Source organism: Argopecten irradians, unplaced genomic scaffold (genome assembly GCF_041381155.1).
Source record: "Argopecten irradians isolate NY unplaced genomic scaffold, Ai_NY scaffold_0255, whole genome shotgun sequence".
Lineage (NCBI taxonomy): Eukaryota > Metazoa > Mollusca > Bivalvia > Pectinida > Pectinidae > Argopecten > Argopecten irradians.
In genome coordinates, this window is record NW_027187722.1 from 1 (window position 1) to 65,925 (window position 65,925).

The window sequence follows — 65,925 nt, forward strand, 5'->3', positions numbered from 1 at the left end:
GCAATGAAATTTAACGAGGTCATTTCTAGTGGCCTGCAGATGTGTCGACCAGTTTCATTTTTTTCGACCAGCATCCAAGATGGCTACCATAGCGTTTCATTGTTTAAAATTTAACTGCTTATAGATATTTATCTACTGGCCCAATTTGCCTGGAATCGGTTTTAATATGTAGTTTAAATCAGATTCTAAATTTTCAAAGTGGGGGGGGGGGGAATCTGACTTTCAAATTTTCTACCTTGTTCTTAAAGTTCAACTACCATTTTGATAATAAAAGACAAATTTTTGTCAACATGTACGTTGAATAATATTTTAAAGATACTCTACCGCCGACATCATTTGAACTATAATTGGTGTTTAATCATGTAAATATATGCCCAATTAACACAAAAAATAATATGAAATAATTTGTTTCGCCTTTGGTGCATGCACAATCAGTACTTCATTCCATATAGGATATAGTGCCACAGAATTTTTTCAGGATGCAATTAATTATTTTTCATATTTTTAAATTGAAGTAAAATGAGAAGCTCAAACTTTTCAATGGTTGTAATGGTGTAAAGTAAGTAACTTTTGTAACAGAAGAAAAGTACTTAATCGTCTGCTCCTGTTTTATTTTTGATAGTGAAAAAATACCATTTGTCAGCATCTTTAAATGTATAAAGTGAAAATACAATTATAGACATTGCTGTGCCTACTGCCTAACATATTAACTTTAAATGATGTGACTTTGAAAAAGCATTTATTTCTTGGAAATAAGATTTATTTACAAGGAAAATAATGTAAACAAAAAAAAGATCACCATTCAGGGGAGGTCACTCTTGTCAAATTAGGCTATGTGGAAATTGGGGGAACTTTATTGGACACACAGGGACCTGGCACGAAAATTTTTAACCAATAGTATACATATATATATTATAGTATCAAGGGTATGAACTCGGCGGTAGAGAAAAACGGACCTATTTTTTTAAAACCGTGATTATTTTAATAAATGGGTTCTATACAACATTGACGGATATCTTACCTTAAAGAGAAATAATTTATCTTTCGATTGAGTGCTTGATGAACAAAATTGGCCAAGTATTGACGATGTTATGGCTTGATGAATCTGGAAATTTACGAAAAATATGCTAGGTAGACATTTCCCTGTCCGGTCAAAATGTCGTCTCGGCTCTAATGGGTACCTCAAAAACCAAGCCAAAATCACAAAATCTACGCTTGTGGTGGTAAACAGTACCCATAACTGTGTTCATCCACAATCTCCTTTGGAGGTGTCATGACCCGTACTTTGTAGAAACTCCATTTAAACATCATGTAGCTCACTTACTTTGACTGTCACCGCCATGTTCATTTTTCTCTCGGAACGCTTCTCGACTTTACATATCGTGACTACATTATGCAAATCATGTTAGTTATGCTTGTGTGTAAACTCGAGAAGCGTTCCGAAGAACAAATGAACATGGCGGTGACGGTTAAAGTAAGTGAGCTACACGATGTTTAAATGGAGTTTCTACAAAGTACGGGTCATGACACCTCCAAAGGAGATTGTGGATGAACACAGTTATGGGTACTGTTTACCACCACAAGCGTAGATTTTGTGATTTTGGCTTGGTTTTTGAGGTGCCCATTAGAGCCGAGACGACATTTCGACCGGACAGGGAAATGTCTACCTAGCATATTTTTCGTAAATTTCCAGATTCATCAAGCCATAACATCGTCAATACTTGGCCAATTTTGTTCATCAAGCACTCAATCGAAAGATAAATTATTTCTCTTTAAGGTAAGATATCCGTCAATGTTGTATAGAACCCATTTATTAAAATAATCACGGTTTTAAAAAAATAGGTCCGTTTTTCTCTACTGCCGAGTTCATACCCTTGATACTATAATATATACATATGTATACTGTTAGTTTAAAAAGATCGTGCCAGGTCACTGTGATTGGACATCACCCGTCACAATTAGACTTGTTATAAATTATCTCCGTATTCTTTAAATAAGCAGCTTGATTTATACTTAAAATATATCCCTTAACAGTTTACCTGACGAACCAGAGAAGTCTGAAGTTTCCGAACCTCCTGCTAAGGTAAGTGTTTTAAGTTCTGTCTAATTTATAACTGATTAATGTGTGTTTCAAAGTTTCACCAGCAGTCAGCACATGGTATGTTTGTCTCTTTGTGATAGAGGTATTTCTGATCTAATTTGTAGTGCTGTCTCACTGAAGTATATTCCCAAAGACACCCGGCAGGATATCCTACTTGATCATAATTATTATACTGTTGGTGCATAGATTTTACATTACTAAAGTAAAAGCAACTTTCTTTTGCCGCTATTAAATTTTGCGATTTCCATTTCAAAACAAGTTCGCACAGATTTAAAAACTTGGCGTAGATAAATTTTCACCAGTTAACTTGGGTTGTGAAATTTGCGAAAGTAAATTGCATATGAAGGAAAGTTGGTTTACAGTATAACAGAATTTTACATTAAATATAACAGAAATTACTGAAATATTAAACAGTTTTACAAATTATAGTTATCTATTTCATACTGAAATAAGTAAAAACAAATGCTATGAAATATGTCTATACCCAATGGATGGGTGGCAGTATAAAAAATTCTTTCTATGATAACATTTCTATTGAATAATTATGTGATGTAATGGCCAAGCCATTCGTCTTTCACTAATAGCTGGCTGGGGTTTGATCTCTAGCACGGACATAAAAAGGTTTTGGCTCAGCTCACCTGTTCAAACAGATGGGTTTTCTCAAGGCATTCCGGTCTCCTCCAACAGTTTGTACGCCTCACATGCTCGATTCCATGTCATCGAAAGTGATTTGTATAATTTGTTAACACAATCATTGTAATATGAATCTACAATAATACCGTAGTTTTTGCATATAGATAACTCCCTTTTTTTGTCTTTGTAGCGAATGAAAACAGAAAATTCTGGTCCAACAGAGGATTACAGTCAAGGAAAGGCCAACGTCAAGGTCAAGGTGAAAATCAGTTTTGTTCAAGTTTTATCAGTCAAATTACTGTATTCAGTTGTTATTAAATCAGTGATGATACTGAAGATTGGAAAACTCTGGTAAAGTGAAACTGATGATCTACCAATAGTGTTCATTCCTTTATATTTTGTTATCAACGGTTTGACAGTGAACACATTTTAAAAACAATACAGTTACTAAAAAGCAAAAGATGCAATAATATAACACTAGTACTGTTTCATTACATTGATTTTAGAATCAAGCAACACTGTCCATATTCTCGATACTCCAGGGGTTACTATCATTGACATTTGATCCACCCCTGGACTATGTCATAGTAAGACTGAAAGCAGTTCACTGACCAATTACAGGCCTTCAGAGACTTCCCTTGAAGACTACAGAGAGTGACGCCCAACTTCAAAGCAACACAGTCAACCACGGTGTACTTAAACAACTTATTTGATGTACATCAAAGGACTTAATTACCTGTTCTGTTCTGTTGCCTCCAGTTGTACTAAGAGATAGTTTAGGGGTTGATATAATGTCAGTGATAGTAGTCCCTGGAGTATTGAGGATGCATTGTCCACAGTCTTTTGGTCTTGTGTCCCTCTCGCACTGAGACACTGTCTGACCAACTTATTTTAGTCACAAATTAATTTTGCGTTTCATTTCAAACAACTTTAATGACAATGCAAATTTTGCAATCGAGACTTGATTTTACTTTTAATACCTGGGTTTGAAATATTTTTGCAGCAATTTATATATTTGATAATTCATACTGCCTATGAAAAGTGCAAAATTCAGTTGCATGAAAATAAAGTTTGTCTACAGTGATAGGTAAAGAAATAAATAATTGTTTGAAGTAATCCTATCTTGTTTGTACTGTTTCAGCCTGTGAAGATGAACAAAGCACAGTCTTTACTCAGCAAAGTAGACAAATCCGGTATGAAGAGCATGGCTAGCTTCTTTTCACCAAAAGCCAAAACCTGAGGAATTGAAGACTGATTTCCTCGAAGTCTCAAACAACTACCACTCAAGATACTACAGCATATTCAGCAAGACAAATTCAAGTGTATAGTTGACCACTGCTAACACCATTGTTTTCATATATATCTAGTAATGCATTTGTTTTGAATGGTGCTTTCCTTTTCATTGTTAAATTTTTATACACCAATGCAAAGAGTAATTTAGATATTTAAAATATCGTACTGTATGTCTTTCCAATGATTTAATTTCATAATTAAATAAAAGACATCTTGCCAGTTTCATTTTACAGTTGAATTTGAAGTGCTAAAAATTATGTTGCTTGACATAATTTTTGAAATTTAATGCATGGACCGATTTTGATGATTTTCTTATTCAGAAAATGTGATTTTTTATGCAGGATTATATATTGTATTTGGTTATTTGATATATGCATTATACAATTACATAAATCCACTGAAAATTGTGTTCAGTTTAAGTTGAAGTAAGAGCAAGATGTTTCATTGTTGCATGCATATTTGATATAAACCTATAAGTACATGAAATGTACAGTTTTGTGTTCAAGTGCATGTTTTAAATTTTGTTTATCATACAAACAAAAATATTTTTGTAAATGAAGACACTTAATATCATATGGAACACATCCCTTGTTAGATGAAATTTAAGCTCTTTAAATGTTTATTTTCTAAACTTTTTTGATGTTGATTGTAATTTCATTGCATGGGAATTGTATAACCTAACATTCCTTCATCTGACTTTTATCATAATATAAAATTCTGACGAAAGATCAGCAGTAAACTGGATTTTTAACTTGGAAAAACAGTATTGTGTTCATAAACCATTCATTTTGTTTTTTCATCTTTAGATATGCAGTATGAAAAATTGAAAATTATCTCCCTTGGACTGATCTCTGTGCTGAATTATTTCCACCAGTGCTTACAAAATATGAAATTATCCCCTCTTTGACTGTACAGACCTCTCTTTGACAGTCAACATTTACACTTAAAGAATATGCAGGTTTGAAATTGTCTCCCTTTTATTGCAGATTATCAAAAATTGTTCAGTTTACTGATGTAAAATTGTATAGTGATTCCAAATTTCTCATTTTTAGTGGCAATGTTAATTACAAAAATGTTACGTGAATTTTTGATAGTTTTTGGAGTACATTCTATTCAGAGATGATGAATTTGACTATAGTTTTATATCTAGATAAGAAATATTGAACTATGGATGCAATTAAGATCCATGTGAGTTGTCATCCAGGCTGTCAAAGAAATAAAACATACGATTGAAATCTACTGATTGTGTTTGTAAATGTTTTAATACTTTCTGGGTTTGGCTTTTGTTTGCTTGTCCAGGGGATGTATTATAAGACTCTTTCATATGTACATATGAAGTATAAGGATATTTTACCTGATGGTCACAAAATATAGTGAAACCCAAAATTTGCCGAATTTTCTTATCTTGAGGGTAGAATATCTGTAGCTTTCATATCCACATATAAAAGAGTATTTTTAGGTCATCTGAACCGTGCGCCGTGCGTTAACTTTTCACATTTTGAACTTCTTCTCAAGTTCTACCAGTGCGATTTGGCTGAAACTTGCATGAAATGATCCTGACAGGGTCCCGACAAAGTGTTGTTATTTTTCGGGTCGATCCGAAATCCAAGATGGCCGCCAAAGCCGCCATCTTGAAAACACATTTTGAACTTCTTCTCTAGTTCTACCGGTTGGATTTGGCTGAAACTTGCATGAAATGATCCTGACATAGTCCCGACAAAGTGTTGTTATTTTTCGGGTCGATCCGAAATCCAAGATGGCCACCAAAGCCGCCATCTTGAAAACACATTTTGAACTTCTTCTCAAGTTCTACCGGTGCGATTTGGCTGATACTTGCATGAAATGATCCTGACATGGTCCCGACAAAGTGTTGTTATTTTTCGGGTCGATCCGAAAACCAAGATGGCCGCCACAGCCGCCATCTTTAAAACACATTTTGAACTTCTTCTCAAGTTCTACCGGTGCAATTTGGCTGAAACTTGTATGAAATGATCCTGACATGGTCCCGACAAAGTGTTGTTATTTTTCGGGTCGATCCGAAATCCAAGATGGCCGGCAAAGCCGCCATCTTGAAAACACATTTTGAACTTCTTCTCAAGTTCTACCGGTTCGATTTGGCTGAAACTTGCATGAAATGATCCTGACATGGTCCTGACAAAGTGTTGTTATTTTTCGGGTCGATCCGAAAACCAAGATAGCCGCCACAGCCGCCATCTTTAAAACACATTTTGAACTTCTTCTCAAGTTCTACCGGTTCGATTTGGCTGAAACTTTTATGAAATGATCTTGACATGGTCCCGACAAAGTGTTGTTATTTTTCGGGTCGATCGGAAATCCAAGATGGCTGCTACAGCCGCCATCTTTAAAACACATTTTGAACTTCTTCTCAAGTTCTACCGGTTGGATTTGGCTGAAACTTGTATGAAATGATCCTGACATGGTCCTGACAAAGTGTTGGTATTTTTCGGGTCGATCCGAAATCCAAGATGGCCGCCAAAGCCGCCATCTTGAAAACACATTTTGAACTTCTTCTCAAGTTCTACCGGTGCGATTTGGCTGAAACTTGCATGAAATGATCCTGACATGGTCCCGACAAAGTGTTGTTACATCTCTGGTTGATCCCAAATCGAAGATGGCTACCATGACACTATATCTAATTAATTTCCTACATGTTAAGGCCCTTTGGCCTCTTGTTTGAAATAAAATTTGTTGAAAGAAATTGAAAATGATCATGACATGGTCCTGACAAAGTGACACCATATGAAATTAATTTTACTATTGCCAAGGTAGTCAGATGACCGTTAAGGCCCTTTGGGCCTCTTGTTATCTCCTACCATCGTCACATGGAAGGCTTTTCTAAAACGCCTCTCGTCTGTGGTCTGTCATCCGTCTTTTTACCATTATTTCTTAGGTACAAAAGGAATCTTTTTTCAAATTTCATCTGAAGGTTTCCCTAGTACCTTTATTGTGTATACATCATTTTGGGACTGATCTGTCAAAAAGATGGCCATTTGGCAGCCATCTTGAATTTGATAGTTACACTATTTCTCAGAAAGGACAGAAGGAATCTGGTGCAAATTTTGTGTGTAGGCTCCTCATGGACCCTTATTTTGCATTTAAGGACCAATTGTTAACAAGATGGCTGACAAGCCGCTATCTTAGATTTTGGTAGTTGACGGTTGTTACTGAACCAGTATTTCTCAACAAACAAAAAAATACATATGTGATTTATTTCGAATTTCATACATTTTATGTATGCTCCCAATGTTATAGTTGAACATATTGCATTTTGGGTGCGATTTGTCATCATAATCGGATGGCTTACAAGAAAGTTTCTTGGAGTTAATAAGTTAGTTTGTGACCGCTATTTCTCAGAAAGGATGGGATGGAAAGAATTTGTGTAAAATCGGATATCTTGGTTTCCCATGGACCCTGTTGGTGCATATTGGAATTTTGCAATAAGATGACTGGAAAGTAGCAATGTTGGATTTTGATAACTGAAGTTTATTACTAAGTAACTCTCAGAAATTTATATGTAGATTTTTCTTTGTTCCTAAATATTGTCAATTGCATTTCGTTCATGAAAAGAAAACAACATGATTAATAAGTAACCATCTTGGATTTTTTTTCATTTTCGTAGAAAGTACTGAATATATCTACATGTAGCTCCCTGTTGGGTCTTTTTAGTCCTCAGTTCTGTATATCTAATTTGTAACAAATACAAACACTTCATGATGGACAATGACCATATTAAAATTTTACAATAGAAGTGACTATTTCTGCTAAGGAACTTATGTGAGCAAACTATGTGAACTTTTGCATTTAAATTTTGAAATGGGAGTGGGGAAAGAAAATGTCTACCTCTTCGACATGAAGAATCACTCGTTTGGTGCTAAGATACCTCTGGGATCCCCCTGTGGCAATGTCACAAAAAAATCTCGCAATTTTAAAACCTTCAGCACGTTTTATTTCGCTGTTAAAAACGCTGTGGCTGTATTTCAACCCTCCATACAGGATATTGCGTGATATTTTTCATTGCAAATCTGTGCGGTTTACCTTCTTAACAGTAAAAGCAAATTTATTTCTTAAAACACAGCTCAAATGTTACTGAGAAAACAGTAATCTATTTGACATGATTGTCACGATGTTGTATTGATTAGGTAGCAATGGAATACAACCCCAGGCGACACGAGTACATTGCATGAGATGAACCAGTACCACACCTGTAGGTATGAGAGAAAGCTAGGTATTGGATGAGGAACTTTGGATGTAAAATAATTTTCACAATCTTTTTTTGCATGGGATTAAATTTTGCATAATTTGTCGGAAATTCTTGGTTAGGCTTAAAAAAGGGTCTGTTTAGGGTTACATTGGCAAAATAAATAGGGTCGGTCGGTCAGGAGGATTTTTTTCTTTTTTTCTGTTCAGTGTCTTTCACTCTAAAATGATGGCGGGAACCGGAGTCTGTGATCGAAATCCCCTCTTTTTAATTTTTTTTTTTTCGTAGAAAAGTGGAAAAAAATAGGGTCGGGGGTAAAAAATATAGGGTTGGTCTGGTAACCACAAACAGACAATTTTTTTGGCCTTACTGTAAAACCGGTATAAATAGCCAAAATAAATCTCAGTGAAAGTCGTTAAGTACAAAAGCGCAAAAATGAAGTCCATGTGATAAAAGTTGGTGTGCAATAGTCTCCTTCTCAGCATCTCTCTGTATGTTGGCGATGTAGCCTTAAGGATTTTCAGAAAATATCGGCTTACAGGGTTCCAGGGATAGGAGAAACTTGATCCTTGTGCAGATTGATAGGTCTTAGTTGGTGCTTCATCATTTGTCCACAACTTTCAGCATCTCCTTCGGATACAGCGCAGCTAAAGGTTGAATCCCGAGACTGTCGTGACTAAGTGTTGGCTTAGATTCTAATACTCTCCAAACTCTAAGGTGAATAGCGACAATTGCATTTTTGCAGCTCAAATTGGGCATATTAAGGAATGGGAGAGGAGTTTGCATTGGTTTATATATTTTTTGCATGGAAGAAGATTCTGTCAAAGATTTCCTGTCTCTGATAGAGGATGATATATATAAGGACGTAAGATGGTCAAGACCTATAGCCAATAACATCTAGACGATAAAAGCGACTATCTGATCATGGTTGATGATGACAGAAAATACCGTACATGTGCAAATACAGAGCCGACATAGTGTAACATCATCTTCTATGTGTGCTCTGTTCAGGTTGGAAAAGTTGATTCTCCAAATGACATGCTGTTCTACACGGTGTTTTTGTCGTCCTCTATGCTGATCTTTCTACTTCCAGGATGTACATTCATTTTCTTCCAAACCATATGTCGTTTCTCATGAGTCATCATTTTCTCACTTTGATAAAAGTATGGAAATACCAATCTTCCTATTCCTAATGATACTCTCGTACATTTGTATATCTAGCATACTACCAGCTTCCTCTACGTATACAAATATATGAGGAGTTTTCTTCTGCCTAGATATCCAAGCCTCGTCTCAATACAGGTATCGGTAAGGTAGCGACATCACTAGCCTGCACTTTGACACCTCGGACTCTTAAACAGTTCCTGACAATGTCAGTTGTAGTTGTAAAGAGAGATCGTATATCCTTGTGTCTATCACGCTTGGCGGAACACGATATTTAACAGTCCCTTTACGGCTTATTTCCTCATTCTTATGAACCGTTATTCTCTATGTTCATTTACTCCGATGCGCGAAGTATATATTTGGTTTCCAACTGTGCTGGACGTGACTGTATCTTGTAATATAGTCCATGCACCCTCATCCTCGATACTCCAGGGGTTCCAATCACTTACGATCTCTACATCCCTGGACTATCTCATAGTGTAATTGAAGGCAGCTCAGCGGAAAACATTTGACCAATTACAGGCCAGCAAAGATTTCCTTTGAAGACTACGTACAGAGAGAGCGACGCCTAACATCAAAGCCACACATTCAACCACAGTGTACCGTTATACGGTTCTTTTGATGTACAACAAATGACTAAATTACCTGTTCTGTTCTGTTGCCTCCAGTTTTACTATGAGTTAGTCCAGGGGTGTAGAGATCGTAAGTGATCAGAACCACTGGAATATCGAGGATGATGCACCCTCTGTTAGCTAGTTGGCAGATACCAGACTCGGTCATCACGTTTCCTTTTCTACTGTTAGATTGATCGTCGTAATGAAGAGAAAGGGTCATATTGTGCATACCTTATATCTTCTCATGTTATAGTGCTCTGGTCTGTATCCTTCCGATGCATTTCATGTGAAACATGTACGATGTGAGACAGATCCATATTCGTTGGTAAAACTACACTGCAGTCAGGTTGACTTTTGGGCTTCCACCTCGAGGTCACAACAGTCACTGGTTAGTTTGCTCTCTCTTTTCTTGGGTTTTTTCCAACTACGAATTCTTCAGACGAAGTCTTTCTTAAGTCACTCCTAGCAAGAAGTAGCAAAAGCGTCTTCAAGTAATTGATTTTTTAACCTCCTCACGCATCGCAGCTCCAGTAGTATTTGTTATTGCCGCGATGTCCTCTGTTGGTTTGTATGACACAGTTTTCGTCTGCTGTTAAATCCCTTCCCTTCTTGTTAATGTTTTAGATAACGGATATTAAACCTTTCAATATTTGTTTTTGTGTCCTCGCCTTGAGTATAAGCTCCATGTCATGGCTAGTATCAATCTGTGTTGACTCTTAATTGCAACTTCTCAGTTTGGACAGAGCTACCTGCTCCGGAAGCGATCGATATCCTTTGACTACCTGGTCGAGCAGTTGAACAGTATTTTACAACTGGATACAAGTATGTACACAGGCCTGGATAGTATCTCTATCTTTATTGCCTACCTAGCCACCCGTCGTACCTACGACCAACGCGTCCTGAAGTATCCGACACTGCCTCAGTGTGGTGTTCTCTAATCCTGGCTTCACAACCAGCCAGTGACTTTACTCTGCCAAGTCTGGACATATACCATACACGACTCTTGTGACTCCGGTGACTAACCCTTGGCACGACTGTCAGCACGAGCTTGGCGAACAGTATCCTGCTCAGAGTAAGAGTGCCTTAGAGAATGGAAGTTCTTCCGAATACAATACAAGTACCAAAAATAGGTTAGGTGTATCAGTGTGGCCTTTTCAGGCGACCGCTTGTGCAGGATCTTCTGGTGTTCTCAGGGCCGTTCACACACCGGCAGTGACATCACTATATCGTATGCCTTTGCTTCGAGTGAAATACACAGCGTACCGATAAGCAGAGAAGCCTTTGCAGCAAACCCCTTATTCAGTGGCTTCTGGCTTTTATAACTTTGTAAAGTGATCGATCTCAATCTCAAAGCATGTAAGAGTTCGCCAACGTCTACTTGAGCAGATACATGTACCTACCCCACACATACCTGTGTGATATATAGTCGTGTTCCCTCATAGTGGTATAGTTCATCTCCATACAATACTTGGAGTTCTAATTAAAACACGTCCAACAGAAACTTGCCCGTCAATAAGAACCTTAACATAGATCCCTGGCTCCGCAGCCTGTCCATTTACCTGGTATTACACGTACCTGATGTTTAACTGGGGTTTCTTGAAGTTTCTTTTTCCTACCTCCAGACCAGCCATTACTCCTTTGTTTAGTGCATTTCTTATGATAATGCCCATATTCACCGCAGTTAAAGCGGACATCACTGCAACCGTTAGTATAATGACAGTCAGACTGTCGCCATTTATTCTGATGTGCCAACAAATCTATCCGGCTGTGTAAGCTTTCAGTGTCTTCTGTACATCTGGCAGGGCCGCTGTCAGCGCTCACATCGCTTTGTTAGTCAACAACCCCCGCCTGGATGACAAGCCACAGACATTCCAGTGATTCCTCGTGTTCAGTCATAAAAATGCTTCCAATTCAACCGAATGAAGAATTCCTTCTTTGTATTGGCTGGCCTTCATGTTGTAGTCCATCATCGCACCTTTCTATAGTATCATAGTATCAGATTGGTCAGTCGGGTACATATGGTTCTCCAGTCGTCTTATACTTTGACCACGACTCCGGAAAAGACTCCTTTTCAAGGTTTTATGTTTACTTTAAAGACACTCTGCAGGTACCTTGTAGGACTAGTACCTTGTAACTGACATGCTGAATGCTTGGATCAAGGGCTACCAAATCTTTAAAAAAAAATTTTTGTTATTCCAAAGTCACAAGGCTCGATTAGGCTGAACTATTTAACAATAATTGTAACTTTTAATAAGAGGCATATTGACCTTTAACTCCTGTAAACTATGGGTGTTACTTCCCGTTGGAGCCTAGTAGTTATGCATATTGAATTTTGGACCGGTCCGTTTATCGCAATTTTCAAAAAATACTGAAAGATCCGTCTCATACACTGTTTGTAGATTCCCCTTGAACTCTTTTTATGAATAGTATCTAATGGACCGGTCCATTAACAAGATGACCTACAGACACCAATCTTAAAGTTTGTTAATTACCGCTATATCTCAAAGGATTTCAAATTCTATAATAGACTCCACTTGGCCCTAGTTATGCATATTAGATTTTGGAATCATTTAGCGATGGTCTAAACAGGCCGCCATTTTGGATTTTGATGTTCAGAATAAATAGTACCATTTTGAAAGAGTTCTGTCTCAAATTTCATATGAAAGAACCCCTTGGGCTCTAGTAATACATAATACTTTTGACAAGATAGCCGACAGGCAGTCAGCCATCTTGGATTTGATATTTGAACTTCGTATCACTATTGCTCAGACAGTACGAAAGGGATCTTTTGAAAGGCAACTTAGGCCCTGGTTATGAATATTGGATTTTGGAACCTATCGGACAAGATGGTCGACAGGCCATTTGTAGACTTTATATTAATTTCCCTATGTGTACTCTTTATTGTCAAATGAGCCGTGTTCTCCCTTAAAGATTTTTTCCTGTTGGTCCTAAGGTCCAACTGACCTCGGGTCATTTTTCAACGTTTGAAAAATGACCCCGAAAACCGTTGAAAACTGAACTTCAAGCGCACTTTTTACACCGACCCGTTGAAAATTGACCCTGTTGAAAAGTGACCCCATAAGAACTCGTTTTTACACAACAACACAACACGAAACCAAAACACCACGAAACCACACAGCATGACACAGCACAGCAACACACCAACAAAACAACAGCACTACACAGCACAACAACACATCACACCACACAACAACACAACATCACACAAAATAACATCACGCAACACAACAACGCATCACACTAAACACAACATCACACAACCACACAACACGACACAACATCACAACAAAACATCACACAACACAACACAACCATGCAACAACAATACAACAGCATCCAACAACAACACAACAATCGCACAACATAACACAAATACACAACACACAAACACGCAACAACAACATAACAACACCCAACAACAACACAACAACACCACAACAACACCACAAAAACACAACACACCTTACAACACAAGATAACAACAAAACATCACACAACACAACCACAACACACAGCCACGCAACAACAATACAACACCACCCAAAAACAATAACACACAACACACGACAACATCACACAACATAACACATCACAAAATCACACAACAAAACATCACACCACAACACACAACAAAACCACAACACAACAATAATACAACACCACCTAAAAACACAACACCCGACATAACGCAACAACACATCACAAAAACATCACGTAACAACACATTACACAAACACGGAACAACAACACAACACACAACACAAAACACATCCACACAGCATACAACACACACACAACAACACACCAATGACACACAACACAATAACATGACACAACCACACATGAATACACAACACAACACACAACACAACACCACACAACAAAACAACACCACACAACAAACAACACACAACACAAAAACACACTATCACAAAACAACACAACAACACAACACAACCATACGCATAACACAACTGAACTGATACATACATGTACGCAGATATATGATACATGCAGTTTTGTATTGCAGGGAATAAATAAATATTAACAATTACTGAATATCTGACAAACGTTAAATCGTCGAAAATGTTATTATAAAAATCATTAAGAAACAAATTAATAATATCCATTAATTATAGTTTTGTAACACTATCCACTGGTACTCGGAAGTGAACACCACACAGTACAAACTTTGCATGCAGTTGATAACAACACTCCTTTCTATTTACTACGTTACCTCAGTGTTATATAGCAATTCCTCAGTTTGAGAACAATTAAATTAACATTATCTACACGTGCGAACAAAATGACTGTAGAAAAAATGAAAGTTTTGTAGTGCCGTATTCTCCATAATTAAACATACAAGCACCTAAAATATTTAAATGAGGTATTTGTTACGATGATAACGATACAAAATTTCAATTCAAATCGAGATTACTTAATTTTAATACAATGGCGATAACAGAATTCGAGAATTATGTTTGTGCAACAGTTATATATGTGAATGTACTAGGGTCATATTTCAACAGACCATCCGTTGATAGTTTGCCAAGGTCATTATGATTTTTCAACGGTCATTTTTCAACAGACCTGCCGTTGAGAATTGACCCTAAACACTGTCAATTTTCAACGGCATGTTCAATTTTCAACGTTGAAAACTGACCCGAGGTCAACTTTCAACGGAGGTCCATTTTCAACGTTACACCGGCTACCCTAAACGTTATATATCAATTACCGGTCCTGACTGAAAGTTAAAGGTCCTTACGAAGTTAAAATTCATTCTTTAGTCTATATAATTACTAGCAAAGTGATATATCTGCATATCCGGTTAGTATCGTAGGCCTGAGCAAAGTTGACTGAAAACCAGAATACTAGGAAAATTGGTTTTGTACAGTTTGATCTTCGACCTTTCCACAAATCTACTGCCATTTTTGTTATGTACTTGCATGTATATCCTCTATCTGGGCTGAAAGTTACCCGTCAAAGGACCAGCTACATGGTAAACATTATCCGACTATAAAGTTGCCGGTCACGTGCAGACGGACAGGCGTTAATTTCAAAAGCTGCAAAAGAGGAGGGAAAACACAGAGAGAGAAAAACTATTTCCATAGACTGATATAGATCGCTTTTTAGACTCCTGTGACCTTTAACGAAGGTCAAGGTTATTAATTCTAACACAAATTGTAGCCCTTCATCTCAACATGGTACTGACCTGATATCAGGTTTCTATGCCTCTTGGTTAATATTATAACAAAGTTATTTAAATATTTTAGCTTATTTGACTCTTGACCTTGAATGAAGGTCAATGTCATTCATTTGAACAAACTTGGTAGCCCTTCATCTCAGCATTCGGGCAGGTGAGCTAAAAACAAGAGGTCCATGGGCCTTAACGGTCATCTGACTATTAGCACAACACATTGAACACAATGTAGTCGTTTAAAGATTTTAGCATATTTAACCTCTGTGTCCTTGAATGAAGATCAAGGTCATTCATTTGAACAAATTTTGTAGCCCTTCATCCCAGCATGTCACAGGCCCAATATCAGGTCTCTAGGCCTCCTGATTATTCTCAAGAAGTCGTTTAAAGGATTTTTAGCCTATTTGACCCTGTGACCTTGAATGAAGATCAAGGTCATTCATTTGAACACACTTGATAGCCCTTCATCCCAGCATACTACATGCCCAATATCAGGTCTCTAGACCTCTTAGTTATTCAGAAGAAGTTGTTTAAAGGATTTTTAGCCTATTTGACCCCTGTGACCTTTAATGAAGGTCCTTGTAATTTATTTGAACAAACTTGGTAGCACTATCAGTACCCTGGGCCTACTAATTCTTGAGAAGAAGTTGTTTAAAGATATTAGCCTTTTTGACCTCTGTGACCTTGAATGAAGAAAAGGTCATTCATTTTAACAAACTTGATAGCTCTTCATCCAAGCATGTTATGGGCCCAATATCAGGTCTCTAGGCCTCTTAGTTATTCACAAGAAATTGTTTAAAGGATTTTTAGCCTATTTGACCCCTGTGACCTTGAATGACGGTCAAGGTCATTTATTTGAACAAACTTGATAGCCCTTCATCCCAGCATGCTACAGGCCAAATATCAGTACCCTGGGCTTTCTGGGTCTTGAGAAGAAGTTGTTTAAAAGATTTTAGCGTTTTTGACCCCTGTGACCTTGAAAGAAGGTCAAGGTCATTCATTTGAACAAACTTGGTAGCCCTTTGTCTCAGCATGCTGCAGGCCAAATATCAGTACCCTGGGCCTTTCGGTTATTGAGAAGAAGTCGTTTGAATGAAAAATTTACGCACAGCGCACGACGACGGACGGTGCATGACAATAGGTCATCCTGACGTTTCGGTTCAGATGACCTAATAAATTGAGCCCAAATAAATGGGAGATCATCTTTAAATACTTAACCTCTTCATTAAATCCAGAAACATCAAATTGGTAGTTGAGCAGGTATTCCACCACTTAAAGTCTTCAATATGTAATGTTTTTATATGACTAGGAAGAAGTAAGTCTTCAATATGGTTTGATCAAATCCAAGGGCTCAGATGAAAATTCTTTCATTTACTTCTCTTTCTTCCTATTGAACTGTATCTTGATTTTCTGTATTTGGATATTACAGAACTGTATGCCCCTTATAGGTCATCCTCGATATTCCAGGTATTCTGATCGCTTAAAAATCTCTACACCCCTGGACTATCTCATAGTAAAACTGGAGGCAACAGAATCGAACAGGTAATTTAGTCATTTGATGTACATCAAAAGAGCCGTATAACGGTACACTGTGGTTGACTGTGTGGCTTTGATTTTAGGCGTCACTCTCTGTAGTCTTCAAAGGAAATCTTTGCTAGCCTGTGATTGGTCAAATGTTTTCCGCTGAGCTGCCTTCAATTTCACTACGAGATAGTCCAGGGGTGTAGAGATAGAAAGTGACCGGAACTCCAGGGATATCAAGGATGGTATATAGGTATAAAGATGTAATACTGACACATGTAGTTATAGTATTACATATCTATAGTGAAAATTTGTACAGAGGCCAAACACCTGTGTATGATTCAACATCATTTCATCAGTCCTGTTTTTGTATATACCCACAAATATTTTTGGCTTATAACACAACCTCTGAATTGTTAAGTGTTGTATCACTGTATACACATTTGTATTTTACCAGTAACTACATGGCCTGTGGGGAGTAGGACTCGTCCAAAATGGACCTTTTTCAATCATTTGTCCATATAAAATGGCGATCATTGAAGATGGATGTTCAGTCATTAATGAGAATTACATGATAGGAGAAAAATCTCTTGAGATATTCCTATATGGATCTATATTATAAGTATTAAACTGTTCTCAAATGGCAATTATGGGAGAATGAATGCCAACTAGACAACAGCACAACATGAAGCACTTGCAGGCTTCATTTTGTCATTGTCCATTTGGAATTCTTTCTCCTATAATTGCCAACTGATAACAGTTCATGACTGAAGTGTTGGGGAATCCAGTTCAAGATTTGGTATATGTCAGAAACCACTGACATAAGGGTCAACAGGAACTTCTTCTGGTGTCTAATATAATGTCTAACAAAGTCTAAAATGTTAAACTGTATGACCTTATTTTCTAAAGTGGGAAGTTCCTATGATGAAAAGTGATAAAGACAAAGCCCAAATACTGTAATTAAGATTTGTAGAGATATAAAGTAAAAAAAAAAGTATATATATATAGATCCCCCATTGGTACTATAAACAAGAGGCCCATGGGCTTTAACGTAAAGGTCACATGATATTTGATACAAATTAGTTATGTCATTCACTAGCTAACAGATGTCTTTTGTTTACGAATCAGGAACATAGATCTAATCGGTCTACATACAAAGTTTCATTAAGCATGGTTTATATTTACTTGAGTTATAGTGTTCACAAGGTCCAATAATAATTATGAGTGCAAAGGGCAATAACTCCATAAATTACTGTCGAATCAAGCTGATTTTCAAACTAGTCCAAGATCGATGTTAGTCTACATACAAAGTTTCATTAAGCTCAGTTAATATTTACTCCAGTTATCGCTTTCACAAGCCTAAGGTCCAATAATTACTGTTGAATCAAGCTGATTTTCAAATTGGTCTGAGATATTTAGAATGTTAGTCTACATACAAAGTTGCATTAAGCTTGGTTTATATTTACTCAAGTTATCACATCCACAAGGAAATGTTAACGCACAACGGACGATGACGGACAAAAGACTATTGCAATAGGTCACCATGACCTATGGTCAGGTGACCTAAAATGAATTCGAAGCACTGTATTCCATTATTTACTTTTATTATTTTAAATGACAAACATCTTAAATCTTAAAATTATTAATTAAACCTTTTAAATTGAACCCATTGTCAGCTTTTTGTCTTGTTGGACATATCATAGATTTTATTATTAGATACAGTTAATATATACGTGCTTGTGATCTATATTAACATGTTGAGATTTCTCTAGTCTAATGATAAGATATCATAATCTAAAATTTATCTAGCAAATCAAAATTTTGAAATGTGATTGTAACAGTGTATAGATAAATAAAGTCTATATAGGGAAACCCCAACCTTCAATCATTCAAAACATTCTCTGATTTAATGATATAGAAAAGAATATAATATCCATTGATATTTTTAGATCAAATAGCAAAAGAAACTACTGTGTGCAACATTAATTATAACAAGAGATCTCAGAAGGATCTTGCCACTCACCAAAGAAGAAACAATGTCTCACAATAGAAATTTCTCTACGTTTCAAACTTTAGATATCAAAATCTAAGATGGCTACAGCCTGTTGGCCATCTTGTTGACAGATCAATCCCTTTATGATTATGAAAAACCAATCTTATTAAAATACAGATCCCTATTATACACTGCATAGTACATATATATATGTGATGTAATAATAGTTTTATTACACACGTGTCTTACGACATTTATGACATGGCTGGACGGTCCAGTTATGAGATAAAATAGTGATCTGTACTTTAATCAGATTGATGAACAACTATAGCTAGCTATAGGGCCCTAGGGTACCTGGATATGAAATTTAAGACGGATCCCTTCAGTACTTTCAAACGAAGAAATAGTGGTAACAAACTTCAACTATCAAAATCCATGATGGCTGCCTCATGGCCATCTTGTTGACCAATGCACTCTAGATCTGAAATAGAACAAGAGGCCCAAGGGCCTTAACTCTTTACCACTCGAACATTGTTGCAACAATGTATCTCTTTTACTTGGGTCAGCTGCAGAGTTGGCACTGTACCAAACTTTACAACACTGTATATTTGGTGCACCCATTTCCTCAGGCACTTTTACATTTTTTATTGAATTATGATATATGGTTTTTAAAACTAAATTTTATGACATTATTATTAAAAATATGATCGTATAAGTATATATTTTTAGTTTCTGTTGAACCTACCCTACATTTTGGTGTATGTTTCAACTAAAAACACTGAAGTGTAAGCTAGTTTCTATAGATTTAACACAAAAAAACAATCATTTTCAGAGGAAAAAATGCAAAAACTTCACAATATTTACTGTAATTTCATTAAAGTGTTCAGATAAATTTCATTGTTTGTTATCTTTTCAACACTATATGTACCTTCTCCTTATTTACTGTGTGTTATGGTATGCTAGATGACATCCGTCTTTACAGAGATGTACATTACAGACGCGACATCCAAATATGGTCTCCTTCCTCTGCTTTCGGGTTAAGTGAACACGACATCTCCTTCTGTTGGCCATACGAACATTTTCATGTCCAGCAAAGTTCTGATTGTCATTTACTTGTTGTAGGACTTCAGCAGCTTTTCTCTTTCTCCCACAGAAACCAGCAATAAACTCATGGGCAAGTTCGCACCTAAAGTCTAGATGTGTGTATCGTTTTTTTGAGTGATGTCTCTCAGTCACTGTGTTGTAGATGATGAATGCGTTTACGATTGCACAGTTGACAATGAAGTAAAATATATACTTCCAAGCTTTCTTGCTATCTCTCCCAAGGGGGTATGTAGTTCTAAGCTGGTCATGACGGTCTACACCATTCATCTTTTGGTTATAGATGAATCCAGCATGTGGTTGTGTTAAGCGCAGCTGTTTCGAGACCCTGTTCGTCTCATCATAGGTACTTCTTCGTGGGGTCACTTAACGTGCTCAAAAATGCAGACAGGTTTTTTATCCTGCCACACAGCAGCTGTCAGATTGCCTTGCTGGCGTATCTTTGATTCACCTCTATTCATTTTAAGTCGTTTTAAGTCGTCAGGAAATCCACGTCTGTTCATTCGAACAGTTCCACATGAGTAGATGTTTTTGGCTAAGAGGTCAACACATAGCTGAACACTTGTAAAGTAGTTGTCAAAGAAAACCCAATGGTTTTTGTCTACAAGAGTATTGGTTAGATTAACTACAACATCGTAGCCCAATCCATACATGGAATTTTCCGTTGCGCGCCCTAAGTAGACTTCAAAGTCATTCAGGTAGGCTGTATTTGCGTCGCATCTCATCCAGACTTTTATACCCCTCTTTATAGGTTTGGCAGGTAAGTACTGTTTATATGAAAGCCTTCCTGTCCATTTTATCATAGCCTCGTCGATTGACACATATTTGCTAGGCTTACATGCTGTTTTAAATTGTTCTTTAGCCATGTCTATGATTGGTCTAACTTTATAAAGTTTGTCTTGCCTGTTCTGATGTTCTTCCCCTCTCCTATCACTGACATGAAAATACTCTGTAATCTTCTCGTACCTCTTTACTGTCATGACCGACTTTATGCCTTCATTCCCTAGGAATGCATCTTTAGACCAGAAGTCTTTATATGAAGGTAACTGGTTAACACCCATGAAAATTAACATACCTAGGTACGCTGACAATTCGTTTTCCGTAACGTCATACCATACAGGATCAACACGGTTATTTTTCTCTGATTTCCACACAGCGTAATCGTTAGTGTTTCTGACCATGTCAGCGAGAATGTCTGGTTTAAAGACAAGGTGAAAATAATCTATGGGTGTAGCGGTAAGAGTGTCGAATCCATCTGGTATTATCGGGCCTGTTTGTTCTCGAAAAATATTCACAATAATATCGTTTCGAAAAATATTCACAATAATATCGTGCAGTTCGCCCGGTTGATCGCCGTACCAATGATTTGGGTCGAACACTTCCGGGTTCTCGTCGTCGCTACCTGGCTCACTGTCACTACTGTAAATAACATCACTTTCGATGTCAGAATCGCCCTGGTTTGAAAAACCATCAAATTCATCCGAATCCGATAGATCAGAATCAAAAATCGCTTGAATTTCTGCATCATCTATTCCCGGCCCGGCGGCCGCCATCATGTCACTAACCACGCTTTTCGGAATGTTTTGACACTTCGTTTCCTGACTGAATGACGTAGCAAGGTCAAGGTTATACACATGTAAAATATCTATTCTTGCGGACCAATCACAGAGCTCCATGTGGATATACGTCACTGACCGAATTAACTTGCAGTGATCGAGAAACACCGTCTATAAATAACATACGTCTAGACACGCTTGTGAGGAAATCATGGCGACACGCTCTCGGTCGCTTATGAGTAAATATGATGGCTGCGTCAGAACACGCTTATGAGGAAATTACGGTGATGCGTCTCCACACACGCTTATGTAACACGTGTCACTACACCTTTATGAGTTGTGCTATAATACCTGTCACTACATCTGTAAGAGTTGTGCTATAACACCTGTCACTACATCTGTATGAGTTGTGCTATAACACCTGTCACTACAGATCTGTATGAGAGTGGTAAAGAGTTACATCTGTATGAGTTGTCTGTAACACCTTTCACTACCAACTGAATGAGTTGTGCTATAACACCTGTCACTACATCTGTATGAGTTGTGCTACATCTGTATGAGTTGTGCTATAACAAACCTGTCACTACATCTGTATGAGTTGTGCTATAACATCTGTCACTACATCTGTATGAGTTGTGCTGTAACACATGTCACTACATCTGTATGCATTGTGCTGTAACACCTGTATGAGATTTCCTGTAACACCTGTAACTACATCTGTATGAGATGTGCTGTAATCACACCTGTATGAGATTTGCTGTAACTCCTGTAACTACACCTGTATGAGATGTGTTGTATTTACACATGTATGAGATGTGCTGTATTTACACCTGTATGAGATGTGTTGTATTTACACATGTATGAGATGTGCTGTATTTACACCTGTATGAGATGTGTTGTATTTACACCTGTATGAGATGTGCTGTAATTACACCTGTATGAGATTTGCTGTATTATGTGAGTCTCACCTGTAACTACACCTGTATGAGATGTCCCAAGAGCTACCTCTTTCACTGCTAAATCATTCATGGGATGGGAAGTAATGTTCATGAAGTTGTATACATCCTCTACCACTTTGGTACAGGTACCATCTGGTCCAATCTCATCAAGGCCTAGCTTGTTGTATCTATAATACAATACATACACCAAAATTGTAGCAAATCCCTTTGACCACAGTATTTTGTTTTGAAAGACTATAAACAATCTAATTACTTTGCCAATAACTTTTGAAGACAAACAGTATAAATAACTGTAACATTAAAAGTTAATTTAGAAATCAACTCTTACTAATATATACAGATTTCTGATTTTCAAAGCTGTAAGTCTGCTTTTCTGGAAGTTATACAAATAATAGTTTTAGATAATAATAGTTTAACTTACTTTATCAAACATAAGATTTTTACCTGTTACTCCCAGAACATAGAAGTTTGTTGTCAAGTGTAAGAATCATAGAGCAGTCCATACCACAGTGAACTGAGGACGGGTGGTGAGGTGGAGGGACCTGGACCATTTGGGGCGTGGAGAACGAGTCTTGGCTACCAAGGCCGAGACGTCCTGTGGGAATCAAGGTCATTAGAGGGGTCAAGGTCATTTTACATCATCAGTTAAATGTATCACTTTTATATCGTTCTATCAGTAACTGACTAGCATGTGCTAGGTGTCAGAGGAAATCTTTATATAAGCCTGAACTATGATGATTAGTTACAAATACATGTATTATGTTATCAGTTAATTGACATTCTGATTGCTATTCCGTATTTGCATATAACAGAGTTATCTGCCCTTGCGGGTAGGTACATGTATTAATTGTGATGTCATGTGTTTGCGATTGTAACGTCAAACCTTTCGGAGAAAACAACTTGAATTGTGCTCACAAAATAATGACGTAACAATCAATACCTACTTGCAAGGGAAACAACTCTGTAATATTCAAAGACGAAATTAGATTTCAAGAGAAAATTATTGAAATGGAAGTAATATTTGGGGCCATCAATCTAACGAATCTAATCTAAAGAATTTGCAGTACTTCCTATGATAATCTGATGGCAATTGATAAATCACTCACTGTGAAAATTAAATTTAAAGTATCAGAAGAGTTATAAAAGGAAGAAATAAAATAATTCAAAGTAACATCTCATTTATACTTTATCTATACAAACCATTATCTCCCCTGCCCCACGCAAACACTTCATGTTCATTGGTCACTGCCAATACATGGGTAGCACCACACGAAACCTGCACCACCTCGTAGCCTAGCAACGACTCCACAATCTTTGCCTGGTTTAACAAAGGTGGAATTTAATCAGCAGATACACTTTAAAATGTTAAATAAAAGATTCATTTTCAAACAAATCAACTGGACAGATAAATACTCTACAATGGATGGTGGGGGGTTCATATCTTAGGAATATTTCTAGTTTTCAAGCAATATTTTGTGCATTTTCTGTCAGAATATGACTTTATTTATGAAAATTCATGTGTAACCATACAATACAAATAGGATGGTGAGAATTGATACTTCACAAGAACTAGTCGTCTGTCAGTGTCCTCACCAAGATTTTTACAAAGCACCAATATTTCTCTAAATCATATTTTATTTTAAACATCAATTTGATCCCGGACTCCAAAATCACTTCTATTCATACTCACCGGATTTTTACAATGTAATGCATTAGATAGTTTGTAAGGTTTGTACCTCTAACAAAGAGAGTCTTGAGGTCAGGTAAACGTTTTACTGGAATCAAAAAAAACTTTACATTGGGAAACATTTCGAGGATTATGCTTTTGCACTAGCTTCTGGATACTTGGTGATTGGAGTCTAACAAATACAGTGTTTTCATACAATTTCTAAAACTTAAATCTCTCTTTGAAACAAAAGTTTTCCCTCTCACCTGTACTACGTCGTTGTAGTTTCCGTGACCCAGACACCCGTTGGCACCACTTCCGAACGTCATCAAGATACCACGATCTTACAAACACAAAAGTAATCAGAGAACTTCATCTTAATGAGGTTAGCAGTACATCTGGTATTTCTAAATGTAAGTACAATTACCCAGGTATCTTGTTTGTAATTAGATATTATCTAACATTTGTTACCTGTGTGATATTCATTGTGAGATATTTGATGATGAGATATACAGGTTATTTGTGAGAAATGTTAAGTAAAACCTGTGAGATATCAATTACCTGTGAGACAAGCTGTAAATAGGTCCCCACACGACACGTGCTGTAGGTTGACCGCTGACTGACCCTCTAGATACCTGGGGATGAACCCGAGAGACTGGCCTTCTGCTGCTCCTGGCATCAAATTATCTGTTCCTACGGAGGCCTGGTAAAGCAGAGATCATTTCATAATTGAAAGTTGTATATCACACAATATCAATAATTATTACATGGACACGTACATATGCATCTCTTCCCTAGAGATTGTCTAACAAGCATGCAGGAGTTTGGATTTCTCCCATACTTCACACGGATATCCCGCGGTTGCTAGGATAAAGATATTTCTATCTTACACAGGGGGGTGTAAGACAGCTCACACGCGCTAGACAATAACGTGACGTCATCAATACATGTTGCGTAAATGCGGCGAGCATTGTAGATGACGTCATCAATTTTGCCGCATAACGACGTTCCTGCGATAATGGCGCGATGAAAAAGCTTGAAACCAAGTGGAATTTCGTCATTTTACTACTAAGTATGGGAGAAAAAGAATCAAATATGGGTCTGTGAAGTGGACAGGGATATCTCAACCCTTGTGAAAGATTTTGGCAGTCAACCCTCGGCAAGCCTCGGGTTGACCGGCCAAAATCTTTCACTCGGGTTGAGATATCCCAGTCCACTTCACAGACCCATGTAAGATTCTATTAATCTTTGTCAACATAACAAACCCTGACTTGATGATTTTCCATCAATTCTTTTTTGTGAAAAGTCTGGATCAGCAATGATTACACAATTATAAAGCTGAACTAATATTGTGAGCAGCATCACATCTTGAAAATTTTGTCTTTCTTTGATTTTATATGACTAGACATAGATTTATCTTTACTCTAGAAATCACAAAACTTTGATATATTGAATCAATGAGTAAGTGATAAAAAGTGACCTTCAGAAAAAACTGTTAATCAATAGCTGTGATATTCTTTTTTTATTTCTATTACTTCTCATCTGTATGTTACACTTCCTTACTAATTTGATACACATATACCTACACATATACTTACACATATACATACACATATACATACACATATGCATTGCAATTTCCTTTAATATATTATACACGGAGTATTGTACAAAATAGCAATTTTCACAAATTCACTGTCTGTGATACTTATTTACTGATATCTATAGACATTAGAACTTATTTCAATTTTATAGCCATCCTACCTCCCACACAAACAGTCGTCCATTCTTGGTGACAGCGGCGCGCTGTGATCGACCAGTAGAAACTTGTGTAACTTGGGTATCACTGGTCGGGAGTGGAAGTTTCAGTGGGGACATCATACCATTACCCCAACAGAACACGGAACTCATGGCTGGTGGTTTGGACGACAGCGTGTCTGCAATTACGTAAACATATCATGATATAATACAAGAGAAAGTAGTATCTTAAAGTAAATTAAAACAAAATAATTTCTTTTGAATACAAGAATCTGCATCATATGAAGCACAATAGACAATGAATTAAGTATTTCATAATGAATCAAAATACAGAAATTAAGTTATCAAAGTTAATAAAATCCTTGTATTTATGTGATAAATGAGAATTTTGATCTTGCTATACCTCTGGAGCTTTTGTTTCCTCGGTGAGGACGATTGATAGCTGGAGTTGGCAATGGCCTGTGGACTCTACAAATAAACAACAAAATGAAGTTCATTAATTCTCATAACTTACAGATTTAAAATGCTTCTGTCTGGTTCTCTTTTTCTAAAGATAAAAGTTTATTTTGAGAATTGATATTTAGAATAAACTCAATTCTCCAAAGATTACGATATACTTTGTCAAAACCAACTCTTATCTAATCCAGACCCTGTGTATTCCAATGTGATTGTATGGCTATTTCCTCCTTGATTTAGAGTTATCCGGTAACCTGGCTATACCGACCAAATGTACTTGTCCAAGTGACATTTGAGTTAGACAAGTTGCACTGTATGTAGATAATTAATTTCTTTGGACAAGAAGCTTGCCCAGGTTTGACTGTAACTGCTATGTACATACATCCTGATAGATGTATACTTACCGTGTACAGGGAAGCTTGCCCATCTCTGTGTGAAGGTTCAGTAAAGCATTAGATACAATCGGTTGGGCCATAATCTGATTGATGTGTGGTCGTTTGTTAGGGTCCAGATGAAGCATGCTTAGGATCAAGGATCGTAACTCTTCACTATAAGTCTCCGATATCGGGGCAAATGTGCCACGCATAATCTTCAGGATCAGGGCTGGTAGGTTCTAGATTAAAAAGAAAAAAAAACTAATAGGTAATTCTGTATAAACCAGATATAAATATGTAAAGTAAATCCTCTTTTATAACTTGAATTGAAGGAAACCCGGTTTATAGTTCCAACTAATAGCTGTTCAAATTATCCAGGTTTTGTTACATGACATGTGCAGAGGCACCGGGGAACCATGTGATCAGTTCGCCGAATGGGCAGTATTCAAGGAATGTGAGGTCAAGTTAGAGGGATTATACTGTAATTTATTAAAAGACATTAAATTTTCCTTAAATTGACAGATTTATGAAGTAGGTGTTTGGTGTCTACAGAGATATGTTTAAGATATGTTTATCAAATGCCTTACAGCAGCTTCAAAGGCCTTTTTAAGGCTGGCAAGTTCATATAGCACACATCCCAGGGCCCATATATCACTCTTCTGGTTGTAGCTGACAATACGTCAAGGTTTGATAGATCCTTAGTGAAACAAATATATTTGGTTAATGTACTTACCTTATAGAATTATACTTAATATCATGATGACAGACAGTAATTATCTTTCTTTAACTCTAATATTATATTGTATTTGATATCATTCTGGTAATACATAATAATACAATACTATAGAAATTGGAATTGTGGTATTTCTAAAATGAAAAGGATACGGTTTTCCTTCACACAACTCTGGGGATATGTAACATGGTGTCCCAACCACCTGGAAAAACAATAAATAAATTAGTCAGTATAATTGACATCTATGTCCAAAAAGAAAACAAAATCTAAGTACCAACTCTATACCATAGTTAAAGGCCCCAACACTTACTGTATATGCCCTACATGTGTGTCTAACTCTATAAATCGCTACACTTACCGTGTAAGCTTTGCTCTTACTGCTGAGCACTTTAGATATACCAAAGTCACCGATCTTGACCACCTCCTTTCTTCTGTCCAGCAGGATATTCTGGGTCTTTAGGTCCCGATGTAAGATCTGCTTAGAGTGTACATGTTGCAAGGATAGTAACATCTGGGCAAAATACTTCAATATGTCCTGTCAAATAAATGAATGTAGAAAAGTCATGCAAATATTCTCTATTTTGTTGGATATTAAGGAAGTACATTATATTAAACTAGTTAGCTCATTTCCTATACAACTATACAGTGAATAAAATATGTTGTCACTTGATTCCAAATTAGAATACAGATTAACTCATAATACTCATTAAACATATATGCACAGTCAAACACAGAATATGTAGTCTTCATAGTAATGTGGGCTTGATACAACACTTGCGCTGCATGGATCCTAATTATAATAAAATGTTCTTTACTGACACCTGGTTTTACTGTTTGTGATTTCTTAGACACTAAACTCTCGCTATTAAGGTATATATTAATTAATTGAATGTACATGTGTATACAATGTATATATATTGGTATTCAATCATGATCAAATTTATTGTGAGTACATTTACAGACCTCTTCTTCTAATAGATTGTTGTTCCTCTGTTGTAATACCTCACTTAGTGTTCCGCCTGCAAACAAACAATCCAAGTTCACAGAGTGTAATAGTGTCTATTGAGTAAATAAATAGAGGTTATAAAAGAAACGTTTTTACATTGTCTTGATCTTTTAAGCTCTGAAATTGAAAAACTTAATAATATTTGAAAATAATTAATTTTAATTAACAACTAAAATTTATCTTTTACAGTACTTTTCTTAATAATTATTTTTTTAAAGTTGGAACACCGAATGCAACTCATGATTGACTTTACATTCAAAATTGAAACCTCTCTACAAACAAACCTTGAGCATATTCCATGGCAATCATAAGCGCCTTATCCTCGAGGAAATTTTCAAAGTACTGTATGATGTTAGGGTGTGACAGCATGGAAAGCACTTTGACTTCATTAAGAGCAGCCTGTCGTTCCTCTTTAGTCATCTGTTCTACAGGAATCTGTTTGATGATCACCAGCTTCTTGTCCGCCAACCGTCGACAGAGGTGGACAATCCTGTTAAATAAATATGGTATATATCAATAATGCTTCTTTGTTTAACAAATCTTTTCTGTTGACTTACTGTAACGTGAAACCAATAGATAACTGAAGACAATAATTCTGAATCAAAAACCAATGCTTGATCAAGTCTCTTCAATTTCAAGCCTTATTAAAAAATGGTCATCAGACATATGTATATCTTATTCATATTATATGAAAATATTACAGCAGAAGATGCAAGCAATTATGAAGCAGTGCATTATTATGTGCATATATATATATATGCATAGAAATTGGAAACTCCTTTTTTGTCTTTGTTGACAGGCAGTGGGTCCTCCGGTTTATAGGTATTTTCCAATGGCTAACTTCTTTTAAACGTATTCTTTTAAACATGATATTTTTGCAAAGTTTAAACATTACATCATGGTTCGATATGGCCAGTTTTGATGATTAAAATGATTTAATATGATCTTTAAAAGCATGAAATTAAGCAATTTTACTTGGTATTTCAAAAATCAGACATTCAAAACCGGTAGTGCATTTTAATTTGTTTTATTGGTATTCAAGTTAAAATCATATATTTTCTTTCCAAAATCGTCCTCATACCATCTGAAAATCTAAAAACCTTAGACACATACAGGGGTACATTTGCCAATCGTAGAAAAGGCTTATCTCTATAATACATGTTTCTGCTGGAAACTTGGAAAGAAGGAAAATTAAACAATAAAACTTAGAGAGAAAAAAATACAAAAAATACTGTGACAGTTCATAAGTATTGTAAAATTGTGTATTTCTTTAGAAGAAAACTGTTAATAAAACAAATTCTGTCACTGACAGCACAGGGGTCGAACTTGCAGCCCTCTAATAAAGGTGTTCAATTATGATAGAGTTTTCAAGCACAGAGACTTGTTACTATATAATTTAATGAATATACATATATGTATGTAATAGCTGCTCTGTAGACACGGCCTAATAATTGGTAACGTGTCCCTGTGCCGCACAAATGTACTCTACCAACTCGTCCCATGCACATATGATAGGGTTATATCAATCGAATCGGTATAAAATGCGTGCTTGTTTCGAATCATAATTACCCATAAGCTCCTCTTCCCACCACACGGATCTTTTCGTATTTCTCCATGGTCCTTAGATAGTTTAACTGCGAAACGGCGACTTCAAAAGATCCGTCAACCCATAACTAGGTAAAAAGTTAGTTGTCAATATCGTTTTTATCGTTGAGGTATTAGTGTTGTGGTGCTTGTTGGTCAATAATGTCATGGTGCCTATAATATATCAGGTATTAGTGTTGTGGTGCTTGTTGGTCAATAATGTCATGGTGCTTATAATATACCTGAGGTATTAGTTATGTGGTGCTTGTTGGTCAGTAATGTCATGGTGCCTATAATATATCAGGTATTAGTGTTGTGGTGCTTGTTGGTCAATAATGTCATGGTGCCTATAATATATCAGGTATTAGTGTTGTGGTGCTTGTTGGTCAATAATGTCATGGTGCCTATAATATACCAGGTATTATTGTTGTGGTGCTTGTTGGTCAATAATGTCATGGTGCCTATAATATACCTGTATTAGTTATGTGGTGCTTGTTGGTCAATAATGTCATGGTGTTTATAATATACATGTATTAGTTATGTGGTGCTTGTTGGTCAATAATGTCATGGTGTTTATAATATACCTGGTATAAGTGTTGTGGTGCTTGTTGGTCAATAATGTCATGGTGCTTATAATATATACCAGGTATTAGTGTTGTGGTGCTTGTTGGTCAATAATGTCATGGTGCCTATAATATATCAGGTATTAGTGTTGTGGTGCTTGTTGGTCAATAATGTCATGGTGCCTATAATATACCTGAGGTATTAGTTATGTGGTGCTTGTTGGTCAGTAATGTCATGGTGCCTATAATATATCAGGTATTAGTGTTGTGGTGCTTGTTGGTCAACAATGTCATGGTGCCTATAATATACCAGGTATTATTGTTGTGGTGCTTGTTGGTCAATAATGTCATGGTGCCTATAATATACCTGTATTAGTTATGTGGTGCTTGTTGGTCAATAATGTCATGGTGTTTATAATATACCAGGTATAAATGTTGTGGTGCTTGTTGGTCAATAATGTCATGGTGCTTATAATGTATACCAGGTATTAGTGTTGTGGTGCTTGTTGGTCAATAATGTCATGGTGCCTATAATATATCAGATATTAGTGTTGTGGTGCTTGTTGGTCAATAATGTCATGGTGTTTATAATATACCTGGTATAAGTGTTGTGGTGCTTGTTGGTCAATAATGTCATGGTGCTTATAATATATACCAGGTATTAGTGTTGTGGTGCTTGTTGGTCAATAATGTCATGGTGTTTATAATATACCTGGTATAAGTGTTGTGGTGCTTGTTGGTCAATAATGTCATGGTGCTTATAATATATACCAGGTATTAGTGTTGTGGTGCTTGTTGGTCAATAATGTCATGGTGCTTATAATAGATATCAGGTATTAGTATTGTGGTACTTGTTATATATTGATATAAAATAACACGAAACTTTCAATGCTTCAGTTTTTATGAATTTAATTTAATGCTCTGCGTTTGTTGAATTAAAATAAACTTAACGCAAGCAATATTAGATATACGAAATGTTTCTGTAACCTTATTACCTTATTCAGTGTACTAGGCCTATTTCAATGTTGTGGTGCTTACTATGGTTCTTACTGGGAAAACGAGCCACAATTATAACTCTTTTGTTTCATGCAGTTGTTTCACGGTCCGGTCTCGCAAAACTCCTATCTTTGAGACGCTTGTAAATGTTTTGAACGTTCGATTCAAACGCTTTGCTAACCCTCAATTAACAACTCCACGGGCACCTTGCAGAACTACAAACAACTTTTCTTTAGCTGAAAGATGGCAAGTCTGCAGGCTGCCAGGCGCCTTTCAAAAAATCTAATATGCCGAACACGATTTCTTGTAAGTAGTTTCGTCAAATATGTGACTTGATATGGTATTTGGACAGTGGTTGGAGTTGGCACAACTTGAACATTTGGATATTCCAGCTTCATCACCTTTCTGCATAATGTTTCACAGTCACAATTTCTGTGTAGTTGATCGATCATAGTTTATTTCTCAGTAAGAAACTGTTGGTTACAGATAAAGACACACGTGGAAATAATAAAGATTTTAAAAATAATAGTGGAAATCACACTGTACGTTAGTAGTCAGTACATAGGAAAAGCATGAAGTCACAGGGACCTGAGAAATAATGCATACACGTACTGGTATAAAATCCTGCTGTCTGTAAATAATTTTCAGACTTTTAAAGGTCTTGATTAAAATTCAGTAATATCAGCTTCATGTTTCATATTTAAAGGAAAGAAATGTTGCATGCATTGTTGAGAAGGTTGACAATCAATAATTAATTTTTAAAAAAGGCAACACATGATCACAATCACATAAATAAGGATACACATATGTTCATTCTTTGATTTCAGAAATCAGCATCTGTTAGGGGAATACATTCCAAATGTCAACAAAACTCAAGAATAACACAGAAATGCCACCAAAGGATATGGAGGGACAGCCCTGTTTGCCAGCTCAGAAAATTTCAAACCAGCACAGGTAATGGTTTTTTTCGTTAAAGCCTTTTAAAACAAATTCAACCACAAAATTATCATCAATCTCCTGGAACCCTTCTGGAGAGCTCCACATGGGATGAAAAAAGAACACTACAATACATACAGTCACTGGTGGTGAAATTGTTACTATGTGCCCCAACATAATACCACTATATCCCACACTCGACAGTTAAGTGTATAAGCTAACCTTTACACCCAAGTGCACTAGGAGTGCACTACATTTAAACTAGTAGTGCACTACATTTAAACTACATGCAGACTAGTAGTGCACTACATCCTGTCAGGTGTGACCACTAAACCCCTAGATCATGGGAAGTGCCATTGGACACCTGTGTTAAATACGTGTACCTGTGATTTTTAGGTCATCTGACCCGAAGGGTCAGGATGACCTATAGTCGTCATGTTTCGTCCGTCGTCGTCCGCCGTCCGCCGTCCGCCGTCCGCCGTGCGCCGTGCGCCGTCCGCCGTGCGCCGTGCGCCGTCCGCCGTGCGTTAACATTTCACATTTTGAACTTCTTCTCAAGTTCTACCGGTGCGATTTAGCTGAAACTTGCATGAAATGATCGTGACATGGTCCCGACAAAGTGTTGTTATTTTTCGGGTCGATCTGAAATCCAAGATGGCCGCCACAGCCGCCATCTTGAAAACACATTTTGAACTTCTTCTCAAGTTCTACCGGTGCGATTTGGCTGAAACTTGCATGAAATGATCCTGACATGGTCCCGATAAAGTGTTGTTATTTTTCGGGTCGATCTGAAATCCAAGATGGCCGCCACAGCCGCCATCTTGAAAACACATTTTGAACTTCTTCTCAAGTTCTACCAGTGCAATTTGGCTGAAACTTGCATGAAATGATCCTGACATGGTCCCGACAAAGTGTTGTTATTTTTCGGGTCGATCTGAAATCCAAGATGGCCGCCACAGCCGCCATCTTGAAAACACATTTTGAACTTCTTCTCAAGTTCTACCGGTGCAATTTGGCTGAAACTTGCATGAAATGATCCTGACATGGTCCCGACAAAGTGTTGTTATTTTTCGGGTCGATCCAAAATCCAAGATGGCCGCCACAGCCGCCATCTTGAAAACACATTTTGAACTTCTTCTCAAGTTCTACCAGTGCGATTTGGCTGAAACTTGCATTAAATGATCCTGACATGGTCCCGACAAAGTGTTGTTATTTTTCGGGTCGATCTGAAATCCAAGATGGCCGCCACAGCCGCCATCTTGAAAACACATTTTGAACTTCTTCTCAAGTTCTACCAGTGCGATTTGGCTGAAACTTGCATGAAATGATCCTGACATGGTCCCGACAAAGTGTTGTTATTTTTCGGGTCGATCCAAAATCCAAGATGGCCGCCACAGCCGCCATCTTGAAAACACATTTTGAACTTCTTCTCAAGTTCTATTAGTGCGATTTGGCTGAAACTTGCATGAAATGATCCTGACATGGTCCCGACAAAGTGTTGTTATTTTTTCGGGTCGATCCAAAATCCAACATGGCCGCCACAGCCGCCATCTTGAAAACACATTTTGAACTTCTTCTCAAGTTCTACCTGTGCGATTTGGCTGAAACTTGCATGAAATGATCCTGACATGGTCCCGACAAAGTGTTGTTATTTTTTCGGGTCGATCTGAAATCCAAGATGGCCGCCACAGCCGCCATCTTGAAAACACATTTTGAACTTCTTCTCAAGTTCTACCAGTGCGATTTGGCTGAAACTTGCATGAAATGATCCTGACATGGTCCCGACAAAGTGTTGTTATTTTTCGGGTCGATCTGAAATCCAAGATGGCCACCACAGCTGCCATCTTGAAAACACATTTTGAACTTCTTCTCAAGTTCTATTAGAGCGATTTGGCTGAAACTTGCATGAAATGATCCTGACATGGTCCCGACAAAGTGTTGTTATTTTTCGGGTCTATCCAAAATCCAAGATGGCCGCCACAGCTTCCATCTTGAAAACACATTTTGAACTTCTTCTCAAGTTCTACCTGTGCGATTTGGCTGAAACTTGCATGAAATGATCCTGACATGGTCCTGACAAAGTGTTGTTTTTCGGGTTGATCTGAAATCCAAGATGGCCGCCAAAGCCGCCATCTTGAAAACACATTTTCAACTTCTTCTCAAGTTCTACCAGTGCGATTTGGCTGAAACTTGCATGAAATGATCCTGACATGGTCCTGACAAAGTGACCCCATATGTAATTAATTTTACTATTGCCAAGGTAGTCAGATGACCGTTAAGGCCCTTTGGGCCTCTTGTTACATACAGAAATAATGTATCAGCCTGTTATCATGGCCACCATGCCTAGGGCCTTTTTCTCTCTCTTTCCATAACCCGGCCACTACCTGAGATGATGGTCAGTCAGGCGTCACAGGTAATTCACTAAAGTACACTTGTATACATATTTTATTTAACCTGAGAGGGTCCATTACAGCATTCAATTCAATTGATAGTATGCTGTGACAGCTCAATTCAATTGATAGTATGCTGTGACAGCTCAATTCAATTGATAGTATGCTGTGACAGCCTTGTGGTACCTAAATAACCTAATAAGTACATGAATTTGGTCGGTAGTTTTCCTCCTGGAACTCCAACTCTCATTCACAATCTAAGCCTAACACCTCCTTATATACAATAAAACTTAGATACATCTTCAACAAAAATACTTTTAAGATACAGGATGTAGAACAAATCTGTCAAAATTACTTTCTTATTCCATGAAGATAGAAGCTGTTGGTTTGATAACTACTGTACATATGTAGTGAAGAAATGGAATAATTACATGTAACATATCAGTGACTGTTGTCATGTTAATTAGCTTTTCAATTCCTTCAAAGAGTCAGAAACAGATGAGGTGAACCAGTAGTTCAAATAATGAAGCGTTTGGAGGGAACATAGGTTTTTGATATGGTCATATTTATATCTTTTTTGGAAAACATTTCATGAATATTCCTATTCTCCCACATTTTATGCCATAATTTTCGGTGAAATGATTCTTTTTTTTTGCAGTTTGCCATGGGAAAACAGTTCCATTTAAACTGGCAGATATTGGAGAAGGCATCAAGGAAGTTAATGTCAAGGAATGGTGAGGATTTAATGCAACTGATCATGTATAAAATCCTTGACCAACTACAGTAATTTCTCGAATATAAATATTTACTACTAGTACATACCAGGTTGTATGCTGGGATTCTTACAGGAATGAAGAGACAAAAGAAAAGAAAAAATAAAGTGAGAGAGAGAAATTTAAAATTTCTTACCAAAAACCAATATCCGGGCACAGTTTTGAAAGCCTTTTAGACTTCACAATAATTAATTGGTACCAAAATATAAACAATAAATACATTCATACAATTAATCTGTTATTTGATCATACAATTAATCTGTTATTTGATCATACAATTAATCTGTTATTTGATCATACAATTAATCTGTTATTTGATCATACAATTAATCTGTTATTTGATCGTAAAATGATGTTTTGTTGATAGGTATGTGGAGGTAGGAGATCATGTGAAGCAGTTTGACAGTATCTGTCAGGTACAAAGTGACAAGGCGTCCGTGACAATTACCAGTCGTTATGATGGTGTCATCCGTAAACTCTACTATGAGCTGGACGACATCGCCCAGGTTGGAGATCCACTCGTAGACATAGAAACAGACAAGGACGCAGGTAATCAATGTAATATACAAAATTTTCAAAAATTTCTCAGAATTTTTTTAATTTCTACGATCTAAAATGTATGACAAATATTAGCATTAAAGTCATGCAACTTTTGAAAATGTTAATCAGATACAACTGGGAGGAATCATGGCCTAGTTATTCTTACCATCGGTCAGAACACATGGACACTGGTTTAAATAGCTTTGTCAAATAATCACCGTATTCATCCCAATAAGTGCCTATGACATTTAAAAAATTAAAAATATGAAAAGGTGCTTAATAAGACGAAGTTATTGCTAAGCAAAGTGCGAACCTATACAGTTTGATAGTTTTAGTCTTTTTAAATGCGGTGCAAAATACGGTATGTGTAATTGGTATATATAAAACTTGTAAATTCATATTAAAATACAAAATTGTAGAACATATTTAGTTCTGATACATTTCATATGTGTATAGAATTAGCTAGTTTATAGTTGGAATCTTACTGTTTTGTTGTGTGTACCAGCTCATGTAAAAGTATGGACTGGTTGGTTAAACCTTGAATTGTTTTTCTATAGACCAGGACGAATCTGAAGATTCTGGTTCCTCTCTACTCCTCATCGGAGGATGAACAAACCCAGCCTCAGGTTCACAAACAGAAAGTTTCTAGCCACCCCAGCTGTGAGGAAGATTGCCATGGAGAACTCAGTAAGTGTGATTGTGTGTGTAACAAAATTGACTTCATTAAGTGTGCAACTACATGTACATGTAAACATGTGTGTAGCAGTTTTGCACACATTTGGCCAGTTTACAGTGTTATGAATATCATAAGATACATGTAACATTGTTAGATGGTGATTTCAAGAAAGAAACATATATCTAAATGTATTTATAAGAATAAAAGTAAAGTTTTATCTATATTGTCAGCAATGTGAACATTTATTTAAACTTTATTAATAAATTTGACATCTGTGACAATAGCATAAAACAGTATTGAACATTTATACCACTTTGACATTTTCAGATCAAGCTATCCGATGTTGCGGGTACAGGCAAAGACGGCCGTGTGTTGAAAGAGGATATCATGAGGCATATACAAGGAGGAGCACCCCCTGTGGCTGTCTCTACCCCCACCCCTGTTGCTACCCCCACCCCTATTGCTGCCCCGGCCCTGCTGCTACTCCTGTCCCCAGACCAGCAGCCCCGCAGATCCCTGTGGTACCAGCAGTGACTATCCCTATCGGGAAGGATAAGACTGAACCTATAAAGGGGGTTAGAAAAGCCATGGTTAAGTCTATGACGGAGGCGAACAGCGTCCCATTGTTTGGGTATTGTGACGAGATTGATGTGACCAGTCTTGTAAGGTTAAGGGAAAGGGCAAAAGAAGTCACAGCAGAAACTGGAATGAAATTCTCATACATGCCGTTTATCATAAAGGTTCGTGTGTTTCATGGGTTTGGTTTGAAAAAATTTTAAGGGACAAAATTTAAATTTTAAGAATTTGTCTTAAGTTAAAAACAGTTGAATTAAATTAAAAGTGGAATATATTTATTATTTCATGCACAGATAATTGAAAATAAATTATTCTTTGTTTTCTTTTCAGGCAACCTCAATGGCATTACATCAATTTCCAATTTTGAATGCATCTGTAGACAGTGCATGTGAAAACATCACATATTTGGTATGTAATAGGAGCTAGACTAAAAACGATTAAAGTTTCACTCTAGAAAAAATAGAAAATTCCAAATTTTGAACTCTTTAAACATTGTTCATTCTGTAAAAATTCTGTTTAAAAATATGTGACAATTTTTGCAAAATATGAAAACCAGCAAGATACCTGTAATTTGCACAGTTCAGTGAAACAGTTAGTATGATAGCCTTAATGTTATCCTGTTCAAGCTTTTCTTCTTGTTTATAAAATCAAAAAGAATTATTTTGTTTATTCTCAGAAGTAAGTTGTCACTCATTTAATTGAATCATATACCAGTTTTAAGTCGTTCACCCCTGAAGACACATTTTGGTTCTTCTAAATCAAAGACCAGACCAGTCCATTGTGAAATTTTAGAGGTGAATGAGTTAAAAGGCATAATTCAATTGTATGATACATTTGTTATTATAGGCTTGTCATAACATCGGAATAGCTATGGATACTATCGAAGGACTGATTGTTCCTAATGTAAAGAATGTACAATCCCTGAGTGTATACGAGATTGCTGCTGAGCTCAATCGTCTACATGCCTTGGGACTTGAAGGGAAGCTGTCCACAGCTGATATGACAGGAGGCACATTTTCTCTGTCAAATATTGGGGCGGTAAGTTTAACATTTTATCGGTGATTTCTTTTAAAAATTGACAAATATCAGAGCAATCTTATAAATTGTCAAATATCGGAGCAATATTAAGATTTGAAGTATAACTTGTCAAAACCAGCCCTTGTCTTATCCCTGTGCATTCCAACATAATTGTATGACATTTTCCTTCCTTAACGAATCTAAACCTGTATAATCCGGAAACCTGGTTATACCAGCAAAATATGCTGGTCCCGATGATATCCTGTTAAGACAAGTTACACTGTAATATTTGTTCCAAGAAAGAGCTTGGTATATAGCCTGGTGCATGAGGAGGTAGCTTTACATCGTTTTAGATTGTAAAAACTTTAACTTTTGCTTTACAGATTGGCGGTACTTATGCCAAGCCAGTTGTACTACCGCCACAGGTTGCTATAGGAGCGCTTGGGAAATTCCAGGTGAGTATGTCACAAAATTGTCTGTGACAGATTTCTTTAGTCCTTCTTTGTTTTTTAATTCTTTGTTTAGTATGAATGCAGAGGGAGACTGTTGTAATTTCCATTTTAACATCTAACAGATTTATCTGCCCTTGTGGGTACAGGGTAGGTATTGAGTGTAACATCATCAATTTGTCAGCAAAAACTATTTCTCTTTATTAACATATCATAGAGTTATCTGCCCTTGTGTATAGCTACAGGTATAGCCTAATGTCAGATATTTCAGGGAAAACAATGTAATTTTTTTCCATGACGCCGAACTTGTGACATCACAATTGATATATACTTGCAAGGGCAAATAACTCTGTAAAACCTGTATTGAAAGACAGAATAGCATATGCAAAGGATGTGATTGCAATTAATTAGGGCCCCGCATCGAGATGCGGGTGCCCTATAGTAATCGGGTTGTCCGTCCGTCTGTCCGTCCGTCTGTCTGTCCGTCCGTCCGTCTGTCCGTTTTTTTTCTTTTGCACATTAATGATGGAAGGGAGTGGAGTATTTTCCCCATATTTTACATGATGATTCCCCATCCATCCTAGATCTGCTTGGTAATTTTTCAGGCTGAAATTAAATTAAAAAATCGGCCATCTTGGATTTTAACATTTAAAAAAATCACAATGTTGTTGCTCTTAACTGATAAACATTTTGTTATAACATTATGATGCAAAGTTGTTCAGAATTAAACAAGGAGTTGGACTGTCCAAAGGTAAGGTCATGGGCCAAGGTTACTAAGTCAAAGGTCAAGGTCAAATTTTAAAAAATTATTTTCTCATGAACATTTTGCTACAACATTTATAATGAAGCAGAGTTGTTCAGAATTAAACAAGAAGTCAACTCACCAAAGTTTTGACTGACCAAAGGGTAAGATCATGGGGTCACTGCATCAAAGGTTGTGGACACATTTTCCATTTTTGGACTTATTAACAATTTGTTATGACATAATAAATAAAATTATTCATTGCTTTAATATATTAATTAAAGTCAATATGATTTGAATCAAAATGGCTACATGATATGATTAGAATCAAAAAGGCTGCAAATCAGTCATCCCTTGGCACGTCAGACACATAGCGGGGCCCTTTCTGACGTGTCAGTGTTCTAGTTGTGTATTTAGAAAGAGGGATATAAACGATACGTCAAACTTTTACATTAATATCTCCAGATAATGTTATACCGAATCATTAAAATCTTACCAAACAAGTATACAATTTGTATGGGATGATTGCAGTCAGACTATAAGAAATGTCCCATTTTATTTGTGTGTCTAGGTATTACCTCGGTACGATGAGGAGGGTAATGTGAGGAAAACACACATCATGAACGTCAGCTGGTCAGCTGATCATCGTGTGATAGAGGGCGCTACGATGGCACGGTTTTCTAACGTGTGGAAGGCCTACCTAGAGAATCCTGCCACCATGACGATACATTTGAGATAAAGTGGACATTCTAGATAATTTATTTTAGGAAATTTGATCATTCCGTCATTTTAACAAAACCACATCAATCTTCTGTGAGTTTATTTGATGAAAGTGAATTGGGAAACCGAAACTGTTTGATCGTAAGCCAAAGTCTAATGATAAAACTCATATATATGCTTCTTTTTTTATCACCAACAAAAAACTGTCACTCTATCTCCTGCCCATCCAGGGTTTTCTTCGGGGAAAAAAGGTTTAATTGTTATGAAGAATGCTTTATTATGAGTACTATTTCCCTGGTGATGGATGGCAGATATAGGCCCTATGTACTTTGTATCTGTCTAATACCAATATGTTTTTTAGACAAATGTGGTGGTAATATCATAATTACTATTTAAGGGTTATAAATGTGTAATGAATTTTCAGTCTATGGTAACCACGTCTATGATATTCCAGGGGATGCTATCAATGTGATAGAAAATCTGAAGGTGGTTCAAGAGTAAAGAAATTACCATCATAGGCCTACAGGGACTTACTTTGAAGATTATAGAGAGCGAACCCCCCCCCCCATCCCCCCATCCCCCAATATATACATCATCTGTTGTCATACACAGAGCCATCTGTTTTGCTAAAACATAGTTCAGGGGTGGATGTAATGTCAGTGATAGTAAATCTCTGGAGTAGCGAGGATCGGGGCTACCCACAGATATTTTGAATCCTGATGGTAGTCCTCCCATAGGATCTCAGCTTATTACAAGATAGATGTATGTAGTCGCTGTACCTTTGTGGTCAGTGTAAGGGATTAATTACCAGTTAATTATGGATGGTTTGATTACTTACAGCATACATAATATAGTATGTTTCTTTAGTTTCGTTAAAAGTGCTGCTGTACATAAAGTTATGTAAATACTCTTTTTCTTTACTTGTTACAGAGTAAAGGTACCATAATGTGTTGTTTGCTGTGATGTTGCATACACCACATTGTTTTGGGATTTAAGTAATAATCGGATCATGTCTGTATGCATTTTGTAGTCTGATGAACAGAGAAACTGTCAGAAAATCCTATATATTTATAGATTAATACGGTTCTGTAATTGATACATAAGGGGAAATCCTTACAGTGAAAACAGCTGATTGATTTGTGAGGAGAGATAGTGTATAGATTTGTTAGAGAGTTTTAACTGTGTTTGTATCTGAGATACGTTTAGTACATATAATGTATTTAATTGTGTATGAATGCATACGTGTGTATTTAAGGTCATTGAAATTACAATTAAGCATTAGAATCTTTACTTTTATAATTATCTTTAAAGATGTTCCACTGCTGACAAACAATATTTTTACTCTATCAAAAATAGAGGCAGGCGAGTTAATATTTTTCTTCAGTTACTAAAGTTACTTACTGGTACTTTATACCAGTACACCATTGAAATGTTTGAGCTTCTAATTTTACTTGAAGATAAAAATATTGAAAATAATTTACTGCATCCCAAAACATTTCGTGGTACTATGTCTTACTTGGTATATGGAATGAAGATCTGATTGTGCATGCTCCAAAAGCAAATTCAATTATTTTATATTTATTTTTTTTGGTTTATTTATTAGACACACATATATATACACGATTAAACACTAATTTTTGTTCAAATGATGAGTATCATTTATGCTCTGTCAGCAGTGGTGCATCTTTGAAGTATATGGTGGTCAAAGATAAATATTAATTTGATTACTTATCCACCCCAGATTATCACTTCACTATCAGGTAACAGATACTTTGGTAATGTATTATAGTAATCAGACAAAGTAAGTGTGATGTGATAGTTGTATTGAATCTCTACTGTCTTCAGTGCCCTGTAAAAAATGCATTATGAAAATGTACATACAAAAAAAAATCATTAAAAATCTTAACAAAAAAGTTCAAAAAGAATTATGCACGAGTTTGTTTTTCTTTTCTTCAACATATTGTTGTTAAGTTGGTAAAAAATCTTACTCAGAAATTGAAAAAAGGTTTCCTTTATTAATTTTTCACTGGAAATTCATACTGTAAATCTTGATTCCTAAGCTGGCAAATCCTTACTGGATGAAAACAAAAATAAACATAATCACTGATTATCATTTCATCTATTATACATGTGATGTCAAATCTCAGTGCTAAGTCAAAGCTAGGAAATTCAATCATGGAATATTCTGAGTATTTTGAATGAATTTTCGGTACCTCCCCTAGTGTCACTCCAGTATGAGCGTGCTGTAATTAAATGGAAAGTACATGGAGGTAGTTTTTTTTTTAACTGAAGGTGTTAATTATTGGTATAACAATTTTTCAATTTATCAAAATTTGAAAATATTTTTCAATTCTGCGAAAAATCTTCATATATTAGTTACTGTATATGTATTCATTCATTTATTCGTTCATTTAAAACGATTTTATTAAGAATTTAAGAAATATGAAATTTAAAAAAAAAATCCGGATTCGAATTTAATTTTAGTTTCACTTTTGCCAGATAGAGTTATCTCCCGCTCTGGAATTCTTTTGTCAGAAGGTTGGTAAACACGAGGAGCGCGCACCTGCAACGTTGAATTGTGTTGTGTGATCGAAAGTCGTCACATGCAAAATGATATCATATTCAGTCTGAGTAACAAGTGTAAGCATTTGTATTATATATATATATACTACATATAACACATCATAATGCGCTTCAGAACGCACCTTGGTCCTTGATGGGCTACGTCTAACTGTATACGACGTAATATGTATACGGGCCTAACGCGATTTGCCCTCTTCTATTTTCAGAATATTCTTCCGTTCACTCGATTGTAGCTCTTCTACTTCTGGAAGCTCTTCCGTCTATAGGCTTGAAGATCTTCTGAGAAGAGCGCAAATCAAGTTGAGTTAGAGGGTTTTACTGGTTGGACCTAGTTGCTCGTTTAGGAATTAAAGGTGGACCTGGTGGTCTTATATTTTTTCAGACGAGCCTTGACAAAGCCCTCACAGGCCCGTATTAAATAAACTACCATTCCGTCAGGATTTACACTTGTGGTACAGGAGAGGAGAAAATGTAGCAGCCAGACTGGGATTCAAACCCGGGAACCTCCGAACACTAGCCAAGTGCTATACCGATTGAGCTACCTGCTCACCGATGATCGACCCAGTCCAATCCTGATACACTTAAAATAATGTTGATAGTTGTGCTAAATGAGACTGCAAAGTCTTAACATATTTGTGAGACTAATTATTGTTATAGTATCCATTTGTTTTGTCGAAATCGGTTGTTCAGTGTATCAATAGGTTCTTTTAAAAGGTAAAGCCTTTAAAGAGCACAGCTACTTTTATAAAATTGGATTTGTTAAATGTGTAGGTCATCGGGTTGGATTTTTCGTTGCACTCCAATGCAAGCCAGATTATGTATGATGTTCAAATACACCACAATCTTGTGAAACACCACATCCGACATACTCATTCCACCTAACACACTGTCAAGAAATAATGCGCATAGTTCCACCTACCAAATACCAACTAGTAGTAGACACTATAGAAAGTTCTCCTTTTACCTGCGTACAGGGAATGGAACTCGTTATCAGCTGACATCATCACCTCGGATGTCCACATCGCTGGCTTAAAATCATATATATTATCCTATTTTTAACATATACTTCAACCAGGCATACTCCTGAGTCCAGACATATCAGTATGTGACTCAGACATATCAGTATGATTGATATATATATGATAATTGTGGTCCTGGACATAAGTTTGCAGATGCAATTTTTCAACACTATTAATTAACAGATGTTTTTGTGTCCAATAATATCACTACTTACAGGCAACCTGTTCTCACCAAGTTCCAACTCTCGCCATCACATGTGCATCTGTATGTTTTTCTCGCAATTTTACGTCAATTAAGTCATCTTCTGAGAGAAATACTTCCATGCTGATTTCCACAAAAAAATGTCTGAAAAATTAAAGTTTGTGTGCGATCATACACACATGCATTTGTGAGAATTTGTACACGACAAGAGAACTGGTCGCCTGTCAGTATATTCCATTGACAGGATATCAATAGTAGGTCTGTAATTTGCCCGAGATATTCTAGCTGACCTGCAGACACTAGACTTAAGAATTTCAACGTACATGTCGACATTGTGGCAGATAGATGTCTGGTGTTGGACTACATATGAAAACTATTTCAAAACATGGAATTTGCGGACACCATTTTGTTACCAGACCTGGCCCCGATTTCTCGAAACAAAAGTGCAGACTTAAGTCAAAACTTAAGTTTTTCTCCTTATGTAATTTATATGAAAATTTATGACTTAAAGATGCTCCACCGCCGACAGAGCATAAATGATATTCATTATTTGAACAATAATTGATGTATTATCGTGTATATATATGACTGATTAACACAAAAAGTAATATAAAATAATATATTTTGCCTTTGGTGCATGCGCAATCAGTACTTCATTCCATATAGGATATAGTGCCACGGATTTTTTTCGGGATGCAATTAATTATTTTCCATATTTTTAACTTGAAGTAAAATTAAAAGCTCATACTTTTCAATGTTGGTAATGGTGTAAGGTAAGTAACTTTTGTAACTGAAGAAAAATACTAAATCGTCTTCTCCTGTTTTTGATAGTAAAAAAATAATTTGTTCGGCGGTACATTTGTCGGCGGTGGAGCATCTTTAAAGTCAGTTTTAACCGCTGGTCGGATTTCAACAAAATTTGACTGGTAGCATCCTTATGGGCTACTAACTGAAAATTGTACAAATGATGGGGCTGATCCCCCGGGGGCCTGAGGGGCGGGGCCAAAAGGGGTCAATTTGGCTATTTCCATATAAACGACTTCTTCTCTGAAACTAAGCATGGGATAGCACCCATAATGCAATGGTAGCATCCTTATAGGGTGGGGATTCAAAATTGTACAAATGATGGGGCTGACCTCCCGGGGGCCTGAGGGGCGGGGTCAAAAGGGGTCAATTTGGCTTTTTCCATATAAATGACTTCTTCTCTGCAACTAAGCGTGGTATAGCACCCATAATGCAATGGTAGCATCCTTATAGGGTGGGGATTCCAAATTGTGCAAATGATGGGGCTGACCCCCCGGGGGGCCTGAGGGGCGGGGTCAAAAGGGGCCAATTTGGCTATTTCCATATAAACGACTTCTTCTCTGAAACTAAGCATGGTATAGCACCCATAATACAATGGTAGCATCCTTATAGGGTGGGGATTCAAAATTGTGCAAATGATAGGGCTGACCCCCCGGGAGCCTAAGGGGCGGGGTCAAATGGGGTCAATTTGGCAATTTCCATAAAACGACTTCTTCTCTGCAACTAAGCATGGTATAGCACCCATAATGCAATGGTAGCATCCTTTTAGGGTGGGGATTCCAAATTGTGCAAATGATAGGGCTGACCCCCGGGGCCTGAGGGGAGGGGTCAAAAGTGGTCAATTTCCATATAAATGACTTTTTCTCTGCAACTTAACATGGGATTACGCTCATAATGCGGGGGTCTGAAGGGTGGGGTCAAAAGGGGTTAATTTAGCTATTTCCATATAAACGACTTCTTCTCTGCAACTAAGAACGGAAGAGCACTTATAATGCAATGGTAGCATCCTTATAGGTTTGGGATTTGAAATTGTACAAATGATAGGGCTGACCCCCGGGGCCTTAGACGGCAATAGATGCGAGGTCAAAAAGGTCAATTAGGCTACTACTTTCATATAAATTACTTTGTCTCTGAACCTATGTATTGGTTGTGATTCAAAATTAAACTTTGGGAGTCAATTTTGCTTATTTTTCTAATTGTCGAGTCTTGTGATAATTACTAACAAAAAAAACCAGGTGAGCGATACAGGCCCTCATGGGCCTCTCTAATTGTAAGAGTCTTTGTGATAATTACTAAAAAAAAAAACATGTGAGCATTACAGGCCCTATTGGGCCTCTTGCTAGGTTATCTAACCCGAAGGGTCAAAATGACCTATTGTCATCATGCACCGTCCATCATCGTGCGTAAAAAGTTCAAAAAGTTCTCAACAGATTTAAACAAAATTTGGCCTGAAACTTCCTTAGGGGAAGGGGAAAAGATTTTGTTTAAATGGTGTGACTCTGGACACCGCTGGAGCCTGAAAGGCCGGCCCCCAATAGGTTAAATAGACTTGTCTTAAAGTTCTTATTGGATTTTGACCAAGTTTGGTCAGAAACATCTTTGGGGGAATGTTAACAGATTTTGTATAAATGATGGCTCTGATCCCCCTGGGGCAGGAGAGGTGGGCCCAATAGGGGAAATTTTGGTAATTTTTTTAAAACGCTACTTGTCATAAAGTTCTCATTGGATTTTTACCAAATTTGGTCAGAAACATCTTTGGGTGAATTTTAACAGATTTTGTATAAATGATGGCTCTGATCCCCCCCTGGGGCAGGATGGGTGCGGGGCCCAATAGGGGAAATAGAGGAAAATTCCTTCAAAATGTTACTTGTCATTAAGTTTGAAAGAATTTCAACCAGATTTGTTCTAAAATATCTTTATGGGAAAGGGAGCAGATTTTGTATAATGTATAAATGGTTACTCTGACCCTCAAGGAGCAGGACAGGCTTGGCCCTGATAGTAGAAGATGACAAAATTGTTTTGAAAAAGCTAGTAGTCATTAACAGATCAATAAATTTTGACCAAATTTTATCAAACAACGTTTTGGGAATAGGAAAAAATTTTGTATAGTGACTCTGCTCAACATCGTTGTTTCGGTGTCTATTTCACCAAATATATGTTTTCCCTCCTTCCTGTTAGAATTTGTTGAAATGATTTTCAAATGACCGTTAAGGCCCATGGGCCTCTTGTTATATCCAAGGATGCGCCCATCGTCAGAGACCCATGGGTGATCGCACTACACTTATCACCTGTGGGATGTGCCAGGATAGGGACAACAAGTACAACACAAACTAGTAAACATTGTATAAAGTTTTTATGTGCAATCACTGCCAGTTAACACTTGTGCACAATTGTACATCAACATATTCCACTATAAAGAATAAGTTTTCAAAACATGTGAAAGAATTATATAAACATCTTGTGGAATTTTTATTTCAATAAACTAACAGGAAAACTCTACACTAGAATGATTACCAGATTTTTAGTGTTAGAAATTTGACACTACCACAACTCTAAATCTGATATATCAGTCGAGTAGAGATGGGTACCCTGACTGTAAATCTGATTTCAATCGAGTAGAGATGCATACCTTGACTCTAAATCTGATATCAATCGAGTAGAGATGCATAACCCCACTGTAAATCTGATATCAATCGAGGAGAGATGCATACCCTGACTCTAAATCTGATATCAATCGAGGAGAGATGCATACCCTGACTCTAAATCTGATATCAATCGAGGAGAGATGCATAACCCCACTGTAAATCTGATATCAGTCGAGTCGAGATGCATACCCTGACTCTAAATCTGATATCAATCGAGTAGAGTTTGAGAATTGGATAGTGGATTAAACTTTCGATATCTCTTATGCTGGACATGTTAAATCTGCATCTCACTAGTTTCATAATTACAAAAACTGGATATTTCATTCTGTGAGAGTCAAATCTGTGACTTAATATCGATATATTGTTCATCATTGTAACAGGGAGTTGGGATACATATAGCATGTAATTATAAAGCACACAAAACATCAGGTACCATGTTCATATTAATCAATTCCTTTCTACTTCATTGTCTGTTGCATTCTTCACAGTTCAATCCACACTTCTTGTGAGTTGTAGTCTTCTGTTCATCTCTCACACATCACAAAGTAGAAAAATCGCACACACCCCACAAAGGTTCAACACTTTGATGTGAATGGAAACATTATCATGAAGAAATTCCCTGATTGAGACATGTTTCATGTCGTTTTCTGACTTGTGCCATGACCATACATTCATTGCCATGACCATACATTCAGTGCCATGACCATACATTCAGTGCCATGACCATACATTCAGTGTGTACGGTGTATTCATTTTGTCTTCCGATTGCCATTATTGTTCGTATTAATGAGACTAACTGTGATGGCCCTTACTTGTGTCAGTGAAACAGTGTCTGATCTACTCTAGCACCAAATAAATGTCGCCAGGACAGAGGAATTTTCCAGCCTGGCGATGGTTTGATTATTTCTCCCTCCTCATTTTTCTTTGGCTGATAAAAAAAAAAAAAAAACATTCTGTCAGTATTGTTTTTCATTCGTTAATGAATAATACATGTAATACAGACTATGCTATAGAAACAAACAGACTTGAAAACTCAATGATTACAAATATGAACAATTAGAATAATTCAAAATTAACATTTCCGACACACATAACTCCGGTATTTTCTATCATAATAGAGTAACTTGTAGTTGACAACATCAATTTTATTTACTCTGACCGTCCAGCAATTATCATTTTCCTCATATGAGCTTAATTATGCCTGGTCTCATAAATGTCCCTCTGAATCCAACATCAGGCTTTTATTAATGATACTAGAAAAAAAATCTTTTGAGTAAAAGAAAACTGATTTCTGATGATCTTGAATAAAATGTCTGCAACATGAGAAAAACACACTTTATAATATTGTTTCCTTGTTAGAATACCAACCTTCATGTCCACAAGATCGAGCCACTGATTAAGACGTGAGGCCAGGAAGATGGCGTCCTGTGCATTATCTCCTTCCGAGCAGAACAACAGTAACACTAATACTGGCATCTCTTTACCACTGCAACACAGCAATTTGAGGTAATTATTTAATCATTAATATGAATGATATACAGTTAACACAGCAATTTGAGACAATAAGTTAATCATTAATGTGAATGATATACAGTTATCAATAGTTAGATATTTTTATGTTCACATTTTATCAAATCAATGATAAGAAATGCTTCGCGTCTATCAAGGATTTATAAGTGAGAAGGATTCGTGACTGTCTCTTTACATTACTAAACACCACGCGAGATGCCTATGAACCGGGAATAAAAACCGTTTTTCTCAACAAATACTTGTCTTATCGAGTCAAACGAAACACCATTGTAAAGTTTATTAAATTTCATGACGTATATTACTTGTTTTAAAGACGGAATATTTAGAGGATATGTCTTAAATTTTCGTTAAAAAAGATCGACAGCTCATGAAATGACGGCCCCGCTTCAGAAAGTAAGACGGTAACCCTCGCACCCGCAAGCTACATCAAAGGCTGCGCCGGCGGATATCAAAGGAAAATCAGCCGTCGCCCAACGTCACGGTCAGTGCACAAACACAAAAGCGCCTGCCTTGGACTTCCCCCAAACCCAGTGTGACTTATCCTTCTCATGTACGTCCTTGCGTCTATGAAGAAATTTCTTCCATTTTTTGTCTATGACTTCATAAACCCAAAAGATATTGAGAATGATGCTTAAATATTTGTCCTATCTTACAATTCCTCTAATATGGACTTAGCTATACTCTGTTCTATATTTGGACTATCTTACAATTCCTCTAATATGGACTTAGCTATACTCTGTTCTATATTTGGACTATCTTACCATTCCTCTAATATGGACTTAGCTATACTCTGTTCTATATTTGGACTATCTTACCATTCCTCCAATAAGAACATAGCTAGACCTTGTTCTATTTTTGTCCCATCTTACCAATCCTCCAGTAAGGACAGAGCTATACCTTGTTATATATTTGCATTCAGTAAGTACATAGCTATACCTTGTTCTATTTTTGTCCCATTTTACCATTCCTCCAGTATTAATAACATAGCTATACCTTGTTCTATATTTGTCCCATCTTACCATTCCTCCAGTATTAAGGACATAGCTATATCGTGTTCTATATTAGTCCCATCTTACCATTCCTCCAGCATTAAGGACATAGCTATAACTTGTTCTATATTAGTCCCATCTTACCATTCCTCCAGTGAGGACTTAGCTATACCCTGTTCTATATTTGCATTCAGAAAGAACATAGCTATATCCTGTTCTATTTTTGTCCCATCTTTTTTTTTTAATTTTTTATTTTCCAAACAATGTTTTTAACAAAGACTACATTTGCCACATACATGGTAAGTATATATACACATTACTTTCCATTTCCATCCATTCTGGCATTTTTCTCTCATACACATTATTATTGTTGTTTACATTGTTTTTTATTATTATTTATGAAAAAGGGGCAGGGGGTAAGAAAAAAAAACAGATAGGGGAGGGGAAGAAGGTAAAGGGGGATAAAGGTATGAAGAGGGATGGTAGTAATTATAGGTCAACATAAACAATTAAATAAGAATAGAAAAAAAGGGGGGGGGGGGAAAACACAGAATCAATTATATCACTTCACAGCTCTATACAAATATATACATAGTGCAAGCATGACACATGGAAAAAACATGTATAAATAACTATTTTATATTCAATTTAAAATATTTTGACAAACTGTCTGGGGTTTGCAAGTTCCACTAGTTTTTGACCATTTTTGCCAATCTTTATTGAATCTATATTAATTCTTACTTTTTCTCCTTTACCAAAAGCTATATATTTTTGAACCTATATAGTAATACTCTTTAATAGAGTTTAAAAAAGCTGTCACATTAATGAACCATGTAAGCATCTAGTTTTGTAAAGTATAAATGTTTACTATATAAAGAACAATTTCAATCAATCCTATGTACTGAGTTTCCCCAAAAGTACTAAATGGCTCGGTCTCAATGATTGGAAGGATATATTTCTAAAGTCAACATTTTTTTGGACAATAAGAAATAAAGTTTGCTAGTGTTCCTTCCAGTTTGGACTTTTGAGGATTCCTTGGACACCAAGGTGTTAAATAAGAAACATATACTCCAACTCTTAGGAGCCCATTCTAATATTTCCTATGGTGTTATATGCCAAATGACTTTATAGCATCTTTAACCTTTTCCTTGTTTAATCTGATGTCAATTAAAATATCCATTCTGAAATGCTATTCTCATTAAGTTCCTGGGTAACAAAGTATCAGTTAACAAGTATTGTTTTGCAGCAGAGACAGACAAGAGGCATATTTTTCTATGCCAAAATGTCTTAAATATAGAATATGTCAGTCCTCAAGAAGACTTATCAATATAGTCATACCATTTCTGAATAAACTGGTCAATTGGTCTACTTTTAACAAGTTTTTGTAATTAGTCTTTTGTAAAACAGCAAGTTGAATGATATATCCAAACATGATTTAAAGTAGCTCTGATAAAATATCTTAAACATCTTACAGCCATTTAAACAAGAGCTGTTGGAGAACAGCAAAGCTCGCCTATTCAGAAGAAGTTGATGTTCAAGTATTTACTATTTAAACATGGAAATATGACAAATTAACAGACTAAAAAAAAACCCTAAAGGGCCCCAAATTGGTTGTATTATCACGTTCAGCATCCATACACATTAGGAAAATAAAATCATAAACATTTATGATGACTTAAGCTTAAACAATAGACAAAATAGAAACTTGCTCAAAAACTTTAACGTGAAATATGACAAATTAACATACTCAAAAAAAACCCTAAAGGGCCCAAAATTGGTTGTATTATCACGTTTCAGCATCCATACACATTAGGAAAATAAAAATCAGAAACATTTATGATGACTTAAGCTTAAACAATTGACGAAACAGAAGCTTGCTCAAAAACTTTAACGTGAAATGGACGCCAACGCTGACGCCGACGCCGGGGTGACAACATTAGCTCCCCCTATTCTTCGAATAGGCGAGCTAAAAAAACGTCTGGTCTATTTTCATGTTAAGTATACATTATGCCAAAAAGTAATCATTCTACATTTTATTCCAATATCAATTGGGTATCTTGTTAGCTCGCCATAAACCATGAATTGTTTTATACACTTTTTTAACTTGAGGAAATTACAAATGATTTTTTCTACAATATTTGTATTTTCAAATCCCCATACTTCTGATGAGTATAATAAAACTGGCATTACAAGTGACTAAAATATTTTCAGTTTAAAATCAACAGGAAGGGATACATTCCTTTGTTTCTTAAAAAATAGTAGACACTGATTTAATTGTTTGTTCAGCAGTTTTTTCCTTTTCTTTAAAAACGCTACCATTAATGTTAAAAAATATACATAGATATGTATACCCTTCTTATCAAAATAATTCTATATCCCATAACGTAAACTGGTGTTGTTGGGCCAATTTACGTTTTGAGAATATTACAACTTTTATCTTTCTGATATATTAGAGTATAATGTCCATGTAATGCAATAATGTAATGCAATATTATTCAAATCCGTTATTTGTTGTAGAACAGTGTCATCGGCATATAAAATGATAAAAGTTTGGGATACATTTCAATATTATCTGTAAATAATTTGTCAATAGTTGTCAGACAATTAACATTCTTTTTTTCCGCCAGATAAGATTCCAAGTCTTCAAGGGTATTGAAAATAGGAAAGGAGATATAAATAAGGTACAATACTGTGCTTGTATATGTATTCAATGTAAATTAAAATGTAAGCTGATCTTGCAGAATTGCCTTACAGCGTTATAATAAATGCAGTTGTCTCATTGCATTGGATATAATGATTTAAGGGCAGTTCATGTGGCGACCGAAAAAGGTAAAATCACCATTTTCAGAGTGATCAGAGAAGATTGATAGTCAAGGAGGGAAAACATAAGACAACCTGTGTTATGCAAATTAATATTTAATTTTTTTGAATAAATTATGCCGAAGATGATGATTAGTGTATTATTAACAATAATCTTAATATGTTTTCTAAAAATTAAGTAACAACTAATGTCATATTGTGTAGACTGATAAAATTCTTAAGTTTTATTTTTCTTTTTATTTTTCAAGCATGTAATGTACTGTCATAAAAATAAACAAATTTTGACCAAGTATTTGTGCAAATTAAAGTAAGAAAAAATTCACAAATGACAATCTAATGTGTATTGTATATATGGAATGAAGATGCATTATGGTAATTTTTTGGATCAAAAATGTTTACAACATTAAATGTATATATATATGCATGGAATTTTGATGATGATAGTAATTATTTCATCAGAAAATGCGATCAAAAAAACTTTATTACTATAAGCTAATCCAAGTTGGCCATTTTTCATTTCATTTACCGTTCAAAAATACAATATGCACAACTTTCTTTTGGAACATTTTCCAAAATTGAAATGATACTTGCATTTTTGAGACATTCTGTAAAACATAAGAAACTAAAATCCATGTATATAACCAGAGTAATTGTTGACCGAAAAGGCTAATATCATATAATTAACATGCACAACTTTGGGCCCTAAATAACAATATTTTAGAGTGAAATTTATTATTGAAATTTTTTTTTTCAGTTGTTTTTTTCCCTACTTTCACTATGTTAATTTTAACTTCATCCAATTGATGGCCGCAGCTTTGTCAGCATATCATGTTTACTTGACGATAATGTGCACAAAATACAATATGCACAACTTTCAAAGGGGTTACTGTATATGCAATTTGAGAAAGATTTTTGCCGAAGTACACTTTTTTCAAAAAAACGGTAAGCGTTTTCAACTCAAAGATGTATCGTCTAAATAAAATACAATCCAAGATATTCTTTTGTGTGATTTTGTTTGCAATCGGTAAACTGGCACAATCAATGATACAAATTTTCTGATTAGAATATTATGCTGTATGAAGAAATTTGAGAAAGTCCTTTCAGCTTTTTTCCTAAAGGAGAAATAGCGTGGTAACAAAAAATTTAACTGTCAAAATTTTTAAGATACCTGTATTATCAACTTATTCTTTCCCATAACATAAGACTGGTCCATTAATTTTGTTGAGAAGATCAGTGTTATCATATTTTATCATTAAGTATATATGCATTCTAGGGTTTCATGTAAATAACCTGTATTGAAATATTAGAAAGATCCCTTCTAACAATTTTGAGAAATAAAATATAAAATGATTCAAATTTGTACATTTAAATATCAAAATTTAAGATGTCCGATGCTTGTCAGATCAATTACATTTGTTCACCGATTTCCCCAAATAATTCTATATGGCAAGGTATATTAAAAATAGGAAATCTTATAACCAAATTTGATTTCATCCCTTGCACTGTTTGTTCAGTGTAATAGCAAAAATTGTTTAATTATCAAAATCAAAAAGATTTATGGCCTGCCACATGTTCTAAAAAATGCATTTTTTTTCAAATTATCGGTAACCCAAAGATGCATTTAAACAACTTATTGGCTCCTAAAAACTAAAATATGCATTTTTTGAGAGAAGATTGATTTCGTTTTCCATGGTAAAATTCATTTGTTAACTGAATTTTAATGACGGATATCAATTTATTTTGAACAAAGATGCCGTACAGATGAAATGATTACGAATTATTAATAATGCCCACCATCTGATGATGGTGGGCTAAAAATATTTAACAACTAATGTCATATTGTGTTTTAAATTTAATGTTTTATTTATTCTTTTTATTTCAAGCATGTTTAGATGTCATAGAAAATAAACAAATACCAAGTATATGCATATTAAAGTAAAATTCACAAATCACAACACTAATGTGTATTGTATATATGGAATGAAGATGATGATGGTAATTATTGGATCATATAATGTTTTTAAACATTAAATGTAATTATATATATGGAATTTTGAATATTGATGATAGTAATTATTTTCATATCAAAAAAAAACTATTACAGTATTAAGCTACCACAGTTGAAAATGATTTCTTTCATTTTGTTCAATCACATTTTTTCTCCTGGACTGGTTCCAATTGAAATGATACTTGCATGTAGACATTTCTGTAAAAACATAAGAAAACAATAAATGTATTAACAGAGTAATTACCGAAAAGGCTAATATCATATAATTAAACACTTTTTTTTTTGAAATAACAATTTCCAGTTTAGAGTAAATTGTCTATTATTGAAATTTATTTTCTGTTGTTCTTTAGTCCTCCTGTTCTTTGGAGTTTTGTCCTTCATAAATTGATTGTAATACAGCAGTTGTCATATAATGTATCTGATAATGTGCACACAGAAGTATAAGTATATGCATATGCATATGCATGTGTGCATGGGCACAGTGATAAGTTTATTTTGCCGAGTAAAAAAGTTCAAAGAACTAGTATTGTTCATACTCAAAGATGTAATCGCACTAAAAACAGTGATCGTGTAGGCTTTTGTGTGATTGCATTTGTAAGGGGTGTATCTCTGAACGCCAAACATTTTGGATTTAGCTGTAGAGTTGTTTGTTGTGACAGTGGTTATAGTCTTTTTCCTAAAGGCAGACCCAATGCCACAGGTAAATTTACCTGTAAAAATTTTACCTGTGTTGATACTTATCTAAATGTATATTGATTAATTTCTATTTCAATAAGTGTTCATAATTAATATCAGATAAGTATATACATAATATATGTTTCTGTTAATATCTATGAAAATATAACAATAGAATCTATGATGAAATTCAAATTAAATTCACAAGGATTTTATTTCAAGAATTTTTACAAGATTTTCCTTAGGATATATCTAAAATCTCTTGTATAAATCTCATTAGATTTTCAATAGATGATACTAAAATCGAGCAAAATTCTTTGCAAAACTTATTTAACCATGGAAGTAACTTTACACATTCAGTAAATCAAAGAAAAAAATCCAAAAGGGAATTATTTATTTCACTTAGTGTAAACACCAATTCGATTAAAAAGTTTGAAATAATATAAGCCTTTTGCCTGTTGAAAAGTGATATATTTCCACAAGGTCTTCCATATATGTCTGTTAAGTGACCTTATATACATATATATAGTACATGTACATGTAACATCTGCGTTAATAACCTACCAAAGAGTAAGTGAATTTATGTCAAATATGATTTCCAAATTTTACTTGTACTTGACTGACCTTTTTAAGTTAACAGAACATACAATATATTTTGAAAGTTGCATTAGGATGCATCATTTATCATAATTATATAATTTTCCTGCTTTCTTATCCTAAGATGGTATTTCTAGATCAGCGTGATGTTACATTATAATGTAAATGTACATGTATTTGTATATCATTATAGCAAAAGAGCACCCAATAATTAAACTGTTGTCCGTTAACAGCGCAGTAAAATTATATATTTTTGTGCATGTTAGAAATAACATATAAATTTCTTTCCTATGGTTGAATTTCGGTCAAACATTGTTACTAGATACAAATTGGTATATATATGTACTATAATCTTTTAACAGAAAGAATTAGAAAACTGTTAATTTGGTATTCTGAGCACTAAAAGTTTGCAACATTTTGAGAATTACAAGACCTTCAACATATGGACTTGAAATAATTTTGCCAGTATTGCAACATTAACATCTATAATGTGTATTAAAATGAATATGGTTAAGACCCTAAGTAACAGTCTTCAATCTCATTTCATTTAGTATTTTTACATTATTAAGTGACTTCTAAAAATATTTTGTATCAAAAATACATATAGAACATTAAACCCCAATGATATATTATTACCAATGTTTATAAAACATCATAATGTGTGTTTGTGTCGGCTTCAATAGATTACCAACTTAAACTATAATCAACAGGTCAAAATTTCCGACAATATTAATTTAAACTTTTGTGATATTGTTTTTCTCCACTCATTTTCTAACCAAATACTTCAAGGTGTACGTCTATGCGATAAGAGAAATCATGCGCAACTATGCACGGTCACAAGAAATGAAAGTTGGCTAAGAATGTAGCCCTACTGGAACTCCTATGTCAAAACAGAATACTGTTACATTAGAATATACACTGATCAAGAAACCTGTTTTTCTGATAAAATTGAGATATGATTTGTAAAAAAATATTTCACCTGGAACTCAAAATGCATCGTTCTTAATAATCCACATGTAGCTCCATATTAATTCTTAGCATATTAAAGCACTGATTATCTTTGATTAATAATTTACGTTGTATATAATACGGAATATATTGAAGGAATTTTTATCCAAAACCCACCAATGTTACCTATGATACTGATTGAAATACAGGTAAATCTCAAGTGACTTTACAGGTGAAAATAAAGACAGCTTATATGAAACAGTATATAATTTGCCTTCCTATTGTTTCCTAAAACAACACCTACCTGTTGTTGATAAATATGTTGGCGTTAAGAGAACACCCCTTTGTAAGACTGTGCCAGGTGGTAGAGATTAGTTCCGCTCGAGTGATCACACAATGCAAGTGAGAATCGGGAGTATGTTTATGTAAGTTTTAATTACTAATCTCTGATGATTGTTGATAAAATATAACTCAGGATAATTGCTAAACATTTAACCGTTTTCTCCACGTTTGTTGTAGATTGAAACAGCTTTTTAAGTGCCGTTCTACGGAAGAATTATGAAAAAGAAATCGGCATTTTCATCGATCTACAAATGAAGTAGTCCAAAAAAATCTCACTTCGAGTTATACGAACATTTTATGTATGATTTTTGTCATTCGGACCAAAAATACTTCGTTAATTACGTAGTTTACTGAATACGTTATATATATTATCAGAACGTCAAGCTCCTGTAGGCCTACATGTGATGAAAGTGGCTAAAATGTTTTTAGTGACAACCTCTATACGTGCTTTAATATGTATATATAATCTGATAATGTATACATGTGCTTATAAAATTATCGATAATTATGGATGTGGTAAATATTCATACCTTATTAACTGCCGTAAGTTGGAAGATTACGCCAGCTTGGACATTTAGAAAATGTTCATCGTCTCTCACGCGCTATTTGATCAGTTTACAAAGTTTATCCTAAATTTTCTTAGAGTTGTCTTTCTTCCATTGTGGATTTACACGTACATGTGGCATAACGCAGCCGTGATAAACAAATCTCCATTTCGTCCTGAGATTTATTTGCTCCCGAACTAATATGATTCAAATTACAAAAATCATTATTGTAAAAATTTTGATGTTTGAGGTGAAACATTGATTTCATTTTTTCCGTTGCGGGATAATTGTCACTAGTAGGGACAAAACGCGTGGGGCGAAGCGAAGCATTTTCGGGACGAAACGTCTTCATGCATTGTTAACAACATTTTCGGGACGGAAAGTCTAGATACATTGTAAACAATTCAAGTGAAAATTTTCCAACCTAAGATCATTTGGATAGTGTATATGGTAAGGATATGAAAGCAGTTATCTACTTCTCCTATTTCAACATTACAGATACGCTTATTTCAGTAACTTTCATATTCAAAATTTGCTATTTAAAATTCCCGGTAAAATCAAAGTTGTTGAATACACTGCCGTTAGGAGCGCTATTATCTGCGAGCAAGTTCTAAGCCAATCATACCATTGAGGAAATTGAGTTGAAAGAGAATTTTGCAAAACGATCACAATGGCGAGGTGAACCTCGCCAAAAATAACTAATATCTGTCAATCTTCAAATTGGCTAAAAACTTCTGATGGGATTCAAAGCATTACCAAAAAAGGATGCTAAATTGTCTCCCTTGCTTCTACTGTTGGCACTAACACTACAGTGAAGGATTAAGCTTGCACCTTTTTTATTTTACCAATGATATGTCAATTTGTTGTTAGCAATATTGATGGGAAAATTCTGAATTGAAGCCATTGAAGTTTACCTCCAATTGATTTAAAACATGAAGGGTATAGGATTTACATATTTGTTAATTGTCACATTTCTTGAAGCATTACAAAAGAGGTTCTCCATTCAGTATGCTGCCATTTATTCCATTAGCCGTATCAATAATTTTTAACTAGAACTCTGTAAAATAAATCTTGGACTCCACGGTTATTTTTCAAATAAAATTTCAAGGTAAAAAGGAATAAATTGGGTTTGAATTATTTGTCTAATTTTTCATTTGGTACAAGTACATTTTAGATATTTTTAATGTTAGATATTAATGTCCATGTAATACTGAAGATAATTACTTATCGTATCATGTTAAATATTATTAATCAGAATTCATCACAGACGTACAGAATATGGAGAAACACTTTTTAATAAGTCTTCCAGTAAATATGGTTATGATTCCCTGTAAGGATAACCAAGATATGTAAGCAACAGTTTTGTTTCCAACAATAATATTTTTTGATTGTACCAAATTGTATATTTTGAATTTTGAAAACAGATTTTCTTCTGCTTTTAAAAATGGTTCCCGGTATCTTAATTTGTTTGACCATATATTTAAAAATGCTAATTCTTTCCAGAAAGCATTTTACAATTTGTCATTATCTTACTAAGGGTATTTACTTCCAGTAAAGTTCGCCAAATATAAAATGATAAAATGCTATGAGTTTAGAAATCATACGCCATTTACCATTACTAGATAAAAGTAATCTAAATGTCATTTATCTTATCACAAGGAATTTTTAATGAATCTATAAAAGATGTGACCGAATGATCATTTTTAAGCCTCCATCATAATATACTTTGTATAATTACATCTCTCTTAACTTTTATCTGAAGACCACTGTTATACCATTGATAAGTTTATAAAAAATCATTTTGAGCTGATTTTTATCAAAACCTTCATATATGATTTGAATATACAGCGAGATTGATTTAATTATGCAGATCAAAAGAGATTTTAGAATATTAAAATTCTACACAATTAGGTGAAAATTTCCTTCTGTTCCATGTCTGCAAAAGATTCTTTTTGAAGACAAATTTAATTGTTAGCTTTTATCATTGTTCAATTTAATTAGGTAAACATTGTGTAAGATAGCACATTGAAAAGGTCAATACCTTAGAAGGTGAAATTCTAGTAATGTACCCCATTGACAAATTGAATTCCTACGCCTAAGGCCATTAGTGTATCACTGCTGTTACTAATTTACTAAATCCAAATTAAACTGAGATTTGAGTCTTATTTGTTGGTATTACAACTTTTCACTCTTGTCCTGAAATTTTTTGCATAATTATTTATTCCATAAAACTGCAGCCCTTAAAACTGAAAGTCTACCATCACAATGTATTAAGGATTGTATACATTAGTTATTGAGAATTCATAGCCATTAAAAATATTACAATTTTCTAACATTTTCCACATACCAAATAATATCTGTGTTATTTCTTAATACGTTTATGGCTAAAAACTTCACAATGCACAATGTTAATAACACCAATCATAAGGTTGTTTTGATGGATATTTTATTATGACTTACAGTGCGCATGAACCAATTTAAATTTAAGACAAGAGAGTATTACCTTCCTGGGGCGTAAGGCACTAGATTTTTGCATAGCTATAACATTTACAATCTTACCAACTTTCATACCAATTCCTAATACTGTTTCCAAAATATTTGTTAAAATGTTTTCCCCATAGTTCCTAGCCATTGTTTCGCAGTTGACCATTATCGGTAAGGACACAGCTATACCTTGTTCCCCATATTTGTCCATTACATACCATTCCTTAAGTAAAACGTGGTACATTAGCTAAATCGTGTTCTATCCTATTGTCCATAATACAATTCCTCATGCTAAGGACATAGCTATACCTTGTTCTATATTTCTATTGTTCTACAATTCCTCCAGTAAGGACATAAGCTATTACCCTGTTCTATATTTGTTTGAATCTTACATTCCTCCAGTAATGGACATAGAGCTTTTATATGTTGTAAATTTTCCACAATTCCGAGGTCTTACGTATTCCTCTAATTGTAAGAAAAAGGCTATACTCCTGTTCTATTATTTCTATTGTCTTACAATTCCTCCAGTAAGGACATAGTTAGATACCTTGTTCTATATTGTCCCATCTTACCATTCCTCCTAATAAGGACATTAGTCACATACCCTGTTCTAGGGCTTTTAGTGTCCATGTCTTATCATTCCTTAAAATAAGGACATAGCTATACCCTGTCCTAAATTTCTATTGTCTTACAATTGGGTCCAAGTAAACCCAAATACTGTTGTTCTAATTTTCTATTGTTGATACCTAATTCCTCGAGTAAGGACATAGCTTTACCCTGTTCTAAAATTTGATCTTTGTCTAACTTTTCCAGTAAGGACTTCAGCAAACATTTGTTATATTTTCACTGATTGTATGGCTAAATTTACAATACCTCCAGTAAGGAAATAGCTATACCCTGTTCTATATTTTGTCCATGATCTTACCAATTTGTAAGGACATAAAACCATACATTCCTGTAGGCTATTTATGTGTTGAGGTCAGTAATGTTAAAATGTACTTAACAATTACTTTACATTTGTCCCATTTAGGATCAATCTCCAGTAACGACATTATCAGCATCTTACCCTTGTTCAATATAAGTTTTGTGTCTTACCATTCCTCCAGTTGAATCGATACATCCCTGTTCTTGTGATTTGTCCTTGTCTTACCATTCCTCCAGTAAGGACATAGCTTATACAAGAATTCTAAAACTTTGGTGTATTTTGTAGGTAATAATTTTTATTATGACAGATAAAGAAAATCTGTTTATCCTTTTAGGTGTTTTAGTAAATTCCTCATAATGCAGTAACCATTGAGGTTTTTTTATAGTCTTGTTTGGTTTAGGACAATTAAGGTCAGTAAGACATTAGGGTTTTTACAAATGTAAAATACAAAAGTAAATCCATTTAGTATACATGTTTCTGGGCATGTTATTTTGAATTCCTCCCAATACATAGTAATATAAAAAATTTACCTTTTTGCCCATACAAAAGTTACTGAAAATTTGCTCCCATTATAGGACTATTGGAATTCATTATCCTAGTAGCTTTCTAATTTGTATTCTGGTGAAAAAATCATTAGCTAATAGTTTGTGTATTTTTTGTTACCTACCATGATGTAATGAAAGCCAATGGGTCAATGTCAATATTTGGTAGGTTAAGTGTAAGTTTTCAATGACCAAAAGGAAGAACCCAATAAATTATTTTGTGAGTTTTTTTGGTAACCCAGTTTGTGTGTTGGTGGTCAGGTAATTTGACATAGGAATATGTCGGAACGTTTGGAATTTTCACAAAGATTGGTCATTCCTTTTTTTCCAGTAAGGATCATTGGTCAACACAAACTTTGGTTCCTGGCCCACCACTAATTTCAAAAATTTTTTTTTAAAACGGGAAAGTTAAAAATATTGATTGTAAATTTTGTGATAGGTCACAAAATTTATTAGGTCATTAATTATCTAACAACCGTGGGTCCCATCAAGTTTGAAAATAATGTTAGATTTAAGGATGGATAAAATGTTAAATTTGTATAACAAACGGGTAGTGGTTTACTTTTTTTTGCTTGTGATAGTAATTTCTAAAGGCGTGCAATAGATAGGTTTAATGGTAAATAATGTTGATCTGAGTGGGAGTTTTCCTCAGTAAAATTCTGTTAGTTAACCTGGTTTTGACCTTACATTCCTTAAAATAGAAAGCAGAGGTAATTGTGGTAGTTCTTGTTTGGGTACGTTTACCATGTATTTGATCACTGTTGAACCAACCTATTGAAAAATGTTGTATCAGTTTCTGGATTGCAATTATGTTTTAAAAATTTTTTTCCAATTGTTTTTTGATCACAGAAACATAAAGTTTGGGCCAAAATTTGGCACTGTGGAGAATTGATAGGGTATCGAATTTTTATACACATATTTACATTTTCAGTTGAATTTGTGGGTCCAAAAAATTTTACCAGTTGTATGAGAAACACAGGGTCTTTTGTTAGGTAATTTTGGGCCATATGAAAATCACAGTTGTGATGCTATATTATATGGGTGAAGGTCCTTTGGCTGCATGAACGAACATCAAACTGGGTTTACCTGTGTAGGCATTTATGGTGACCATTTTATGCCAAATATGTGTTTACCTTTTGTTGGGATCATTTCTTACATTCGGGGGTACAGACTGGGTCTCCAATATTTTCCCATTTAAAACAGTTTTTCACATTGGTATGGTTCTTGTGTACACGTTGTTACTGAGAAATGTGGGGGGTGGGCCACGGTTGGGTTGGGTCTTTTTCACAATGGGTGTTAGTTCACATTGTGATTTGGGGGGCCCCTGGTAAATGGGGATTGGCAAAATGCAAGGTGTATGGGGATTCATTTTTGGAAGTTGAGCTGCAAAATGGTGTAAAGGTACCAATAGGAAATACCTCATACCCGAAGGCTTTGTTATTAAACTGGGCTTATATGATTGGGGGATAAATAACTATCACAAAGCAGTTCTCATGGGGTGGTTTGCAATCAACAATTTGTAAAAGGTCACTTATTGGGTTATTGGCATTTTCTTAAAACTTGTTGTGTCGGAAGTCTGCATCTTAAAGGGATGGTTCACCTCTTCGCAGTGTTTTTACCATTAACTCCTTAAGATATGGTTTTTAATGGCATATAAATTTCCCTTCCTAGAAGATTCGTTGCACCTTCAGTTTGTGGTTGGTATTTGGGGGTGGGTTTGGGAAGGTTAACAATGTCACGGGGTACTTACATGAATGGGCGATTAACCGTTGTGCGTTTTAAATTGGGGTGTTATTTATAATTAATGGGTGTTAATTCCTGTGTCCAGACACAAATTTATGTGTTCAGATATTAATGAAATGTATTCCCAAATTCCTACTGGGAGTAGTTTCAAGAATTATCTACCATTTGAACACTGGTTTCCTTACAGGTTCTCTGGGGTTATCAATTATCCTGTAGGTTATATGGGGGTACTCCACAATGGGGGGGGGGGGGGGGGGGGGTTATATTGTTTTTGTACCAGTAATAAACATGGGTGGTTTTGTAAAATATGTATTGTAAATTACTAGGATTAAATTGACGTTTCAAAGTTGTTAACTATTGGGTTATGAACAGCACTGAGTAAGAGTAACATGGGGTGAATTATGTGGTCCTTAATGAGTTGTCCTTAATTACGGTGTTTTTCATGGCTTTGCCATGTTATACAACCCCCTCTTCCATCACATACTTGTTATAAAAATCCATTATAGTTGAAATAAGTAAGAAAGTCCTTGTCATCTTGTTAGGTTAGGGGTAATGGTACTTGTCCTTAGAAAATCACGATGACAGACCACAAAACCATTGGTTTGGATAATATACCTGGGTGAAATGAAAATCATTGTCTTAAACATGGCGTCGGGTATGTTTGGATTACATCTGAACACAATGAACACAGGGGGGTTTGATTGAATTTTGTTGGGAGTAAAGTTGGTAAATAGGGTTGGTTTTTTATTGTTTAGACAATAATACCGTTAATTATGGTCTTTTATCCAGTGTGTGAAGTCAAGTTAAAACAAATTAGTAATGCAAATTACAAAGTATTGTGTGATCTTTGGGCAATAAAGGACTAGAAAAAAATGAAATAGTTAAAAGAACAATGGGTTGATAAGAAAGTCAAGAGGTTTAGGAAACATAGGGATTTGTGAATAACAACATACCTAGTATTTTGGATTCACTACCAGACATAAAAAATTTTTCCAAAATAGGAAGGTACATATTAAGATTAATTAAACAAGTGAAACAGCTCATAACTCCCTGAAGTAATTATAATAGAATTACAATAATCCAACTCTACATAAATCACCCACATTTAAACATTATTCCGCACCCTTGGCTGTTGATAGATAATTTTTGGTTTTTACTGGTGTTTAAATGTTGAGCAATTTGTACAAGGGGGGGATGGAATTGAATACATGGCACCAGAAAAAAGTTGCTGGGGTAACAAGTAGAAGGGTATAAATATTCGTTTATTAGCAGTTTTACTAATAGCACTCCTAAACATGAGACCCACATTCATATGTAAAATTTCATTCATAAATCAGGCATGGTCACACACAAGAAAATGCCAATTATTTTACAATGTTTGGACTGTGGTATTTTTATGATTAGTTTTACTTGACTAACACAGTTACCATGTACCAACGTTTTCCATGGGGTTTTGGCTCACATTCTTTATTTTGTGCTTCAATGATTTTTTTTAAACAAACAAAAAGTTTATTTCAGCATTAATTTGGTTAAAAAAAATACCTTGTTCAAATTTGTCATGATGTTAAATTAATATCTCTTGGTATACAATTCATGATTTCTCCAAACTGACAAAGATATTCATTTTTAAAATAGATTTCCTCTGGAATAAATTAATCATATTTCTCCAAATATTGGAACATAGGTTAGATTAATAGATAATTTTTTCAATATGTCTAGGATTTTCACTTTAATAATAAAAATGTGAATTCAAATGGCCCCCGTAATGGTCTCACGTTTTTTTTTGGGGAAGGGGTCATAAGTTTACTATATCTAGGAAAAATACAATTTATGTAGCATATTAGCCCAATTTTCATAAGACATGAGTCATTACTTTTAATACTTCCAGTATATATTGTTTTTATGTTTGGTTTTTTGTTTTTTGTTTTTTTATTTTTATAGTATAAAAATTTGTTAAATAAATAATTTTAGTTTTTATAAAATGTAAGATTTTTGTTATATATATTTATTTTATGTTTTTTTTTATTTAATTTAAATTTTTGATAATAAAAAAATAAATTTAATAATAAGACAAAAATAATAAATACAAAAAAAAAAGTTTATTGACAAAAATTTAGTAAAAAAAAAAAAAAAAAATTATAAAAAAATTTTATAAGAAAATTATAAAAAAAATAAATTAAGTAGAAAATTTTTTTAA

At 35.2% G+C, this 65,925-nt stretch overlaps 1 protein-coding gene, 2 long non-coding RNA genes and 2 pseudogenes across 3 annotated transcripts; 2 read left to right on the forward strand and 3 right to left on the reverse strand.

Annotated features, from left to right (window-relative positions):
• The first annotated feature begins 2,008 nt into the window (after positions 1-2,008).
• LOC138312225 (uncharacterized) lies at positions 2,009-4,801 on the forward strand. The gene is made up of 3 exons (XR_011206888.1): positions 2,009-2,083; positions 2,925-2,993; positions 3,876-4,801. It is a non-coding gene; the product is annotated as an uncharacterized lncRNA (long non-coding RNA).
• Positions 4,802-18,356: 13,555 nt separating this feature from the next.
• LOC138312226 (piggyBac transposable element-derived protein 4-like) lies at positions 18,357-21,157 on the reverse strand (annotated as a pseudogene).
• Positions 21,158-22,250: 1,093 nt separating this feature from the next.
• On the reverse strand, positions 22,251-30,076 carry LOC138312224 (serine/threonine-protein kinase Nek8-like). The gene is made up of 14 exons (XM_069253217.1): positions 29,935-30,076; positions 28,650-28,855; positions 28,323-28,378; positions 27,718-27,894; positions 27,512-27,561; positions 27,214-27,295; positions 26,657-26,865; positions 26,200-26,264; positions 25,803-25,975; positions 24,600-24,741; positions 24,305-24,381; positions 23,573-23,690; positions 22,817-22,967; positions 22,251-22,539 (listed from the first exon to the last, which is right to left on the reverse strand). Exons 1-14 carry the CDS (start codon positions 29,979-29,981, stop codon positions 22,290-22,292), a joined length of 1,803 nt encoding a protein of 600 aa, XP_069109318.1. The 5' UTR covers positions 29,982-30,076; the 3' UTR covers positions 22,251-22,289.
• A 1,601-nt stretch (positions 30,077-31,677) lies between these two features.
• Positions 31,678-42,255, forward strand: LOC138312222 (lipoamide acyltransferase component of branched-chain alpha-keto acid dehydrogenase complex, mitochondrial-like; annotated as a pseudogene).
• A 5,018-nt stretch (positions 42,256-47,273) lies between these two features.
• LOC138312223 (uncharacterized) lies at positions 47,274-50,349 on the reverse strand. The gene is made up of 2 exons (XR_011206887.1): positions 48,949-50,349; positions 47,274-48,508 (listed from the first exon to the last, which is right to left on the reverse strand). It is a non-coding gene; the product is annotated as an uncharacterized lncRNA (long non-coding RNA).
• Between the last annotated feature and the right edge of the window lie 15,576 nt (positions 50,350-65,925).

Excerpts from the sequence above, each read along its gene's own strand:
- LOC138312224 (XM_069253217.1), bottom strand. The coding sequence starts at position 29,981 with ATGGAGAAATACGAAAAGATCCGTGTGGTGGGAAGAGGAGCTTATGG. Across the intron at positions 28,856-29,934 it reads GTGGGAAGAGGAGCTTATGG|GATTGTCCACCTCTGTCGAC; the intron begins GTAATTATGATT and ends TTTATTTAACAG. Across the intron at positions 27,562-27,717 it reads GTAAGAGCAAAGCTTACACG|GTGGTTGGGACACCATGTTA; the intron begins GTAAGTGTAGCG and ends TTGTTTTTCCAG.